The sequence below is a fragment of the Hyperolius riggenbachi genome, chromosome 8, assembly GCF_040937935.1.
Source record: "Hyperolius riggenbachi isolate aHypRig1 chromosome 8, aHypRig1.pri, whole genome shotgun sequence".
NCBI lineage: Eukaryota > Metazoa > Chordata > Amphibia > Anura > Hyperoliidae > Hyperolius > Hyperolius riggenbachi.
The window spans coordinates 27,780,000-27,852,088 of NC_090653.1; the positions used below are offsets into that span (position 1 = coordinate 27,780,000).

The following is a 72,089-nucleotide window of genomic DNA, read 5'->3' on the forward strand; positions in this document are numbered from 1 at the left end:
ACATCACGCAGGAGAATAAATAAAAGTGAATTTTAAACCATCTATCCCCAAAAGATCTCACAGTGATTGTCATCTTCCTCTTTACAATACTACAATATCTACATTCATGTACCATATATCACTCCTTCAAAGGTCAATAACACATTGACTAACTTTCATATATAATATTCCCATAGAGGAAAGGGAAAACAAAAGAAAAAAAAAAGAAAAAAAAATCCACTCTCCCCTCCCCCCCCCAATATGTTACTGCAGTTCACAGCCCTGTTATCTTATTCTAGATTTGCTCAGTGTTGTTAGGGTCCTCTTAATTTCTGATTCCCCCCAGCATATATAACTTCTGGGTCCCAGTCTGGAAGGGATGGTATCTCCAGGCCTAGTTTATTACAGAATTCCTGCAAGTCCTTCGGATGTCTCAGGCTTGCTGTCACTTGGCCTTGGCTTGCAGTTAATTGAAATGGAAAGCCCCATTTATACATAATGTTTTCCCCTCTAAGAACCTCCAAAAGCGGTTTTAATGCTCTCCTTTGAGCCAGGGTGAAGCCGGCTAAGTCTTGGTACAATTGTATGTGGGCTCCTTCATATTCCAGAGGCCCTTTTACTCTTGCTGATCTCATAATGTTCTCTTTTTCTGTAAAGTAATGAATCTTACAGATGACATCCCTGGGGGTCCCATCGTTTCTCAACATTCCTTTCCTAATCCTGTGGGCCCGATCAATGCATATCTGGATATCCTCACTGTCCAGGTATCTGGAAAAGATTCTCTGCAAGGCTGGAGCTAGCTCCTCTGCTTTTATCCTTTCTGGAAGCCCCCGGACCCTTATATTGTTACGCCTATTACGATTTTGCAAGTCCTCAATCTGGCCCCTAAAGGTGGTATTCATATCTTTTTGTTTTTCTACAAGGGCCCTTAAACTGCCAACTTCAGACTTCAAAGCCTCCACTTCGCCCACCACTGCCAAAACTTTTTGGGATACCTCCCCCATCTCTTCTTTTATCACCTCAATCTCCGCCCTGGTAGAGTCCAAGATGGTAGTGGTTTGCGATTCTAAATCTGCTTTAGTGGGGAGCTCACGGAGATATGCCCATATCTCCTCAAGTTTATGCATCTGTGATTGGGATGGGCCAGGAGAGCTCTCAGCTGCCATGTTTTCCACCAGTCTGCCCTGCTTCCCCTGTGCGGGCGAGGTAGCGGGAAGATAATTTGATACCCTCGATTGGGGTTGCTTCGGAGCATCTGGGGACTTTTTCTGCTTACTTTTGCCCGTCATCACAACTGATCAACAATAGTGCCTTTAAACAAGCTGCACCTGCATCCACGGAGCAAACAGTGCTGCAATAGCCAGTACTATTATACAGATTAAAGAATAAACGTCTCTTATCAGCTTCACAAAAGTCTCTTCAGGGGATTTTTAACACCACTTAGCCTCAGTCTATTATAGCAAGCCCCCAGAAAACAGTCCACTTATGTCTCTGTCTGCTCACCTCACCTCCATAAGCTGCATTAGTTTCCAATCAACTAGCCGAGATCCTGAGCAGCAGCACAAGCTTGCAGACACGAGAGTTTGCAGGTACAGGCAGTGCAGACCTTTCTGGCAAGTGGAATACCAGCTCCTCTGTCTGCCCCCTTGACACAGCGGTCCTTGGACACGCTCGAGTAGCTTGCCAGATGCTGGAGATAGTCACGGAGGGGAGAGGGCAAACTCCGCCTCCCTCCACTCGCTGTCAGTAGTTTCTCCCCGGCTAAACAGCTCCTGTCGTTCAGACCTCTCAGGCAATCAGTGGGGGAAGAGGAGGCAGCCCAGCCACGAGAAGGACCAGGAGGACGCCCTTCACTTCCGCAAACAGAGGGCCACCTGCAGTGTCTCCACCTAACTCCAGGCGCACACCACACAGGTCAAATCCGGGCCAAGCATCAGAGCATGGAGATGGTGGTAGGTCAGAGCCCTAGCGTGCACGTCCTCACGCCGCCATGTTAAGCCACTCCCCGAAGATTTTATTTTTTGTCACAAGTTAGCGGAAAATGACACTTTGTGAAAAAACACAATTAAAATCAATTTCCGCTAACTTGTGACAAAAAATAAAATCTTCTATGAACTCACCATACTCCTCACGGAATACCTTGGGGTGTCTTCTTTCTAAAATGGGGTCATTTGTGGGGTTCCTATACTGCCCTGGCATTTTAGGGGCCCTAAACCGTGAGGAGTAGTCTTGAAACCAAATGTTGCAAAATGACCTGTGAAATCCTAAAGGTACTCATTGGACTTTGGGCCCCTTAGCGCAGTTAGGGTGCAAAAAAGTGCCACACATGTGGTATCACCGTACTCAGGAGAAGTAGTATAATGTGTTTTGGGGTGTATTTTTACACATACCCATGCTGAGTGGGAGAAATATCTCTGTAAATAGACAATTGTGTGTAAAAAAAATCAAAAAATTGTCATTTACGGAGATATTTCTCGCACCCAGCATGGGTATGTGTAAAAATACACCCCAAAACACATTATACTACTTCTCCTGAGTACGGCAATACCACATGTGTAGCACTTTTTTGCAGCCTAACTGCGCTAAGGGGCCCAAAGTCCAATGAGCATCTTTAGGCTTTACAGGGGTGCTTACAATTAGGAAACCCCCAAAATGCCAGGACAGTGAACACACCCCACAAATGACCCCATTTTGGAAAGTAGACACTTCAAGGTATTCAGAGAGGAGCATAGTGAGTCCGTGGCAGATTTCATTTTTTTTTTGTCGCAAGTTAGAAGAAATGGAAACTTTTTTTTTTTTTTTTAGTCACAAAGTGTCATTTTCCACTAACTTGTGACAAAAAATAAAATCTTCTATGAACTCACAATGCCTCTCACTGAATACTTTGGGATGTCTTCTTTCCAAAATGGGGTCATTTGGGGGGTATTTATACTATCCTGGAATTTTAGCACCTCATGAAACATGACAGGGGGTCAGAATAGTCAGAGATGCTTGAAAATAGGAAAATTCACTTTTGGCACCATAGTTTGTAAACGCTATAACTTTTACCCAATCCAATAAATATACACTGAATGGTTTTTTTTTATCAAAGACATGTAGCTGAATAACTTTCGTGCTCAAATGTATAGGAAATTTTACTTTATTTAAAAAATGTCAGCACAGAAAGGTAAAAAAGTCATTTTTTTGACAAAATTCATGTCTTTTTTGATGAATATAATAAAAACTAAAACTCGCAGCAGCAATCAAATAGCACTAAAAGAAAGCTGTATTAGTGACAAGAAAAGGAGGTAAAATTCATTTAGGTGGTAGGTTGTATGACCGAGCAATAAACCGTGAAAGCTGCAGTGGTCTGAATGGAAAAAAAGGCTCTGGTCCTTAAAGAAAACCTGAACTGAACATTAAAAGTCAAAATAAACATACACAAGTCATACATGCCTCCTGTATAGTGTACTCATCAATCTATTTTTCCTCTCCTGCATCCTGTTTGTCGACTGTGATCAATGGAATTCTCCGTCCTCCATTTTGAAAATAGCTATTACCCCATAACAGCTTCCTGGTCAGCACACTGTTAAACTGTAACATCGTCCACTTGAGCCATAGGGAAACATGGACACATCAGTTCTCCTCTCAGCTGTAACTGACAGCAACTGATATATAACTGACAGCAACTGATATATTTCAGTTCTGACAAAATGTTGTCAGAACTGGAAGGAATCACTGTAAGAAGAAAATGGTGAGCTTCTGAGAGGAACTGATGGCAAGGTAACTATGTAATGTTCATTTGAAGTTACCTAATGTGTTTATTTTAAATAATTTTACTCAGTACAGGTTCTCTTTAAAGGAATACTGTAGGGGGGTCAGGTCAAAATGAGTTGAACTTACCCGGGGCTTCTAATGGTCCCCCACAGACATCCTATGCCCACGCAGCTGCTCACCGATGCTCCGGCCCCGCCTCCGGTTCACTCTGGAATTTCAGACTTTAAAGTCTGAAAACCACTGCGCCTGCGTTGCCATGTCCTCGCTCCTGCTGATGTCACCAGGAGCGTACTGTGCAGGCACAGACCATACTGGGACTGTGCAGAACGCTGCTGGTGACATCAGCGGGCGCGAGGACATGGCAACGCAGGCGCAGTGGTTTTCAGACTTTAAAGTCTGAAATTCCAGAAGTGAACTGGAGGCGGGGCCGAAGCATCGGTGAGCAGCTGCACGGGCACAGGATGTCTGTCGGAGACCATTAGAAGCCCCGGGTAACTTCAACTCATTTTCCCCCGACCCCCCTACAGTGTCCCTTTAAGGGGTGAAAAGACTGTGGTCCTCAAGTGGTTAAGCAATGCACATTGCCTGGCTTTCCTGCTGATCCTCTTCCGCTAATATTTTAGCCATAGCCCCTGAACAAGCACGCAGCAGATCAGATGCTCTGACCGAAGTCTTTTTGGATTAGCTACATGCTTGTTTCATGTGTGTAAAAGATCAGCAGGACTGCCAGGCAGCTGGTATTGTTTAAAAGAAAATAAATATGTCAGTCTCCTTATGTGTCTCACTTCAGGTTCACTTTAAGACCACAAAAAAAGAGATTTTAGATTGTCATGTTATAAATGAGAAATACCTCTACATTTCCTGTCTTCTAATTCATGATTTAAAAAAAAAACATTTTTAACCTGTTTCCAGATCCTTGGGATGCATATCTACACACCTGGAAACTTCACTTCCAAATCAGGGGTGTAGACTAGATACGCATCTCTGTGTGTTTTCGATGGTGATGCATGATCAAGCATGCTCCTGCGCATGCCTGCATGTGCCCCCATCTCTGACCCGATCAGTGACTGTGAACATGTGTTCCCAATATCAATTAAAGTGCCCTAAAGTGAATGATCAGTTCACCAGCATCCTTGAGATGTCTGTGGTCATAAACAAAAAAAACACACATGCACATGACTTCCTGTACACATGCAAGTGTGAGGACATCTAGTGGCCAAAAACTAAAACTACAAGTAAAATACATTATCCTACTAATATAATAAATGGGAAAGTTCAGGTGTTTGGATGTTTGGATGTTTGGATGTTTGTTACTCGATCACGCAAAAACGGCTGAACGGATTTGAATGAAATTTGGCGCACACATAGTACATTACCTGGAATAAAGTATAGGATACTTTTTATTCCCATAACCAAAAAGGGGGCGGAGACAAATACAAATTTCACTGGAAAATGTAAACTGCAGCCACTCTTACACTGTTACACTGGAGGTGTGTTTAGCTTCTAAGGGCAACAATGGTTAATTTGCATATATTCAACAGTGATGCGCTGGGAGACATCTCAAGCTCACTCCAACCTGAATTATTGCAAATTCTTTCTGTTTTAAGAAAGCAAACTTCTGTTTTTCTTAACATCTTAGTAAGGGGGCTTTTAGGACCATTGTAGTTCCTTAAACACTCCAATGAGTTCTGGGTCACCATGAGCTTGCTGGTTAGTCTGTACCTCTCGGTGTTACAAGCCCTACTGCATAGAGCCAAATTAATCCATGCCATGCACTGATGAGGATCAAACAATCCAAAACAGTCTATATGTATGTTGGATTATTATGGCTCTGCACAAATTAACAAGCTGACACATCATTTCATTCCAGCAGTTCTAGAGGTGTGTTTAGCTTCTAAGGGTAATAATGGTTAATTTGCATATATTCAGCAGTGATGCACTGGGAGACATCTCAAGCTCACTCCAACCTGAATTATCGCAAGTTCTTTCTGTTTTAAGAAAGCAAACTTTTGTTTTTCTTACACTGATAATGGTAGGGTTCTCAAACTTTGCACAGTTGGTCGTTGGGTGACTAGGATTATTATTCAGAAAAGTGGTTGAAGCCTATAAAAGCCAATCAAAATTCACCTATTGATTTCCAAGAGGAATATTTACATTTCTGCCATTCTTGCACTGTTAATGGCACAAGCCTCAAACCTGGTACAGTTGATCATTGGGTGACTGGTGTTCAATTTCAGAAAGGGGGTGGAGCCACAAATAGCCAATCAGATTTGTTTCATTCCATTGCAAATTATTGTTGCCAAACACCGCAAAGCTCACAAACTTGGTAATTGAGTAATTGATTAACCTCCTTGCCGGTTTTCCCGACCTGAGCTCGGGGTAGAAAAAAGCAGCTGCTATCGGTGATCCCGAGCTCAGGTCGGGGTAGGCATTGCAGAGCTTTACCTGTAGTTGTGGAGTCCCGTGCGCGATCTCGCTGCGCAGCGGGACTCCAGCCTCTCTCCCCGGCAGTGTGGGGTCTTTCCCTGGCCGCCGGGATCCCCCATGTCCCCGCTATTCTTCCGGGGACCCGGCAGCCAGTTGGAGCAGCGCAGCTGTGGTGGTGGCAGCAGAGCGGTGGTGGCAGCAGCGTGACGTCATCGGGGGCGGGGCTAACATTGAAAACGAACTTCTCTATATTAGAGAAATATAGAGAAGTTCGTTTATATGTATATTAGCGCCATCTTGTGGGCAAAGAGAAAACTGCAGCCCAGGAGCCCAGGAAGGTAAATTTTTTTTTATTTTGCTGCAGATCTCCCTGCCAGAATGATTTTTTTCAGGTTTTAGGGTCTGAAAGAGTGAAAAAAAATTGCACCGCTTTTAGACCCTAAAATCTGGAAAGAATCAGACCGCCAAGGAGGTTAATTGTGTGTTAGGGTTAGGAAAGTGGGCACAGCCAACACCAGCCAAATACATAAACGGGCAACGCAGGGCCATAAGTGGGCGGAGACAAATATAAATTTTACTGGGGAAATATAAACAGCAGCCATTCTTACACTGTTAATGGTAGGGTTCTCAAACTTTTCACAGTTGGTCACTGGGTGACTGGGGTTAATATTCAGAAAAGTGGGTGGAGCCTACAAAAAACAATCAAAAATTACCTATTGATTTTTCAGGGGAATATTTACATTGCTGCCATTCTTGCACTGTTAATGGCACAAGCCTCAAACCTGGTACAGTTGATCATTGCGTGCCTGGGGTTTAAATTTATATAAGGGGATGGAGCCCCAAACAGCCAATCTGATTTGTTTAATTTTAATGCAGGTTATTGATGCCAAAGACCGCAAAGCTCACAAACTTGGTCATTGAGTAATTGAGTAAATGGGTGTTAGGGTTAGGAAAAGTGGGTGCAGCCAACACCAACCAAATACATAATCGGGCAATGCTGGGTCATCAGTAGGCGGAGACAAATACAAATTTCACTGAGAAAATGTAAACTGCAGCAATTCTTACACTATCAATGGTAGGGTTCTCAAACTTTGCACAGTTGGTCACTGGGTGACTGAGATTAATATTCAGAAAAGTGGGTGGAGCCTACAAAAGCCAATCAAAATCCACCTATTAATCTTTAAGGGGAATATTTAATTGATGCCATTCTCACACTGTTAATCACCTCTACCTGGTACAGTTGGCCATTGGGTGATTGGGGTTCAAATTCAGAAAACGGATGGAGCCACAGCCAATCAGATTTATTTTATTTCAATGCAAATTATTGATGCCAAAGACCGCAAAGCTCACAAACTTGGTCATTAAGTAATTTTGTGTTAGGGTTAGAAAAAGTGGGCTGAGCCAACACCAGCCAAATACATACCTGGGCAATGCTGAGTCTTCAGTGGCTGGATAGTGTAATGGTTAAGGGCTGTGCCTCTGACACAGGAGACCTGGGTTTGAATCTTGGCTCTGCCTGTTCAGTAAGCCAGCACCTATTCAGTAGGAGACCTTGGGCAAGTTTCCCTAACACTGCTACTGCCTATAGAGCGCATCCTAGTGGCTGCAGCTCTAGCGCTTTGAGTCCGCCAGGAGAAAAGCGCGATATAAATGTTCTGTGTTTGTTGTTGTTTGTGTTTGTTCAGTGGGCGGAGACAAACACAAATTTCACTGGGAAAATGTAAACTGCAGTTACACTATTAATTCTAAAACTTTGCACAGTTGATCACTGGGTGACTGGGATTAATATTCAGAAAAATGGGTGGAGCCTACAAAAACCAATCACAATTCACCTATTGATTTTCAAGGCAAATATTTAATTGCTGCCATTTTGCACTGTTAATGGCACAAGCCTCAAACCTGGTACAGTTGAGCATTGGGTGACTGGGGTTAAATATTTAGAAAAGGGGTGGGGCCACAAACAGCGAATCAGATGTGTTTCATTTCAATGAAAATTATTCATGCCAAAGACCACAAATCTTACAAACTTGGTCAATGACTATTGACAATTGTGTGTTAGGGTTAGAAAAAAGTGGCCACAGCCAACAGCAGCCAAATACATACCCTGGAAACATTAGGACATCTGTGGGTGGAGAAAAATACAAATTTCACTGCCAGAATGTAAACTGCAGCCATTCTTACACTGTCTGTCAATGGCAGGGTTCTTAAACTTTGCACAGTTGGTCACTGGGTGACTGGGATTAATATTCAGAAAAGTGGGTGGAGCCCACAAAAGCTAATCAAAATTCACCTATTGATTTTCAAAGGAGTGGAGCCACAGCCAATTAGATTTATTTCATTTCAATGCCAATTATTGATGCCAAAGACCGCAAAGTTCACAAACTAGGTCATCATTGAGTAATTGTGTGTTAGGATTAGAAAAAGTGGGCAGAGCTAACACTAGCCAATTACATACCCGGGCAATGCCGGGCGACCAGCTAGTAATAAATAAGTCCCTCATGTTTAACCCTTTGTACCTCCTCCCCCATAGTTGCCAAAATAAACCACTTTACAAAAAAAAAAAAAGTGACAGGATTTTGAAAAAATACATAAATGGTTACCTTAGGGACTCAGATTTTGTATGTCATGAGGGTATATTACTGTTATTTTTGCAAATAAAAGCTTGTAATTATTGATATAGTTAAAAGAAACACAAAATGGAAAAAAATACATGTTTTTCCAAATAAATGATTGTCACCATACATTGTACTAGGGACATAAGTGAAAGTGGTTATAATCAGGATAAAAGGGAAAATAAATTGTATGTGTTTCATCCATACTTCCACTTTTTATTTTTAAACTATCATGGCTGAAAACTGAGAAATAATGGCTTTGTACATTTTTTACTACCTTTGAAATGTTTAGATACATAGAATAATAAAATAATTCTTAGCAAAAAAGTACCACCCAAAGAAAGCCTGATTTGTGACAAAAAAAATTGAATATTTTGGTGTGATCAGTGGTGATAAAGTTATTGGCAAACGAATGGGAGGAGCGTGATATGTAAAAATTGCTGTGGTTTTTAAGGGGAAATAACCTGCTGTAGGGAAGTGGTTAAACTGGGTGGTGGAAGATTTTGTGCACCTCCTAAATCCATGGCAAAGGGGCAGACATGGTGACCCTACCTCTCCTGGAAGCCTAGCTCAGTGGTAGAAGGGTTGTGATTAGTGGTACCTTTTGCTGGTTTTGATTGGCCTAATTCCAAGCTACATAACGTTGACATGCAATCTGACTGATCATATTTGGTTTTGATTTAGCAGTGCCTTTCCATTGAGAAGGGCACAGAGACCAGATCATGCTTATTCCTAAACATGATTAACAATATGATAATTTTTCCAACTAGATGGAAATGTAGTTTTAACTTTTTCAACTAATAAGACCAATCAAATTTAGCTGCAACTGCATTTGATTGATCCATTTTCAAACCACTTACAAATTGCAACCAGATTTTGATCTTGAAAACATTTGCAATTCATTGATCATCTTAAAGGGGAACTGCAGCCTAAACAAACATACTGTCATTAAGTTACATTAGTTATGTTAATTAGAATAGATAGGTAATATAATCTCTTACCCACCCGTTTTAAAAGAACAGGCAAATGTTTGTGATTCATGGGGGCTGCCATCTTTGTCATGGGGGCAGCCATCTTTTTGGTTGAAAGGAGGTGACAAGAAGCAGGAGACACAGTTCCAACTGTCCTGTGTGCTGATTACCCCTCCCAGCTGCACACGCTAGGCTTCAAATGTCAAATTCAAAATGTAAAAAAGAAAAAAAATTGCACCAAAACAGCAGAACGAGAACAACAACATCAGAAATCCCATCATGCTTTGCACAGCATTAGGGGAAAAATGCCTGGGCAGTTTTTTTCTGTGCAGCTAAAAATGATGCTTATATCAGAGAAAAAAAGTTCTGATGCTGTGAAACTGTTAAAGTGAACCTAAAGCTTGGGGAAAAAAATGAGATGAACTCACCTGGAGCTTCCCTCAGCCCCCTGCAGCCAATCGGTACCCTCACAGCTCCGCTCTGACGCTCCAGGACCCACCGGCAAACACTTCCGGTTTGGCCGTCACCGGCCGACAGGCATGGGAACGCGAGTGAATGTTCGCGTTCCCAGCCTGTATATCACCCCCTATGCTGCTATTGCGGCCGGGTCCAGAAGCATCGGACCGGAGCTGCGAGGGCACCGATCGGCTGCAGGGGGCTGAGGGAAGCCCCAGGTGAGTTCATCTAATTTTTTCCCCTAGGCTTTAGGTTCACTTTAAAGAAACACCAGGCCTTTTCAGTGCTGCTGAGTCAATTTTTAGTCTGGAGGTTCACTTTAAAGGTGGCCACACACGATACAATTTTTTACATTTCTTTTCAATTCAAGGTTGAGGGTAGGAACACACTAGGCAGAAATGCTAGTGTTGCGAAAAATGCAGCGAAAGCGAACATAACACATATCATATGGGCCACATGAAAAAATATGTTTGCGTTCTGCAATGTGCATTTTTAAAAACGCAGGACTTGCTGCATATTTTTCCAAAAAGCATCTAAAACGCACATAATGAAAGTCAATGGTTATGCAGAGATATTGCATTTAAGTGTGTTTTTTTATGTGTTTTGCATGCGTTTTTTATGCATTTCCGCTTCCTGTTGAATTCCTAGTGATTTGCACAAAACGCACTAAAAAATGCATGCAAAAACATACAAAACCATATGCGATTTATATATGCAAACTGCAAACACATTAAAGTGCATGGAAAACGCACAAACGTAAATGCAGCAAAACACTACCTTTCCCACACTGCCTAGTGCGTTCCCAGCCTGCCAATCACACCAATGATCAATCATTCCTCAATTATGAAAAAAAAAAAAATGATTGAAAACTCAGAGAAAATTGCTCAGGGCGTAAATATAAGGAAATTAACAATCTTCCCTATACCATTCAATTTTCATATAAATTGATCAGAAAAATCCACTACTCCTGATCGACTTATGTTGAATAAAAAAGGGGAAATATGATCAGATTTCTTGCTCAAATAAAAAAAAAAAAAAAAAACTTTAAATCTTACAGGAAATCCAATCATTTTTATCGAATTGATGTAAAATTGGATCATTTTATTGTATTGTGTGTGTACACCTTTATCAATGTATATGGCAGGAATTACGCTATGTAGTGCTTTTTTTCAGAGCATGAGTAACTTTTGTTCAAAGCCCCTGCTGGTCTGCTGGACATCTGGCAGAGATCAGGGAAGAAAACATAAATTATTGTTGTGGTTGTTTTATGTGGTTCTGTTAGATTAGAAGTGCTTTACAAATCAGTGTTTCTGAATGTATGCCTGGATTTTCAGGGACATTAGATAATGGTCTGCATTGTTATTATTATTATTTAGTATTTATATAGCGCTGACATCTTCCACAGCGCTGTACAGAGTCCAATGTCTTGTCACTAACTGTCCCTTAGAGGAGCTCACAATCTAATCCCTACCATAGTCATATGTCTACTAGGTCTAAAGATAATTTAGGGGGAACCAATTAAGTTATTTGTGTGTTTGTGGGATGTGGGAGGAAACTGGAGTGTCCAGAGAAAACCCACACAAATACAGGAAGAACATACAAACTCCTTGCAGATAGTGCACCGGCTGGAATTCATAATCGGGGACCACCTAGTGCTGCAAGGCCAGAGCGCTGTCCACTACACCACTGTGCTGATTACTGACTGTCCTGAAGTGATAGATTCAGGACTTTTTATACGGTGTGTATCTATTCTTGCTCCCATTTGTTTTTCTAGTAATGTGAAGCAGACTTTGAATAAGCAAAGTTGCTAAAACAAAACAGACGTCCCCTATTTTGGGTTATGGTTATTACCACTTAAAGGAGTCATCAAGCAATATGCCCTACTCCACGATCTACTGACCTGGGGCTTCCTCCAGCCCCTTGCAGCTGACATGTCCCACGCCGCAGCTCCGCTCCTAGCCGCTGGACCGGGATCCCTGCTGGTGCAGAGGATGACCTCTACTGAGCCTGCACGAGCACTGCTGTCAAACAAGTCCACGTCCATGGAGTATGTGCAGGTGGACAACGTGGACTAGATTGACAGCAGCACTCACACAGGTGCTGTAGAGCAAGCCTGGCAAGACACCATTCGGGAACGCGTCAGCAGCTGAGAGCGCAGCTGCGGCGTGCGATATGTCAGCTGCAGGAGGCTGGAGGAAGCATCATGTAAGTAGATCGGGGGGTAGGGCATATTGCTTGATAACTCCTTTAAGCTCAATCTTCATTTGCATATTCACTTACTCTCCAGAAGTGACGCATCATGTTGGTAAATTCTTGCGTATGTGAAGAATAATATCTGCATGTACAGTATCTTTTGGTTTTGGAAGGCAAAATGTACTTGGTATAGTATTTTCAGTAGACGTGCTTTTGGACTATTTTTGTACCACTTCAAATGGTGGTTTTTAACTACCATGACTTTAGTCGTTCTGACTTAAATGGAAATGTGCACAACATCAACCTTTGCATTAAGAGAGCTAATGCACAATTATGTATAAATGTGTCCAATATTAACCGGCTGTTAATCATATGGAAATAAAAACACATGCCAAAAGGAAAAAAAAAGTCTACTGTGAAATACAAGCAATGTCATTGTCTGAATGCCTGTGTGTAGTGTGTACAGCTCAAAAACTAAATAATCACTACTACTGTCCCTATATTTTACTGACCCTGTCAGTCCAACAGAACTCTTCCTGTATCTCTTTCTCCCTACAGCCAGGGTGACAGCAGGAAACAAAGTGAGAAAACCCTCCCACTTCTCCTTTACAAAAAGGAGGATGTACTAGTTTCTATTGGTTACCTGGGGAGGGCTCTATTTGGTCTAATTCCTTTGCAAGGAAATCTGAGAACACTCCATTCGATGTAGAATAAGAAATAGGCAATTCCCACCTAAAAAAAAATAATCTCATGGCAAATTTTTGCCTCAGGTCCCTGAAGATTGTGCTGCAAATCTGATTTTACTGAAATTTTATTTTATTGATTTTATTGAAATTGTATTTTATTGAAATTTTATTTTATTGATTTTATTGAAATTGTATTTTATTGAAATTTTATTTTATTGATTTTATTGAATTTTTATTTTATTGCATGCTCATCCTCAAATCCTACATTATGAGAGTAACCATGTAAAAGAAACTACCACATTAAAGTGGTGCAATGCTTAGGTTTGGTCCATATTCACCACATGATCTGTGCTGTCACCAGGGGGTGCAGTGATAAGTCTCATGTAAAATCAGGAAGAATGCCATAACAAATCAGAAGCAGCCTGGCACCACAGAGAGGAGAAACACAAAATCAAAACACAGTGCCAACAAATGTGGTGAAAGTGGCTAAAATCTTGTCAGAATGATGCCACTCACTATGCATATCTATCCGCAATACCTTCTTTATTGCATGTCTGTTTATGTCCTGCCTGCCCCAGTGAATTTGCCACTTCACTATTCCTTTAGATTGTAAGCTTGCAAGGGGAGGGCTCAATCACCCTTTTGTGTCTTTGAATTTGCTACACATTTATTCATATTACCGAATATATTCAAGTATAAGTCTAGAATTTTAATAAAAGTATAGGGGCTGACTTATACAGGAGTCACAGGCAACACTGAGCACACTGAGTAATGTCTGTACTAATAGTGACATTCCCATTTGCAGCAATTTACCCAGTGATAAGTGACACTTTCTTGATAATGGAAATGCCAAGAATACACAGATGTGAAAGTCCTAGCAACAACAATTAACAAGGAAAGTGCCTGGTGGGAAATACTGGGCTGCAGGAAGGGGAGTGAACAATTGCAGCACTTGGGGGCCCGGAGGGAGGTATTAGCTGCACTTAAGGGACAGGAGGGGTTAATGGCTGCAATACTGTATGCAGTGCTGTCATTAACTCCTCCTGAGCCCCCAGACTCTCCAATCCTGATCCCCAAGTGCAGTCATTAACTTTGCTGGGTAGACTTATACTTGAGTCAATAAAAATTTCCAGCTTGAGAGGGTGAAATATTGGAGTCGACTTATACACGAGGTCGGCTTGTACTTGAGTATGTACATTCATTTAATGGTAAATGAAGGTCAATGTATTCAGGCACTCGATACAAAGACACTTTATTTGAACACAGCAAGAAACAGCAACAGGATTAAAAGGCCACCTGTGTTGACAGCTGTTTCAAGTGTTGCCACACCTCCTCAGGACACTCAGGCTATTAATTTTGTCACTGTCATTACCAATTCAGTATTTTGTACCGATTCTGTATTTTATATATTGGTGTACACCGTTGTCTGTATTATTATGTACCCCATGTTTGTCTCTCACTTTGTACAGCGCCACAGAATATGTTGGCGCTTTATAGATCAAAAATAATAATAATGTGCCATATATACAGGGATATATTGCCTCCTGAATAGCATGAAATAAATTGCTCCACCCCAAGAAAGATCTAGCACACCTCCTGTAAAGGCACATCATCAATACATGCTAGCTCCTGGCTCCACCATTAACCACTATCTTATGTCTCCCAAAATAAATGTAGCATGTCAGTATTTCCCCGGTTAACTCCCAACACGATCCCTTTCCCTGAACATCTCTCACATTCTTACTAGAGTTGGGCCGAACCTCCGATTTTAGGTTCGCGTACCGGGTTCGCGAACTTCCGCGGAACGTTCGGTTCGCGGAAAAGTTCGCGAACCGCAATAGACTTCAATGGGGAGGCGAACTTTGGAAAAAAATAATTCTGCTGGCCACAAAAGTGATGGAAAAGATGTTTCAAGGGGTCTAACACCTGGAGGGGGGCATGGCAGAGTGGGATACACGCCAAAAGTCCCCGGGAAAAATCTGGATTTGACGCAAAGCAACGTTTTAAGGGCAGAAATCACATTGAATGCTAAATGACAGGCCTAAAGTGCTTTAAAACATCTTGCATGTGTATACATCAATCAGGTAGTGTAATCAAGGTACTACTTCACACTGACACACCAAACTCACCGTGTAACGCACCGCAAACAGCTGTTTGTGTAGTGACGGCCGTGCTGGACTGGTGCGCACCATGGCGAGAGTGCAGGTTTTGGTGGCTTTACAGCCCATATAGTCGCCTGGCTGATGTAGCTGAATGACAGAACAGTGACTGTCCAGCTGATCAAATTTGGTCTGACCACAATGAAGCAACGACCTTATTATCTTTTGTGTGCCCCCGAGACACTCATCTAGGCGCCGGTCATTGCTTCATTGTGATACGCAAGCCCCTTCACCACGGCAAGGTAATGATCACGAAGGGGAATGGGCGCATGTACATGCTTTTTCTTTTGTTGTTGCAGCTGCCCGCAGTGCAGCCAGAAAAATTAGGCAGTCATGTACACGCACCAGAAAAATTATTACAGCGGCCGCTGGTAGCAGCGGCCTAAAAAATTCAGCAATCCGCCTGGAGTCCCGGACCCTGTTGGTGGTGGCGGAGAAGGTAGTCAAGCGGCCTGCAGGCAGACATGCTGTGTGGAGGGACTGGGTGCGACTTAGTCTTCTTGGGGCAGGCCAGGCAGCCAGTCACACGGCATGCAGGCAGAGATGCTGTGTGTGCGGGGACTGACTTAGTCTTGGGGCGGGCAGCAGCCCTCCGGGATCCATGCCTCATTCATTTTGATAAAGGTGAGGTACTTAACACTTTTGTGACTTAGGCGACTTCTCTTCTCAGTGACAATGCCTCCAGCTGCGCTGAAGGTCCTTTCTGACAGGACGCTTGCGGCAGGGCAGGAGAGAAGTTGGATGGCAAATTGGGACAGCTCTGGCCACAGGTCAAGCCTGCGCACCCAGTAGTTCAAGGGTTCCTCATCGCTGTTCACAGCAGTGTCTACATCCACACTTAAGGCCAGGTAGTCGGCTACCTGCCGTTCCAGGCGTTGGTGGAGGGTGGATCCGGAATGGCTACGGCGAGGCGTTGGACTAAAGAACGTCCGCATGTCCGACATCACCATGAGATCGCTGGAGCGTCCTGTCTTTGACTGCGTGGACACGGGAGGAGGATTAGTGGCAGTGGTACCTTGCTGGCGTTGTGCTGTCACATCACCCTTAAAGGCATTGTAAAGCATAGTTGACAGCTGGTTCTGCATGTGCTGCATCCTTTCCACCTTCAGGTGAGTTGGTAACAGGTCCGCCACTTTGTGCCTGTACCGAGGGTCTAGTAGTGTGGCCAACCAGTACAGCTCATTCCCCTTGAGGTTTTTTATACGGGGGTCCCTCAACAGGCAGGACAGCATAAAAGACGACATCTGCACAAAGTCGGATCCAGTACCCTCCATCTCCTCTTGCTCTTCCTCAGTGACGTCACGTAAGTCAACCTCCTCCCCCCAGCCGCGAACAATACCACGGGAAGGTTGAGCAGCACAAGCCCCCTGCGACGCCTGCTGCGGTTGTTCTCCTGCCGCCGTCCCCTCCTCCTCCTCCTCCCCCAAAGAAACACCTTGCTCATCATCCTCTGAGTCTGACTCGTCTTCTGCACACGACTTCTCTTCTTCCTCCTCCTCCCCCCTCTGTGCTGCCGCAGGTGTTGAGGAAACAGCTGGGTCTGATGAAAATTGGTCCCATGCCTGTTCCTGCCGTAACGGTTCCTGGTCACGCTCATTCGCAGCTTCATCCGCCACTCTACGCACAGCACGCTCCAAGAAGTAAGCGTAGGGAATTAAGTCGCTGATGGTGCCCTCACTGCGGCTCACCAGGTTGGTCACCTCCTCAAACGGCCGCATGAGCCTGCATGCATTTTTCACCAGTGTCCAGTTGTCGGGCCAGAACATCCCCATCTTCCCAGACTGTTTCATTCTACTGTAGTTGTAGAGGTACTGGGTGACGGCTTTCTTCTGTTCTAGCAGGCGGGAGAACATGAGCAGGGTCGAATTCCAGCGAGTCGGGCTATCGCAAATCAGGCGTCTCACCGGCATGTTGTTTTTCCGCTGAATTTCCGCAAAGCGTGCCATGGCTGTGTAAGACCGCCTCAAATGCCCACAGAACTTCCTGGCCTGCTTCAGGACATCCGCTAAGCCAGGGTACTTTGCCACAAATCTTTGAACAACTAGATTCATGACATGTGCCATGCAGGGTATGTGTGCCAGCTTCCCCATATGCAAAGCGGCAAGCAGATTGCTGCCGTTGTCGCACACCACGTTGCCTATCTCCAGGTGGTGCAGGGTCAGCCACTCATCTACCTGTTTCTTAAGAGCAGCCAGAAGAGCTGCTCCAGTGTGACTCTCCGCTTTGAGACAAAACATGTCTAAGATGGCGTGACACCATCGTACCTGGCATGCAGCATAGGCCCTGCGGAGCTGGGGCTGTGTAGCTGGAGAGGAGAAATGCCACTCAGCCAAGGAGGAGGAGGAGGACAGCTAAGAGCATGTAGCAGGAGGAGAGAAGGTGGCAGGAGGCCTGCCTGCAAGCCGTGGAGGTGTCACAATTTGGTCCGCTGCGCCCTGCTTGCCATCGTTCACCACCTGGTTGACCCAATGGGCTGTGTACGTAATGTAGCGGCCCTGCCCGTGCTTGGCAGACCAGGCATCCATGGTCAGGTGGACCCTTGACCCAACGCTCTTCGCAAGAGATGACACCACTTGCCTCTCAACTTCACGGTGCAGTTGGGGTATGGCCTTTCTCGAAAAATAAGTGCGGCCTGGCATCTTCCACTGCGGTGTTCCGATGGCCACAAATTTACGGAAGGCCTCAGAGTCCACCAGCCGGTATGGTAACAGCTGGCGAGCTAACAGTTCCGCCACGCCAGCTGTCAGACGCCGGGCAAGGGGGTGACTGGCCGAAATTGGCTTCTTCCGCTCAAACATTTCCTTCACGGACACCTGACTGCTGCTGTGGGCAGAGGAGCAGGAAGCGCTCAAGGGCAGAGGCAGAGTGGAGGAGGGTGCCTGTGAAGGTGGAAGGGAGAAAGCGGCAGAAGCAGATGATGCACCTGAAGGAGGAAGAGGAGAAGGAGGGTGACTTTTCTTTTGTGTGCTGCTGCTGCTTTTGCTCAGGTGGCCATCCCATTGCTGTTTGTGCCTTTTCTCCAGGTGCCTTCGTAAGGCACTTGTCCCTACGTGAGTGTTGGCCTTTCCACGGCTCAATTTTTGTTGGCAGAGCGAACAGATGGCTTTGGTCCGATCTGAGGCACACACATTAAAAAATTTCCACACCGCTGAGCCACCCTGGGATGTGGGCACTATGGGGACATCAGCAGCTGATGCTGAAGGGCAAGTTGGCTGGCTGTACATAGGTGGCGATACATGGTGCCGGACACTGCCACCAGCTGTTTCTGACGAAGAGCTGCCCCAGCTTCTTTCAGCAACTTCTCTCCTCCTACTACTCTCTGACTCCCCCTCTGAACTGTCCCCCTCTTCATCTCCTCTATTGGGAACATACAGAGGATCCCTATCATCGTCATCATCGTAATCATCCTGCCCAGCTTCGCTTGCCTCAGAAAAATATAAACATGCACCATCAGTAGGTCCTTCATCCTCCTTACACGTTACGTCCATAGTGTTGCCGCGTAACTCAGACATATGAGCTGGTGAAAATTCATCTGGCTGTAACAACAATGGCTGTGCATCAGTGATTTCAACACTAAATAATTCTTGCGAAGTGTCAAATGCAGCGGAAGTGGTGCTAGTAGTAGCGCTGGTGGCTGAGCAAGATGAGGTGTTCTGTGTCGCTAAATACTCAACGACGTCCTGACAATCTTGGGAGGTGATGGGACGTGCCTTCTTCCGAGCACTGTACTGTGGGCCAGGTCCACACGAAATTACATTTACACGACCTCGCGCAGACCTGCCGGGTGGCCTTCCTCTGGCTCTGGCACTACCTCTTCCTCTACCTGTTTTGTCCATATCGGATATGCACGGAGTGGTATATCACACTGCGTGCACTCACGTAGGTAGGTGGGTTCACTTAACTGCACAGGTATGCACACTGATGCGGTGGGTTCACTGAACAGAACAGGTATACAGTGGCAGGTTCACTGAACAGTACAGGTATACAGTGCTGGGTTCACAGAACACAACAGGTATGCAGTGGCGGGTTCACTGAACAGAACAGGTATACAGTGGCGGGTCCACTGAACACTACATGTATGCAGTGGCGGGTCCACTGAACACAACAGGTATGCAGTGGCGGGTTCACTGAACAGAACAGGTATACAGTGGCGGGTCCACTGAACACAACAGGTATGCAGTGGCGGGTCCACTGAACACAACAGGTATGCAGTAGCGGGTCCACTGAACAGAACAGGTATACAGTGGCGGGTTCACTGAACAGTACAGGTATACAGTGGCAGGTTCACTAAACACAACAGGTATGTAGTGGCGGGTTCACTGAACAGAACAGGTATACAGTGGCGGGTTCACTGAACACAACAGGTATGCAGTGGCGGGTTCACTGAACAGGTATACAGTGGCGGGTCCACTGAACACAACAGGTATGCAGTGGCGGGTCCACTGAACACAACAGGTATGCAGTGGCGGGTTCACTGAACAGAACAGGTATACAGTGGCGGGTCCACTGAGCACAACAGGTATGCAGTGGCGGGTTCACTGAACAGGTATACAGTGGCGGGTCCACTGAACAGAACAGGTATACAGTGGCAGGTTAACTGAACACAACAGGTATGCAGTGGCGGGTTCACTGAACAGGTATACAGTGGCGGGTCCACTGAACAGAACAGGTATGCAGTGGCGGGTTCACTGAACACAACAGGTATGCAGTGGTGGGTTCACTGAACAGGTATGCAGTGGTGGGTTCACAGAACAGGTATGCAGTGGTGGGTTCACAGAACAGGTATGCAGTGGCAGGTTCACTGAACAGGTATGCAGTGGTGGGTTCACTGAACAGGTATGCAGTGGTGGGTTCACTGAACAGGTATGCAGTGGTGGGTTCACAGTACAGGTATGCAGTGGTGGGTTCACAGAACAGGTATGCAGTGGCGGGTTCACAGAACAGGTATGCAGTGGCAGGTTCACTGAACACAACAGGTATGCAGTGGCGGGTTCACTGAACAGGTATACAGTGGCGGGTCCACTGAACAGAACAGGTATGCAGTGGCGGGTTCACTGAATACAACAGGTATGCAGTGGTGGGTTCACTGAACAGGTATGCAGTGGTGGGTTCACAGAACAGGTATGCAGTGGTGGGTTCACAGAACAGGTATGCAGTGGCAGCCTGGCAGGTTCACTGAACAGGTATGCAGTGGTGGGTTCACTGAACAGGTATGCAGTGGTGGGTTCAATGAACAGGTATGCAGTGGTGGGTTCACAGTACAGGTATGCAGTGGTGGGTTCACAGAACAGGTATGCAGCCAGGAACAAGCTAAGCCTAACTAATCTTCCCCTATGAGAGACAGTCTGCAGCAGCTCGCCCTACTCTCACTAATGCAGGCACACGAGTGACCGTAATGGCCACCGCTGCCTGCCTTATATAAGGGGGGTGGGGCTGCAGGGGCTAGTGTAGCCTAATTGGCTACACTGGGCCTGCTGACTGTGATGTAGAGGGTCGAAGTTGACCCTCCATGGTGCATTATGGGGCGAACCGAACTTCCGCAAACGTTCGCCTGCGGGACGCGAACGCGAACCACGGAAGTTCGCATGGAACCGTTCGCAGGCGAACCATTCGGCCCAACTCTAATTCTTACACCCTCCCCCATTCCCAGCTTACTGGCTTAATGCAACCTGTTCCATGCCCAGTGTGCACATATATCCCGATATACCTGTATTGGTGGTCGTTACCATACAATATCCCACTTGCTCACATAGCAGTCATCTTTCTCTGACCTGACAGTACTGGGTCCCCAGTTCCAATCACAGTCAGGGCACTATCTGCAAGGGGTTTGTATGTTCTCCCTGTGTCTGTGTGGGTTTCCTCAGGGCACTCCGGTTTCCTCCCACATCCCCAAAACATACAGATAGGCTAAATGGCTTCCCCCTAAATTGGCCCTAGACCACAATACATACATTACACGATACATACATAGACATACATAGACATATGACTATGGTGCTGCCCCTCACAAGTGCTCTAAACTCACAGCTGAACTCTGGTCACCTACCTTTCGTGTCCCTACCTCTCCCTCTAGATTGTAAGCCTTTGGGCAGGGTCCTCCTCCTTTTGTGTCCTACCTGATCATGCACCTCCATTACTGTGCACCCATGCTATGCATTTGAGTGAACCTAACTTGCCTAATCTCCATGCTCCCCTCCAGTGACTAAGCATTACCTTGTACTCATACTGTGCTGTGTGATCTCCATGCTCCCCTCCAGTGACTAAGCATTACCTTGTACTCATACTGTGCCGTGTGATCTGGTTTTCTTGTATTCCTGTATTGTCATATTGCTGTATGTCACCCCTAAATATTATCTGTAACCTTAACTAATGTCCAGCGCTGCGTAATATGTTGGAGCTTTATAAATACAATAAATAAATAAATAACAAATGGTAGGGAATAGATTATGCACCCCTCTAAGAACAGTTAGTGACAAGACAATATACTCTGTACAGCGCTGCGGAAGATGACAGCGCTATATATAAATGCTAAATAATAATAATAATTAGCAATATTAGAGTATGGCACCATAGCCATAAAGTGCAAAAAAAAAGCACAATGAAGTAGTGGAAGGCAAATTATAACTAAGAAAAGATAGAGATCTACTTACACTACAAAAAGATTGTTTGATCCCCTATTTCAGACTTACTCATGTGCATTTGAAAATAGCAATGAAGTGATGCCAGTGCCAAACAGCTTAGTGTGTGCAACATCTAACGGGAGACTGAGGCTAATGCAATGAGATTTGGTTTAATTTGTGCAGTGCCAGCAACAGTATTTGGTGGACACCATGTGATCGCTTCCATGTTCAGAACATGAACTGCAGTGATGTACAGAGTAGGGATGGTCAGTGAAATGCAAATCATTTAAAGTTCATGAAGGATTATGCAAATTTTGTATGGAAATTTATGTAGCTTGAAAATAGACCAATTGTATCTTACCAAAGAGGGATTGTATTGTATAGTTTTCAAGCTGCATGCAGTTGCAGACATAATTTGCATAATACTGTATGAACTCGGAATGATTTGTATCTCACTGACCATCCCTAGTGCAGAGATCTTTTTTCCTGTAACGATTATGGTTCTGTTTTCTACATTGAACTTAAAGGGACCCTGAACACAACTTAAAAATTGAATATGAACTTACCTGCCCCCCCCCCCCCCATAGTCCGTGAGGTCCCTTGGCATTCTCTGGGCTCCCTCCGTTCTTGCGAGTGACCATCGCCTTGAGCTTTCTGCACACGTGGGGTTCTGTCTTTCGAGAGCTGCACGTACGCAGAAAGTTAGCGGTGATGGACGCATTAGCAAGATGGTGCGTGTGGAGGGGGCCATGCATGCGCAGCTGCACATGACTCCTGCTGAAGTTGTGCGACTAGGGGAAGAAGGGAGGGAGCCCAGAGGACGCCGAGGGACCTCACGGACTACGGAGGGGGGTGTTGAAGTTCCTCAAGCCCCAGGTAAGTTCATATTCCATTTTTAAGTTGTGTTCAGGTCCCTTTAAATGTATTCTACTGAGAAAAAAACATTTCAAGGAATGGTATCACCCTGTTTGCAGCTAGAGTAGAAAGATACCAAGATAGGCTGGATCCAAGCTGAGGCTGAAGATGGAACCATGGAGAGTTCCCTCTGCTGGATTCCCAACGAGACACAAGATCAGCACAGGGAAGGCTGAAGAATTAAATCAGAACTCTGGTTAAGCCATTTCATCCATCGATAATTCCATCTCCCAAGCTAAAGTGCAGGAAAAAAATCCCTTATAAATTAAAAAAAAAGAATCTTAAAAATAGTTTTGTTACAAAGTATAAATATAAGTCACATGAGCACGCCAAGAGTATCTCCTGCGATTGGGGAAAGCACAGCTAAGTGACTTGATATACAGCAGCCTTTCACCCCTATAGACCTGGAAAATACTTCTGACTGGTAAAGAACATTATAGAGACTTTTAACAGCCCTGTTTACAACATAATGACTTAGAACTGACCGACCCAGCTAAACTTTACAAGAAATTCCAAATGCAGATTACTAGTTACTAACAGTTTGCTGCCTACATTAATTATGGGTGGCCCAACCCCCCCGCCAGAGAGGAGTATAAAGGGAAGGAGAGGAGGCAGCTGAGCCATCAGAAGATTTCAGGAGAGGTAAGTGGTCAGCAGACTATTTCATCGCATTGCAGTTGCCTTTCTGATGAACTGCACTAATACTGACTGTATCCTATGTACTTGTATTATGTATTATCTATGAATATATCACCTGTTCACGTGCATTAAAACATTTACCAAAGCATTCAACAATGTTAGAAAATGTACATTAAATTTTTAAGTTTTCTTGGTTCTGGTGCAGAAAACATTTTTATTTCTTTTTCATTTTGTTTTTCACTTTTTCTGTAAAATTGGCCAACCAAAAATAAGATGTGTATGCGCACTCTAAGATTTAATGCATCAGGACAATTACAGAGTTTTAGTATCTTACATGGTTTTAGTACATCACTACTTCAATGACTCCTTTTTTAATTTTGTAAGACTAAGAGCTGGTCCACACTAGGTCCGGAAACGTATCCGTGGCTGCGTTTTTCAAACCTGATGAAAAACAGAGTCCCGGATACTAATGTTCAAAATAGCAGCCAGCCTCGCCCAAGTAAAAAACGGATCCATCTGCGTTTGCGGGGACCCGTTCTCAAAACCTGAACGGAAGGTCCGGATCTGCTGCATTTTCACGCAACGGATCAGGACCACGGATACACGCAGGGGTAGTGAAAGCAATGAGAAAACGCATCTCCAGCTCCACAGGCAAAAAACGGATGTTAAAACAGATAGCCTGAGCTTTATGATTGGCCCAAAAAATCCTCCCACTCCTTCCTAATGATGGAGACGTTTTCTGTCAGGGAAAAACCTGAACGGAAACTGATGAAAAACTGATGCACTTTCATCAGTTTGCAGTACGGTGGGTACTTCCCCTAATCTTCCCCGGATCCGGACTGCAGTGTCCGTCCTGCAACTGTGTCTAGTGTGGACCTAGCCTAAGAGGGCAGTTTACTAAAAATGACCAAACTAAAAATTTTAAATTTACTAAAAATAAAAATGTTCCAATTCATTTTTTCTCTTAGGAGAGCATTTTTCATTTTATGTTTAAAATAACTTTTCCGCACTCTGTGATTGAAAACGTACTGCCAAAATTATTCTGAGTACTTTGTTGCATGCTGATTTCAAATAAAAGTCATTTTATTGATTTGGTGAGAAAATATCACCTAGATTAGAAGGACGCTTTGAGAAAAAGTAAATTAGATCAGACCCATAATAATTTTTTGGCTCATTTTAAGATTACCAATATTAAAATGGAAGCACACCTGAAGTGAGTGGAATATGAAATCTGCGATATTACTTCCTTTTGAACAATGCACATTGCCTGGCTGTCCTGCTGATCCTCTGCCTCTAACACTTTTAGCCATAGACCCTAAACAAGCATGCAGCAGATCAGGTATTTCTGACTGAAGTGTGGCTGGATTATCCGCATGCTTGTTTCAGGTGTGTGATTTAGACACTACTGCAGCCAAATAAATCAGTAGAGCTGCCAGGCAACTGGTATTCTTTAAAAGGAAATATATTTGTCAGCCTCCATATCCCTCTCACGTCAGGTTTGCTTTAGGCTCATTACACAGTCTTCAGTATATTTGTAAATGTGTATTCAGGTTTAGCAAGTAGTGGTTTGCTATACAGAAACTTAGAGTGGCAAAAATAGGGCAAAGTACAATAATAAAATGCATAAAGCATTAGGGGGATCTGAGGTAATTTTTCACTCAGGATCTCCTACTGTAAAATAGCTCCACCACTCCACAGACATTAAGTCCTCCTAATTCCATCTATGTTATCTTATCAGTCTTCCCTGTTGGGGATCAGAAGACCTCTCAGATAACTATACCCCCCCCCCCCCTCAAAACAACATTCCTCTGTATGTGTAATTTTCAAAGGAAGCCTAAACCTCCGAACAGATCTCCATTCAGATATAATATAGAGAGGGGTCTAATGGGGAATTTGTGAAGTATCTGAGTCTTCACATTTCATAGCAACGGAGTTTAGCTGACAAGAAATGACTCCTTCTTGGCAGATGTCTTGTTTTGTATAGACTCCAGAATTCTCGGGAGGAGCGATCAGAAACAATATTGGTGCTGCTCTAGTTCCGTGCAAGCCGGCGGAATCTGAAAAAGACCATAGGGAAAAAGAGAGAGAGTGCACTCAAAATGTGCATGTATCAATTTGGCCAGCTGGTCGAGGACAGATCTCAATTTAGGATGTGTTGGAAATACTCTTATGGATATTCTAGCTGAAGCTTGTGATTGATAATGAGCAGAGGAGTGGAAGCAGATGGATTCCACTACAGAAAGGACACTACTGACAAGCCTGCTCCTTGGCTTAAAAGAGAGTCTGAAGCCTTATAAAAATCATCTTTTTATTTATTAGACATTTATCTTTAGCACTATCAGCATTCCTGCAGCAGAATTATATCATTAAACCCCCCAAATCCCCAGGGCAAAATGTGGGGATCACTTCCGTGTAGAGGCAGAGCTTTGTGCTGTAGTTCTGCCTCTACCCGCGTTAATCCCCACTGATCGCCTCCTCTCCCCGCCCCTCTCAGTCTTCTTTCACTGAGAGGGGCGGGGAGAGGGGGTGATCAGTGGGGATTGACGCTAATGGAGGCAGAGCTACAGCCCAAAGCTCTTCCTTCCCGGGCAGCAAAATCCACGACTTTGAAAGATGTGGAACAGCGTCCCCCATATGGGAATGCAGCATTTTAGCACTGCTGATAGTGCTAAAGATAAATGTCTCATAAAAAAAATATTTTTATAAGGCTTCAGACAGGACAAAAGTGCTTCAGATGGAATATCCATTTTGAGTGCTCTCTCTCTCTCTCTCTCTCTCTCTCTCTCTTTTTCTCTACTGTCTCCTTCATAGCAGAGGTGCCATTGGGGTGGCATGTAGCTTCCTCTCAGTGGACTGGCTGGAGTAGCAGAGATATCAGAGCGCTACAGCATTAAACAGAACCAAAGCAATCAAATTTGGAATAAGTGTGAACAAAATAAAGTCATTCTGTAGGACATACTACTTGAAAGGTTTTCCAGGAGCTGTTTGGAACCCTGACAGAGATGAGTCTCAATACTTCAGGGTGAAATGTTGAGTTTCTTCAATTTCGCCTGGTTCAATGAAGCTACAACTCGCAAAATCCGAATTTTTCTTATTGGGGAGGTTCTTATGGGGACTGAATATATATCACAGTTCTTTTTCCCAATAACTAAAACCACTGAAGGCTGCCAATTGCCAAATGTTTTTCTGATCACTAGCAGAAAAGCATTTGAGCTAGAAACTGTGTGATGCCTGTCTAAACGGCCCTTAGTTGAGATGACCTGGCTCTGTATTGTATTACTCTCTGCCTTTAGGATTACAAACTAATGCTTTTTACACAGAAGGTGAAAAAAAAAACACCTGTGGCATCATCCTGATGACAATCCTGTGCTATGTGAGTGTCTTACTGCACATTTTTAAATTGATTTCACACTTGTTGAACCATTTTAACTGTACCTGATTTTCAAAAGTTCTTTCTCTCTTGTAGAGTCATCTGACTTCCTGTATATCCCGGTGTCACCATGATTCTCGTGCTTGTCCTCCTGTCTGTGCTCTGCACCACCCTACATGCCCAGGGTAAGTTTGCAGTGTTTTTTTTCATGTTGTGTAGATGTATAATTTGGTAGTGCACTCAGACAAGAACATGACAAAGCTGCTTAAACACTGTTCATACCACTTATGCTTATCCCCTCACTTGGTACATATATTAATGGCATTTTGGTATATTATGACCATATATGTCCTTATTATGCAAGGCTAAAACTTTTAACCTTTTGGTTTCATTCCGATGTATTCAAAATGTCCATATTATTTACTCATTCATAATGACTATTACTAATCCTCAAGATCCATTCTTGGAGCCAATATACCAGTACTTAGTGAATGTTTTGTACTATCTATCTATCTATCTATCTATCTATCTATCTATCTATCTATCTATCTATCTATCTATCTATCTTATGTACATAGATAGAGTCAAAACTGGGACTTACTGGACAAAGGTTTTTGAGAACTGTTAGGAGTGTTAGGAGTGTGATGTGTGTCATGTGACTGCATAGTATACCTGTAATAGGTCATAAACAATCTACAGCAAAGTCCCTGTTATCTGGAATTAAGGCAACCAGAAGTCTCAACTAATCGTCATGCCTGAGGGATAATGGGGACTGCACTTTTGGGGAATGCTGGGGGGTTTCGGAGGCATTTTAAATACTTACTGGGACTCCAGCAATTGCAATGGAAACAGAGGCGCCAGCAGAGTAGAAATTGATCATAGGTAAACACAGTTAAAAATTGAGGGGCAAGAGTGGACTTACCTCCCCAAAACCAAGCACAACCACTATGTATGGTTTAAACAAGATTTAATTCGTACTCCAGAACAAATGCAATGCGTTTCGCAGGTCTCTAGCCCGTTTCCTCAGGCAATAATACAGGTAGGAGTAACTCAGAAGTTGTGTAGCCAAGTGCAGTGAGCTTCAGCAATGTCTGGCAGTCTCCCCGTACCTCCCTACGGGCTCCTAGTTACTTTCCGGCACGGTGCACGGAAGCCAGCTTGTCACATGACATGGTGCATGCACGGAGGATGCCAGAAAGCCATTAGGAACTCGCAAGGAGGTAAGGGGAGGCTGCCAGACATCACTGGAAGCTCGGTGAGTATTTGCAAAGGGAGGTTTGTGCTTTTTTAGCTGGTTATTCAAGCAAGTGGCAAGCACATGTATCCGGCATCAGGCGATCCCCGCGGGTGTCGGATACTTGGGACTTTGCTGTATGTAAAAAAGTATATACGATATCACTGCTGCTCACACTTGTTTTGCTATTGACGTAAACAGATTTTGAACGGAAAAAGTTGCCCACAATAAAACATGTGTTCCCTACTTTGCATAATGCTAAGAACATTTTTGGCCAAATCTACCAAGTTGGGCCATCACTGCTAATGCAAAAAAATAGGAGGTGTTACAAGGTACCCAGTACTGTCTTGGAGAACCATACCTACTACGATTTTTGAAGAGAGCCAGATGAATTATATCTGGCTTGGAATTGCTCTAATTAGAATCAGCTGCAATTGATAGGTCCAATTTCAAGCTGCATGAAAATTACACACATTTGCATCAACCTATACAACGTTTGCAATCCATTGATCATCTCTACTCATTTAGGTAGCAGAATTAATGTTCTGTTATTTTAAAAGCATAGGTGTTTCAGTCTCTGCTGTTCAGGTTATCTTTTGGGCATCTGTCAGAGACCAAGGGAGCAAGAAAAAAATCTGCCTGCACACTGTGTTATGCCGTTCTATAAAAATAAATATGTTGTAGAAGTTTTATAAACCAGTGTTTATGAAATGTATATCCAAAAATTGTAGGACGTGGCTTATAAATATTGACTAGTGTGATATAAATACCATATAGACATCAATAAATTTGAAAAATAGAGAAAGTTTATTAATACAAATACATAAGTTAAATTAAAAACACATGGGATGGCCACCCCACCATGCAACCATCTAGATCCACGCACACCAGGTGCACCACTCACACTAGCCACTGATAAGTTCTTGGAGTAAGGGCAAAAAAATCCGGCAAAAAATCAAAGTTCAAAGTTCTTATATGCTACATGCAAAGCTTGAGAAATGATGTCGAGCCAGCAAGCAGATACACTGCCACATTGGATAAAAGGAATCATCAATCCTTACGAGCTCTTAGCAGTATGAACAGCAGAAGCAGCATCACAATGTTAGTCAAGCAAGCAAAGTCCATAGGAAGTAAGAAGTATAAAGGCTAGGTCTCACCAATTCATCACTGCAGGGTCCTGTCTGTCATGCCCAATAGCAGCAAACCTAAGGACGGTGTGATATTCATCAAAGACCCATCTCTGACCAGTGGTGTATAGTTGTGGTAATGCACAGGCAGCGTGGCATCATTTGGATCGGTCCTGAGAGCCCAATGCGCAACGGGCGGACAGGCAGGCCGGTGGTGTAGGCCTAGGATCTCAATGGGTTTTGCAGGATGGAATGTATGCATGGATTTTCAGGTACATTACTTGCATGTACTCTGACTTACCTGGTGTGATGCATTATGAAATAAACTATATAGACAATGTACAAGTTACATGCATACAGGGGATGGCCATGCCAATTGGGACAAACTGTTTAGGCCACCTGCCGCCTGGCTCTTCTCCACTTTTTTTTTACAATATTACTTTTATACTTTCTTAAAGGGGAACTGAAGAGAGAGAGATATGGAGGCTGCCATGTTTATTTCCTTTTAAGCAATACCAGTTGCCTGGTAGCCCTGCTGATCCTCTGCCTCTAATACTATTAGCCATAGCCCCTGAACAAGCATGCAGCAGATCAGGTGTTTCAGACTTTAAAGTCAGATCTGACAAGACTAGCTGCATGCTTGTTTCTGGTGTTATTCAGACACTACTGCAGAGAAATAGACCAGCAAGGCTGCCAGGCAACTGGTATTGTTTAACAGGAAATAAATATGGCAGCCTCCGTATACCTCTTACTTCAGTTCCCCTTTAAATTTCTTACATTCTTACATTTATCAGTGGTGGCGACATGTTTACTGCTGTCAGGTTCAGCTCTGTGGAATGTTTGCTTCTTTTAAAGCGAGCAGAAACAACACCTGGTCTCCCAGAGACTACTGGGAGAAAAAGGCTGCATAACTAAACAGCCTAAACTGAATGTAAATGGAAGGCTGAGGCTACATATAAATATACAGCAATATATAGATAGAAGACGTTTTTCTGATGCTGCTGAGATCAGGGATAATTAATGTAAAATTGGGTATTCTATACAATGTATTACATTTGACTATATGTCCTTACACAATTTAAAGGACACCAAAAGTGAAAATAAACTAATGAAATAAACAATTGTATCTATCCTCCTTCTCCTAAAAATGACTGTTAAGATATTCCACAGTTTTATTTTCTATAAGTTTGTACTGTTTTATTATTTTTCATTGAAGTATCCCAGAGCTGAACTATTGGACCTTTTTATCTCTTTCTTGCTCTCCGAAGCCATTTTCTGCTAGGAAAGTGTCTTATAGTTGGAATTTCTTATCAGTGAGGGTCACACTGTAGTCACTTCCTGTCTGAGTCAGGACTGAGTCAGCCACTTACATACCTGATGTTTAACTCTTTCAAGCAGAGAAAGAAAAAAAGGAGCACAGCCTAGTTATTATTTGTGTGCTAGGCACTGTACAGACACATGTCTATCTCATCATGTCATATGTTAAGTCAGGTATCCTTTAAAAGATTAGGCATGTTCCAGTAATAAACACTTGGTTAGGGGGTAGAGCAATGTGTCGCATAAAATGAAGCCAAAGAGGGGCGGGGCATAGATGTAATGAAGGAGGGATGGTAGATAAACAACACAGCTTTGGGGGAGGAGCAAAACATGGCAGAGGTGGAATTAGGTAATCAAAATGATGATGTGGTCATATTCAATTGGCACAACATTTTTAGTGTTAGTGTTAGGCCCCTCCCATGGAGGATTGACTTCTTCGCAGTGGGAGGGACGAGTACTTAATAGGTTGCATGCAAGCTGTTAATGGAAACCAACATCCTCCTCTAGTGGTAGACAGGTCGTGTGTATGCTCGGTGTGTATTCGACCCCACAAGTGGGGCTGGCACTCTTTTGCAGGTAGGCACTAGTCTGTTTTTAAGTAGCGCTGCTCATTTCCTTGCTATGTACAACATTTTTACTCACAATGTAAGACCTTTCTGCAGAGTGATAGTTATGATGGAAGTTGTATCGTGAGAAGCTCGCAACAGCTGTGCACAAGTGACTTATAATTTGGTTTTACCAAAGACTCAGGCTTTCAAAATGTAGAGAAGTTTCTCTTGGAAACCATTTGATATTGTCTAATTTATTAAAGTACTGATGGAAAAAATTAAGCTGGAATGTAACTAATTTACAGAGACAACAGGGACAGTGGTGCAGCAATAGGGGATGCAAAAGTTGCAACCGCACTGGGGCCCCTGGACCAGAGGGGCCCACTAGGCGCTCTACTTTATCCATCTTCTTAGCTTTTTATTGGTGCTATACTGGTAATGATCACCTCTACATGTGCATTAAATAGTAGTAATCCTTAAAGTGCAACTGAAATGAGAAGTATATGGAGGCTGCCATATTTATTTCCTCTTAAACAATAACCGTTGCCTGGCAGCCCTGCTTATCTATTTGACTGCAGTAGTGCCTGAATCACACCAGAAACAAGCATGCAGCTAATCTTAGATCTGAGAAAGTATTGGAGGCAGAGGATCAGCAAACAGCCAGGAAACTGGTATTGCTTAAAGAGAACCAGAGATGAAGCACCCTCTTGTATTTTACCTTATAAATCAGTGGGAACATGACAGTAAACACCTAATCTGCTCTTTGTTTTATTGTTCTCTGTTTAACCTGACTGTTATCACCTCTGATAAGATCTCCGACTGAGCACTCAGTCTAGCTTTGCCACGGAAAGATTATAGCTGAGTCTGTCTTCTCTGGTGTCTTTACAAGCCCAAGCCTGCCCCCTTGTGGCTCTGCTATAATGACTCAGCAATAATCATTCCCAGCAAAGCCAGATTGAATTCTCAGTCCGGGATTCTTATCCCAGCTGATAACAGACACTTTTAGCAGTGAGAATGAAGCAGAGAGCAGGGTAAGTGTTTTCTCTAATGCTCTTACTGATATATATGGTAAAATACACAAGGGTGCTTCGTCCTGGTTCCCTTTAAAAGGAAATAAATATGGCAGCCCCCATATTTCTCTCATTTCAGTTGTCTTTTTAAGCAATACCAGCTGTCTGGCTGTCCTGCCTCTGGCTGTCCTGCCTCTGCCTCTAATTCTTTTAGTCATAGCCCCTGAACAAGCATGCAGCAGATCAGGCGTTTCTGACATTATTGTCAGAACTGACAAGATTAGCTGCATGCTTGTTTCTGGCGTTATCCAGACACTACTGCAGCCAAATAGATCAGCAGGACAGCAAGGCAACGGGTAGTGATTAAAAGGAAACAAATATGGCAGCCTCCAGATCACTTTCACCTCGGGTTCATTTTAACTGCCTGTTTCCTTATTCTAATTAAACCTCTCTAAAACTGAAACTGTCCTTGGTAGGTTATGGGTCTTCATATTAATAGAGAACTCGGGGTCCTATGTAAAACTCACACCGGGGCCCCAAGCTCCTCAGTTATTATGCCAATGAAAATGGGCCCTAATGTTTAGCAAATATTTCCAGTTAGGATATTTTACTATACAAGCAGGGCCGGTTTAAGCAACAATGGGGCCCCAGGGCAAAATAAACCTGGGGGGCCCCCCCAACAGATACCCCGGAGCAAAAATTGGTATTAAGGGACCTTTTTTGCAGCTGGTATAGTCAGGGTTTGAAGCCCCAATCGGTCGGAGCTCCACATTCTGGCTACCCCAGCCTGCATGGGGGACAAGGGGTTAAAAAGTTTCAGGAGGGGGGACCCCACATAATTTAAAAAAAAACAAATTCCCACACTCTAAACATAAAAAAAAAATTGGGAAAATAGGAAAAAAATGCCAGGGATCTTCATACAGCCATATTGCGGCTGCGCAATAAAGAGCTGCGGCTGCGTATGGGCCCCCTGGAAACCCTGTCAGGAAATTTATTGCTCTTTCGTTTGATGCATGTAAAATGACACTACCGTTAGGTACTAAAAGTGACATTTACCGCATTTAAAAGTATACTTTTTTCCTTCGAAACTTTAAAATCGATTTTCTCAAAAACTATAAGGTCTTTTTGAAAAATTGTTTTTTCCTCTTATTCCCAATGATCTCCTTAACATGTCTTGCAAATTTAGGGTTTCTAGCATTTAAGGTGGATTTGCTATTAACCATTAAAGTCGGCTGGTTTTTAAATGTGTATTTTTTTTTCCTTTGAAACTTTAAAATCGATTTTCTCAAACTATCAGGCCGATTTGAAATTTTTTTTTCCTCTTGTAGCCACTGGGGGCCCCTACAAGCTCTGGGGCCCTGGGGCAGCTGCCTCCTTTGCCTTAATGGTAGCCCTGTATACAAGTTTATTACTAATGCCACCTGTTTTCTGCCCATAGACTGTACAGATTTAACTGTAGTATCCAAACACGGATGGCTAGCCGAAGACCACAAGTGCGCAAAGTCTATAGTACCCTTGGACTCTTCATTGAAGAAAATATTCATCCACCACACAGCTGGACCTTCCTGTACCTCCCCTGTTGACTGTGAGAAGCAAATGAGGATCATACAGAAATATCACACAACGGATGGACTACTGAACGACATCAGATACAAGTAAGAAACTAAATAGCTTTAAGAAGCTGCTCATTAAAGGACATCTGAAGTGAGAGGGATATGGAGGCTGACATGTATTTCCTTTTAAAGGGAGCCTAAACTGAGAAGGATATGGATTTTTCCTTTTGGATTTTTCCTTTTAACATAATACCAGTTGCCAGGCTCTCCTGCTGATCCTGTGTCTCCAATACTTTCAGCCACAGCCCCTGAACAAGCATGCAGATCAGGTGCTCTGACTGAAGCCAGACTGGGTTAGCTGCATGCTTGTTTCAGGTGTGTGATTCAGTCACTACTGCAGCCAAATAAATCAGCAGGACTGCCAGGCAACTGGTTTTGTTTAAAAGGAAACATCCATATCCCTCTCAGTTTAGGTTACCTTTAAACAATGCACATTGCCTGGCTGTCCTGCTAATCCTCTGCCTCTAATACTTTTAGCTAAAGATCCTAAAGAAGAATGCAGATCAGGTGTTCTGACTGAAGTGTGTAAAATATTGTGGTAAAAATTTGCTTTCGCATTTAACATTACTTTCAATGGATGGCAATTTTATGATTCTAAAATTAGACTTACATTTGCGGGTATGTTAAAGAGGAACTCCAGTGAAAATAATGTAATAAAAACGTGCTTCATTTTTATAATAATTCTGTATAATAGATTCAGTCAGTGTTTACCCATTGTAAAATCTTTCCTCTTCCTGATTTACATTCTGACATTTATTACATGGTGACATTTTTACTCCTGGCAGGTGATGTAGCTGCTGTATGCTTGTTTGGCAGCTGGAAACAGCTGGAAACAGCTATTTCCCATAATGCTACAAGGTTCACAGACAGGAAACTGCCAGGAGTACCACGGTCCTCAGAGTTTCTTGTGGGAGGGGTTTCACCACAATATCCGTCATACAGCACCCCCTGATGGCCTGTTTGTGAAAAGGAATAGATTTCTCATGTAAAAGGGGGTATCAGCTACTAATTGGGATAAAGTTCAATTCTTGGTCAGAGTTTTTCTTTAAGGAGAAAAGTGGGAGCAAGAGGATTTTTTTTTTCAAAAAACCCTTGTAGTTTTTGAGAAAATCAATTTTAAATACTTCAAAGTAAAATTAAAGTCAGCAGAATCACATTCTGCAGTAGTGATGTAGCGAACATCAAATATTTGGTTGCTTGCAAACAGGCGAACCTGCTTTTCCATACTGCCATAACTGCCATAACTTTCAAGGCATCTCTACAGCCACAATTTCTTTAAAAGCATGAAAAAAGTGCACCACAACCCGGACGGTGGAGGAGAATCAACTGCAAAATAATCACCCAAAAATACGTATTTTGCGCAAGCGCCTTTTTAATGGTTATTATTTTAAATGTAATGGCCGCCGACTTTAGCGGTTAAGTGCAAAGCCCCCGTATGTGCTAGAAACACTACATTTGCAGGGTATGTTAAGGAGGACAGTGGGAACAAGAAGAAAGCATTGTTTTTTTTAAAAAGTTAACGTTAGAGGGAAAAGTCTATTTTTAAATGTGGTAAAATGACAGATAATGTATCAACTTGTCTATAAATGCATTTTTTAATATGTTCAGAGTACAATTTCTCTGTATTGCATCCTTAAAATGGGGATGGGCACAACAAGGGGGTAATTGGGCTGTCAGAAAATGCATAAGGGAGAGAGAGACAGCTGAACCATTTGTGATCTCAGCAACCAACCTGCTAATAGGGCATTAAACATATATGTTATTAGCAAACAAAGTATAGTTATAGAATCAAGGGGTTTACCATTTCCAAAATTATGATTATACTAAATTTGGTGTAATTTTTCACTATTACAGCCTAGTTAAGATTCGGAAATGCAAATGTTTTGCAAAATCCATTCGTAATTCCACATAATTGTGTGCTGTAGTAAATAGCAAAGCCCCTACACATGATATTGTCACTGCTATCATCATCAAAATTTATGATAAAGGGAATAGTAAGACGCAATACAGAATTCAATAAGAACTTGTTTTTGAGAAAATCAAATTAAACAATGCAAAGAAAAATGTTTTTTAACCACTTAAACCCCCGCGGAACGAATTTCTCCGTCCCTTTTTTCCCCCTAAAAAACCAGGGACGGAGAAATCCGTACCTTCCGCGCTACCGCCGCTCCCGCCGCTCATGCGCGCGCACCCGCCGCTCGTGCACGCCCCCGCCTGCTCGCACGGAGATCAATGAACGGGAAAATCCATTCCCGTTCGTTGATCTAAGCCCCCGCAATGATCGCGCTGCTTCTATTAGAAACAGCGCGATCATAGTGATTCTCCCAGCCTCCTACTGCTTCCTGTAAGCGTCCGGAAGGACGCTTACAGGTCGCATGTAAACAAACACACTGTGGCCATCTTGTGGCCAAATAGTAAACTACACCCTAAAAGCATTTTACATAAACAAACATTACATTTACACAATAAATTAACTCATTACCTCCCACACTCCCCAATTTTTTTATTTTTTTTTTGTAATTAAAAAAAAAAAATACAATAAAAAAAAAACATAAATAGTTACCTTAGGGACTGAACCTTTTAAATATTTATGTCAAGAGGGTATAACACTGTTACTTTATAAACTGCGGGCTTGTAATTAGGGATGGATGCAAAACTGAAAAAAATGCACCTTTATTTCCAAATAAAATATTGTCGCCAAACATTGTGATAGGGACATAATTTAAATGGTTTTATAACCGGGACAAATGGTTAAATACATTTCATGGGTTTTAATTACAGTAGCATGCTTTATTTAAAAACTATAATGGCCGAAAACTGAAAAGGAATAATTTTTTCCCACATTTTTTCCTATTTTCCCATTAAAACACATTTAGAATAAAATAATTCTTGGCATAATGTCCCACCTAAAGAAAGCCTAATCGGTGGCGAAAAAAACAAGATATAGTTCATTTCATTGGGATAAGTAATAATAAAGTTATAGACGAATTAATGGAAGGAGCGCTGAAAGGTGAAAATTGCTCTGGTGTTCAAGGGGTAAAACCCCTCAGTGGTGAAGTGGTTAAACTCAGAAAAATGCCAGTTAAAAAAAAAAATTTCCTTTGCATTTTCAAAATGGATTATCGAAAAAAACTATGAGGTCTTTTTGAAATTCCCACTGTTCCCCTTAACATACGTGGCAATTTCGGTGATGGTAGCATGTACGGGTCTTTGCTATTAAATGGGCACAAAATGATGCGGAAATTACGGTTCCTGATTACATTTACATTCACATACAAATTAATTATTATTTTTCCTGAAATGTCTTATTATGATTTTGTATTGTAATTGTGAATTATGATGCAAAATTACGATTATGTGAAATCTGTGCTCATCACTAGAGAACAGCTCAGGGCGGTAAACAAATAGGAAACTAACTGGTAACAAAAATATGCAAACACTAGTGCACATGACAGGCAGGGGCCCCAAGCACTGCCACTGCTCGGGACCCCAAAACCTGCATGTAACACAATAAGGGAGCGTAGGCAAGCCCTGGAGCTCCCACCACCAGGAACATGCCCCCACTACTCCTTCAACTTACCACACACACAAAAGAAATGCTCTCTCCCTGACAGCACTCTGCCACTTATATATAGTCGGCAGACTGCCCGTCAGCCAATAAGGAGTGCAAATATATTACACCTAGTCTGCAGTACTTAATTAAGCAGAGGCTGAGCAATTCAGCCAATCATTGGAGAGGGCTTCAGTTGCATATAGACAAAGGCTATATGGCCAGCAGGGGGCTCCAGCGGGCAGGATACTCCCTCTCACCCGTTCCCCCCCCCCCCCCCCCCCAACTAACAAAAATACACTCAGCATATTTTGTGGCTATTGTTATTAAATGTTCTAGTTTCGGTGACATGTCCGATAGGCCTGCTGGGTCTGTCGCCGAAAATGGAAGTAGCTGCCAGCGGTGACAGGAGGATCCGAGCGAGAGTGCGTGGGCACGGGGCAGCTGCAGGGGGCTGGTAGAAGCCCCAGGTGAGTAAAACTCTATTTTTTTGGTTTAGTTTTAAGTGTCCCTTTAAGGACGGGCAATTGTTGAGTAGGTGAAACTGAGTGACTGCATATCTTAGATGTCAGTGAATTTATTAATTTAGTCATCTCAAATTTGACTATATAAGATGATACAAAAGAATACACAGAGAAAACACTTAAAGTGACTCTGTAACAAAAATTACAATGTTTTTTCTACCATTCTACAAGTTCCTAAACCTATTCTAATCTGTTCTGGCTCACTGCAGCACTTTGTACTATCACGGTGTCTGTAATAAATCAATGTATCTTTCCCCTGTCAGACTTGTCGGCCTGTGTCTGGAAGGCTGCCAACTCTTCCTGCTGGTCTGTTCCTTTATGCACACTCCAGTGTGTGTTTTATCTACATAAGCCAGCAGCTTCTCTGCTATCTTATCAGTGATAGAAGAGAGCTGGATAAAATTCCTCCTCTGTTAGGCTGTGAAAGTAGCTGGCTGACACATACTGAGGAATTACAAACACAGGCACATGCAGAGCTGTCTGCAGGAAGCCTGTAATGTTCAGTGCATGAGAGAAGCAGGGGACAGAAGGTAAACACATAAATTATCTTTTGAGATTCAAAAGGAAAGCTGTATACAGCCTGCTTGTGTATGGATGTATTTTCTATGTGTGGACATACTGTACATCAATCTACTTCCTGTTTTGGTGGCCATTTTGTTTGTTTATAAACAAACTTTTTAAAACTGTTTTTGACTACTTTTAATGCGGCGAGGAGCGGCGAAATTGTGACAGAGGGTAATAGGAGATGTCCCCTAACACACTGGTATGTTTACTTTTGTGCGATTTTAACAATACAGATTCTCTTTAATGTAACCACAATGGCTAAAAATCTTACCACAACAAATTGGAAAAAACTAAAACCACCATCATTTGAACATTGGCTTAAAGGGGAACTGAAGTAAGAGGTATACGGAGGCTGCCATATTTATTTCCTTATAATCAATACCAGTTGCCTGGCAGCCCTGCTGGTCTATTTCTCTGCGGTAGTGTCTGAATAACACCAGAAACAAGCATGCAGGTAGTCTTGTCAGATCTGACTTTAAAGTCTGAAACACCTGATCTGCTGCATGCTTGTTCAGGGGCTATGGCTAATAGTATTAGAGGCAGAGGATCAGCAGGGCTGCCAGACAACTGGTATTGCTTAAAAGGAAATAAACATGGCAGCCTCCATATACCTCTCTCTTCAGTTCCCCTTTAAGGCCATGTTATTATTATTATTATTATTATTATTTATTAGATTTATATAGCGCCAACATATTACGCAGCACTGTACAATAAATAGGATTACAGACAATGATAACAGGGGTGACAGAACAATACAGGTAACAGACCATAGATACAACAATACAGGTAATAGCAATAAGATACACAACACAATGCAGATAATAGTACATACCAGATCATAAACTAGAGTGGTAGTGGTAGTGGTAAAAATTACCAGTTCCAAATTCTGGGTAAAGTGCACACAGTCAAGTATGATACACAAGGGGAGAGGGCCCTGACAAAGGCTTACAATCTGGAGGGAGGGGTTGGTGACACGAAAGGAGGGGGTGCATCCAGAAGTTATTGGCAGAAAGGATTAGGGCAGTATTGAGTTGATGTAGGCCTCCTTGAAGAAGTGAGTTTTGAGTGCTTTTTTGAAGGTGTTGAAGGTGGGAGCGAGCCTGATGGGCAGTGGGAGAGAGTTCCACAGGATGGGGGCAGCTCTAATGAAATCCTGCAGTCGTGCATGGGAGTGCGAGATGCGTGGGGTGGTTAAGAGGAGGTCGTTGGAGGAGGGAAGTGGACAGCCAGGTTTATATCTGCTGACCAGGTCAGAGATGTAGGTTGGGCAGGACTTGTGTATGGATTTGTATGCCAAACATAGGATCTTGAAGCTGATTCTGAAGTGAATTGGAAGCCAATGAAGGAATTTGCGTAGGGGAGTCATGGCGACAGAGCGGTGGGAGGAGTAGATGAGTCTGGATGCTGCGTTCATGATGGATTGTAGGGGGGCGATGCAGTTTTGAGGAAGGCCCGACAAGAGGGAGTTGCAGTAGTCCAGGCGGGAGATGATGAGGGTGTGGACAAGGAGTTTGGCAGTTTCTGTGGTCAGGAAAGGCCGGATCTTGGAGATCTTGCATAAGTGGAAATAGCAGGCTCTAGCTACGGTTTGGATGTGGGAGGTGAAGGAGAGGGCTGAGTCCAGAGTGACACCCAGGCAGCGGGCTTGTGTGGTTGGACGAATGATTGTGCCATTGACAGTGACGTAGAGGTCAGTGGGGGGGCAAAGGAGCACGTGGCGGGAAGATTAGGAGTTCAGTCTTATCCAGGTTTAATTTTAGGAACCTGGCAGACATCCAGGATGAAATAGCCGAGAGGCCAGAGGATACCTTCTCCATGGTGGTGGTGGAGAGGTCAGTGGTATGGAAGTAAATCTGGGTGTCATCTGCATATAGGTGATAGTTGAAACCCAGAGAGGAGAGGAGTTTTCCGATGGAGGCGGTGTAAATGGAGAACAGCAGGGGACCAAGAACAGAGCCTTGGGGGACCCCAACTGAAAGTGGGAAGGAGGTTGAGGAGGAACGTTTGAAGGAGGTCATGAAGGAGCGATTTGAGAGGTAGGAGGAAAACCCTGCTAGGGCAAGGTCTTGGATACCCACAGATTGCAGGGACTGGAGAAGCAGGGAGTGATCAACAGTGTCGAATGCTGATGAGAGGTCTAGGAGGAGAAGGATAGTGTATTTTCCTTTGACCTTGGCAAGCGTGAGGTCATTGACGACCTTGGTGAGGGCAGTCTCGGTGGAGTGGCCTGGCCGATATCCTGATTGTAGGGGGTCAAACAGGGAGTTGGAGTCAAGGTAATGGGTCATGCGTTGGTGGACTAGACGCTTCAGGAGTTTAGATGCAAAAGGGAGTAAGGAGATAGGGCGATAGCTGGATGGAAGTGAGGGGTCTAGTGAGGTTTTTTTTAAGTAGGGGAAGTACAGTGGCCTGTTTGAAGTCAGAGGGGAAGGTACCCGTGGAGAGGGAGAGGTTAAATAGAGAGGTGAGGACAGGATCCAGAACAGGGAAGTGAGGACGAAGGCATTGGGATGGCACAGGGTCTAGGGGGCTGGAGGTGGCAGGAGAAGTGGCTAGGAGACGGCTGACTTCGTCCTCTGTGATAGGAGTAAAGGCAGTTAGTGGTGGGTGTGGTGGGGAATAGGTATTGGTGGGAGAGGAAGACGTGGTGGAGTGGAGGCATGAGATTTCCCGTCAGATGCTGGCTATTTTGTCGGTAAAGTGGGTGGACAGTTCAGTGGCTGAGAGGGCGGAGGTGGGGGGAGGAGTGGTGGGGTTAAGGAGGGAGTTGAAGGTGGCGAAGAGGTGCCGAGGGTTGGAGGCTTGGGATCCGATCAGGGCAGCAAAGTATTTTTGTTTAGCATAAGTTAATGCAGAATAGAACAGCTGCAGGTTGGCCTTGTACGCCAAGAAGTCAGAGTTGAGGAGGGATTTCCTCCATTTGCGTTCATAGGTGCGTGTCTGTTAGAATTTATTTTAACTCAAAACTACCAATTTACCAATAAATTTACCAAAAGACCAATAAAAAAGGATGATGCCTATATCTAAAAAAAAAGATTTTAAATTAAAAATAAATGGGTAGATGCCACAAGTAATGAATAGCATAATCTAAGTACAAAAATATTGTATGGTCTCTGATAGCATAAATACCGAATTTGTCGCCGTATAAGACACACTTTTTCTCCCCCAAAAATGGGGAGAAAAAGTCCCTGCGTCTTATACGGCAAAGGCAGGGAATCCCCAACTTAACCTCCCTGGCGGTTAGCCCGTGCTGAGCACGGGCTATGCCGCCGGGAGGCACCGCTCAGGCAGCGCTGGGCCAATTTGCATAATTTTTTTTTGCTGCACGCAGCTAGCACTTTGCTAGCTGCGTTCAGTGCCCGATCGCCGCCGCTACCCGCCGATCCGCCGCTATACGCGTTGCCGCAGCCGCCCCCCCCCCCCCGACCCCGTGTCCTGCCTGGCCAATCAGTGCCAGGCAGCGCTGTGGGGTGGATCGGAGTCCCCTTTGACGTCACGACGTCGATGACGTCGGTGACGTCATCCCGCCCCGTCGCCATGGCGACGGGGGAAGCCCTCCAGGAGATCCCGTTCTTTGAAGGGGAGTTGGGGTGGGGTTGGGGGGATGCCGCTGAGCGGCTATCATGTAGCGAGACCTCGTCTCGCTACATGAAGAAATTTAAAAAAAAAAAAAAAAAAACGTATTTGCTGCCCCCTGGCGGATTTTGACAAACCGCCAGGAGGGTTAATAACGCCCGCCGTTCCGAACCGCCGACCCGCCGCCATGTTGGGGATTCCCTGCCTGCCTTCCCCATGCCTGCCCGAGTCTCCTGGTCCCCCCCGGATGGAAGTGTCAATAGCGGCAGCAACTTACCTTTGGCAGGCTCCTGCGCTGAACCTATATCATTGCGCTGCCCCCCGCTAGCCTTCTCTGACTCCCCCCTGTTTATCTGGCCCCCCCCCCCGGGTGAAGGAATAAGTAGCGGTAGCTTACCTCCGCAGTGCGCCCGCGATGACTGCAGACGTCCGTCTTCCAGGCACTTCTCACTCTAGTGACCGGCTTTGAACTGCGCGTCATCAGTTCAAGCCGGTCACTAGAGCGAGAAGTGCCTGGAAGACGGACGTCTGCAGTCATCGCGGGCGCACTGCGGAGGTAAGCTACCGCTACTTATTCCTTCACCCGGGGGGGCCAGATAAGCAGGGGGGAGGCAGAGGAGGCTAGCGGGGGGCAGCGCAATGATCTAGGATCAGCGCAGGAGCCTGCCAAAGGTAAGTTGCTGCCGCTATTGACATTTCCATCCGGGGGGGACCAGGAGATGCAGGTGGGAGGGAGGAAGGCTGGGGGGGGGGAAGAGGACATATGGGGTGCACAGGAGGACATATGGGTGGCACAGGAGCACACATATGGGGGCACATTAGGGCACACAGGACACATGGGGGGCAAATGAGGACATATGGGGGGCACAGGAGCACACATATGGGGGCACATTAGGGCACACAAGACACATGGGGGGCACAGGAGGACATATAGGGGCACAGGAGCACACAGAAGGACACATGGGGGGCACAGAAGTACACATGGGGGGCACATGAGAACACACAGGAGGACACATGGGGGGCACAGGACACGTGGGGGGGACACATGAGGACACAGGACACATGGGGGGCACAGAAGGACACATGGAGGGCACATTAGGACACACAGGAAGACACATGGGAGGCACAGAAGGACACATGGGGGCACATGAGGACACAGGACACATGGGGGCACATGGGGGGCACATTAGGACACACAGGAGGACACATGGGGGGCACAGGAGGACACATGGGAGGCATAGAAGGACACACAGAAGGACACATGAGGATATGGGGGGCACAGGAGCACACATGAGGAGACACATAAGTAAATGTATAAGACGCTCCTGGAATATGGACGCACCAGGTTTAGTATTTTTTTTCCCCTGGTTTTTGCCCTCTAAACCTGGGTGCGTCTTATATTCCGGAGCGTCTTATACGGCGCGAAATACGGTAAATGTCAGTCAAAAATAAGTACCAAAGGAAGGAAGAATGAAGTAGTAAAGATACTTTAACTCAAGCAAATTAAGATGCAAAAATAATTTCCAATGTAAGAAATGAGCTGATGAAGCTAATCTGTACAGTTAGCACAACCGTTATGCTGATATTTAAGGCGACTGGAGTGGGGAGGATTAAAAAAGATGAAAAAGGTCTGGCCTCCAAGAAGTGCATTTTGGACAGGTGTAAATTGTGGATGAGAAAAAGGATGAGATAAAGAATGGGTTAACAGTGGTCAGATGCATAAAAAATGTGTGCTAATGTGTGTGTGAACTGCAATGGAGACTGGACATAGACTGGACATACAAAGCCTGCATGCAGCGAGAATAACACGATCAGTTACAATGCAGTGCTGTGAACAGCCCCACAGAACTGTATAAACACTGAGCTGACATGATGCATTGTGAACTAGCCCAAAGATCCTATCAATTAATTTCAGCTGCAGTTCTGCACATCCCAACTGCCAGAGGGTAGGTAGATGGTGATTTCAGAGAGTTTGGTTGTGAATTTAGGTGAACTGCGAAGGTTTGTCTAAAGTCAATGATAGCATACTGTTGTGCAATTATAAAGATTTCTTACCAGGTGATAGATTCACAAAGAGCCTCAGCTGCAGGGGGACACCAGTATTTTTAAAGTTGTATTATACTCTTAAAACTAAAATTTCATGAACTACTCTTAGTTACATAAAAGAACATTTGAAAGAAACACACACATTCTCTCTATATAAAAGCAAATACTTTCACTGCAGAGAGCAGTTCAAGATAGCTTATCTCTGCCCAGTGGCTAATGGCAAACATAATCATTGCTGGCTGAAGCTCTCTGAGGCATGTGCCTTCACTCTGTCCCCCTCATTTCTGCTGAAGTGACACAACTGTTGCCAGGGTGATGTGACTGTTCATTCACTTTAAGACCAACTGAAGACTTCAAAAAGCTTTTGATTTGTGAATATGAGAACATTTATGTGGGGAGGAAGTGTTGCAGTATTAGGTTTGGAGTTCAGAGAGGGATAAGAGAAGGCCTTCCTCAATTAAAAAGTAACACAGTTGTCTTATGCATTAAGTATCAGAGAATGGTGTCCAACTGGGAATGAGGGACAGACAGTCAGGGACATGAGAGATTATTCCTCTAAAGAACAACCAAGGTGACATGTGACATGATGAGATACGCATGTGTATGTACAGTGCCTATCACACAAATAACTATGCTGTGTTCTTTTTTTACTTTCTGTGCCTGAAAGAGTTAAACATCAGGTATGCAAGTGACAGTTTCTGTCGGGACCGGGTTGGACTGGGTCAGACTATAGCATAACCCTCACTGATAAGTAACTACAGCCATAAAACATTTTCCTGTCAGACAATGGCTTCTGAGAGTAGGACAGAGATAAAAAGGGTCAATAATTCATAGATTTGAGCTCTGGCATACTTCAATGAAGGTGTCATTGAGCAGAGACAATGAAACAGCAAAAAGTTAAAACTAGATTTAAATATAAAATAACCCTGGAATATCTAAAAAAGTCATTTTCGGAGAAGGATAGATACAATTGTTTTTCTCATCCGTTTATTTTCACTTCGGATGTCCTTTAAGGTTAAAAATCTTCTGTATTCCCTGCAAAGCAATTGTATTATCTCTGAACAAAATTGTAGATTTGGCAATAGTGTATTATTTACTTCTAATATTACTCTCCATTACCTTCAAAACCATTCCAACTGAGCTTTGTGAAAAAGTGCTACCTGTGACTGCTTGCTTATATCATACTCCGCTACCCCATCTATTGGAGGCTTACCGAATCTAAGCTAGCATCTAAGCTAGCATCATATACGGGTGGAAATGTGGCTTAAGTATTAAACCAAAAAGGCCAGGATTTGAATGTTTTCCATGAAGTCTACTGGTTTGTGTCCACTCACTGATCCACCGTCAGGTGACCGTTGTGGTGAACTCAGGAGATTTGACCTGTGAAAGAGAAGAGAGCACAGGGCTCTAAACAAATGTTTTGAAGATTGGCAAACAGACACTATGTAACATTCCCTTAAAAAATTGACATTGCAAGGAAGGATACTAAGGTGAGAAATAGCGCACTCTGAGTTTTGTTGCTCAAAAAAGGACCTGATTGGCCAGAGTTACAAAGCTTGTGTATTATGCACTTCGGCTCTTACTCTTTCAATATGTATACATATATTTATTTGTTCCGTAACCACTTCAGCCTTCAGTCGTTTTTCACCTTATGCATCCGAGCAATTTTCACCTCCCATTCATTCATCAATAACTTTATCACTAATTATCACAATGAATCGATCTATATCTTGTTTTTTTCCGCCACCAATCAGGCTTTCTTTGGGTGGTACATTTTGCTAAGAATTTTATATTTCTAAATGAATTTTAACAGGAATATTAAGAAAGAAATTGAAAAAAATCATTATTTTACAGTTTTTTGGCCATTATAGCTTTAAAATAATACATGCTACCATAATTAAAACCCACATATTTTATTTGCCCATTGTCTCGGTTACTACACCATTTAAATTATGTCCCTATCACAATGTATGTTGCCAATATTTTATTTGAAAATGAAGGTGCATTTTTTTCAGTTTTGCGTCCATCACTATTTACAAGCTTATAATTTAATAAAATATTAGTAATATACCCTCTTGACATGCATATTTAAAAAGTTCAGACCCTTAGGTAACTATTTATGTTTTGGGGTTGTTTTTTTTATTGTAACTTTTTATTAATTTTTTTTAGTTAAAAATGTTATTTTTGTATTTTTTGGGTGTGGGAGGTAAACAGTTAATTCTAAGTATAATTTATTGTGTTATGTGTGAAAAAAAAATATGCAAATGTAGTTTTAGTATTTGGCTACAAGATGGCCACAGTCTTTTTTTTTTTAATTCCAATCCTGTATAAGTGAGCACTCTTGCTTACAGGAAGTATAAGGAGGAGGTAATTTTTTTATTTTTTTTTGCAGAGGCTTCTGATAAGAAGCTGTCAGTCTTTCTACCAGAGACTTAGATCAATGAATGGGAACGAAGTTCCCATTCATTGATCTCCAGATTAACAGGGTGGCACAGGAGCATGCGGGCGCATGCGCAGCAGCACAGCAGCCTTTTGGGCGTGACAGTCACATCCAAAAGGCTAACATGGTTAAAGTGTACCTGAGGTGACACGTGACATAATGAGACAGACATGTTTATTGTACAGTGCCAAGCATACAAATAACTATGCTGTGTTCCTTTTTTCTGCCTGAAAGAGTTAAAAATTCAGGTATGCAAGTGGCAGTTTCTCTCCAGTCGAGACCTAGTAGGACTATAGCGTAACCCTCACTGACAAGGAATTACAGCCGTAATACTCTTTCCTGGTAGAGAACAGCTTCTGAGTGCAGGGGATAGATACCAATGGTCAATAGTTCACATATTTTACCTCTGGAACACTTGGAAGACTGTGTCATTGAGCAGAGACAATAAAACACTCAATCTACTTTTTAAACATAAACGAAAAAGTAACTTTAGGAGTAGGGGATATAGATGCAGTTAATTATCTCATAAGTTTATTTTCACCTTGAGTTCACTTTAAAAACTCTATTATAATTATTTTTTTCTGAGGAGTCCAATTTTTTGAAAACCAACACACTTTATAGTATGTAAACTGAGGGCTCTGTTCATAATAAACATCAATGCTTTTAGATTTCTTCTCGAAACCACCAGCTAATGGTTGCCTCTAATGAATGTTAATGGACAAACCCAACTTGCTACCTATTTCTGAAGGCTACTGTGTGTTCCCCCTGATCAACCAAGGGTGGCACCATTATAAAAGACCGATTCTGATTCGTGGTTTCTAGGTCTGAACAAAGGTTGATCCCTAAAGAGGTTGAGGACAGGTCTCTCTCCAAACAGAGCTCTATACCTGCACAAATATACTGAAAGCTGACAATGGTATCAGGAAGAATAACAGGTTATTAATGTATGGCTAATTTGTTTTATTTACAGCTTTCTAATTGGAGGCGATAAAAAGATATATGAAGGTCGTGGCTGGAATTCTGCTGAATATCACAATAAAACATATCTAACAGACTCCATTTCCATTGCTTACATAGGAACCTTCCCTGGTAAGTTTTTATTTTCAACAACCAAAAGGATAGATAGAGAAACTTAACAAGTGTATTACAATGGAATAAATTGTGAGAACGTAATTCAAAAATTAAAATAAAAAATTTACTCACGTAAAAAATGGGTACATATAGAAAACTCGATTTTACAAGCCAACCTTTGGCATCTCCTCACACTTCAGGTAATTAAAGCTCGAATTTACAAATCACCTTACCCCACTTTTCAGGCTTCCTTTCTTGCTTGGGCACATTTTATTAAAACCCCTAAGTCCACTTCTAGCATCTCATTAATGAGACTTCCTATAGAGTCACTTTCCCTCATGACTCCTAATTTAAATTTTAAAAAATTGGAAATCAGCTGGTCTTTCCTCAATAACGGATTTAATTTCTCCTGATCATCTAAACATAATGGCGTTTCCCAACCTAAGGAATAGGTTTGCAATTTCCACTAGGGAGTTATTTAAATATCTACGCATTAAACACCTCCTTACAGAAAATAAATGTATACTACTGTACCTACAGCCTCTACACGTATTGTATCCTACCTATCTTCATCCAATGAAGCTAAAGGGCATATCTCCTTATGGTATAAAGAACTAATAAGTGGCAGCCAAAACCAGCTAACTAAGTACATCCGATCCTGGTCAGACGACCTAAATTATCCAATAGAACGCTCAGATATTGTTACTGCTTCCAAAACAATACACCACTTTTCTGCGTGCTTTTGTCATAAAGAAAACTTGAATAAAATACTGAAAAGGTGGTATCTTACACCAAGAAAAATGGCTAGTTTTTCTCCTAATACCTCTCCGCTGTGCTGGCGGAATTGTAGCAGACCTGGTACACTATTCCATATCCTATGGGAATGTCCCCAAATCCAAAGCTTCTGGAAGGAAATTTCCCAGACGCTCAATCAAATTTTACAACTGCAGTTTATTTTGACTCCTCAACTAGCTTTTTTGCATATTGGTATCATGTCATTTCCCACTCAATTCCGTCTAATAACATCACATATTCTTTGTGCAGCTAGATGCCTGATCACTGCTAACTGGGGAGCTTTAAACGCCCCAACCCTTTTGCAGTTAAAATGCCAGGCCGACTTTAACTTGCAGATGGAAAAATCCTTCAGAGTTTAAAAGAATGAACCAGGGAGTTTCTTATGCAATGACTATAGACTGGCCAATTGCCACTACCAAGACCACATCTTAGTATTTTAGCTGTAATTACCAAACTCTTTAGCTCCTTTGATCTTCCTTTAAAGGGAAGGTTCAGGGACAGTTGAAAAAAAATAAAAATCCGAATCCACTTACCTGGGGCTTCCTCCAGCCCGTGGCAGGCAGGAGGTGCCCTCGGCGCCGCTCCGCAGGCTCCCGGTGTTCTCCGGTGGCCGACCCGACCTGGCCAGGCCGGCGGCCAGGTCGGGCCTCTTCTGCGCTCCATTGTGCGTTCCACGCCGGCGCGCTGACGTCATCGGACGTCCTCCGGGCTGTACTGCGCAGGCTCAGAACTACTGAGCCTGCGCAGTACAGCCCGGAGGACGTCCGATGACGTCAGCGCGCCGGCGTGGAACGCACAATGGAGCGCAGAAGAGGCCCGACCTGGCCGCCGGCCTGGCCAGGTCGGGTCGGCCACCGGAGAACACCGGGAGCCTGCGGAGCGGCGCCGAGGGCACCTCCTGCCTGCCACGGGCTGGAGGAAGCCCCAGGTAAGTGGATTCAGATTTTTTTTTTTTCAACTGTCCCTGAACCTTCCCTTTAAAGCACTTTGCCTTTTGATGAATCTGCTTTGCCTAGTGTAATGTACTCCTAATTGTTTACTAATATTATTTAATGTTTTCTATTTGTTCCTTACGTCTTACAGTGGACTGACTCAATGCTCTCTAAGCTTGAGAGTCTTTTTTTCTAATTTTATGATGTTTGTTATGTTTCTATGTACAGTATGTTATCCTTCTGTTTTATACATAAAATTGAATAAAAAAATTCAAGATACATTTTTTTTTAAATAGTAGAAGGATATTACATAACACCTACTATATATACGGTATATACTCGCATATAAGCCGACCCCCCAACTTTTACCTTCGAAACCAGGAAAAAATGATTGACTCGCATATAAGCCGAGGGTAGAAAATGCAGTAGCCCCACCATAGCAAGATGTGCCCCCAGTATTGGCCCAATGACAATCCAGCTTCTTCTTATATCACTCTGATTCTATTTAAGGTAGTCTCCAATCAATAGCTTCCCATGCCACAATTAAGAAGTTATAATACTCCAATCCACAACTAAACTGAACTTTCCTTTTAAAATACTTTAACATACAATAAGTACAGAAGCTACAAAACCAAAACCGTCCAGCTGCAGTCTTGTTCAAAACACTTCATTCTCCCATTTCCTAATTCAATTGCTGTCTTGAAGCAAGTTTAAAAGTAAAAGTTAATTGGCATACCGTGGCAGAACACTCCATAGTGAAATTCTATTAGAGGAGTACATGTGCTGTGACTGGCCTGAAGAGTATCGGAGCAGAGTATAGCCTTCAGCCTTCATCCAGGGACTGGCCTGCAGAGCGTGAGATCAGAGTACAGCCATCATACTGTAAATGGTCTGCAGAGTATCGGAGTGAAGCGAAGCTTGTAGGGACACCGGAGGAAGCTGATTCAGTCCCTGTATTGGATGGCGTGGAGGGGAGATCGAGGATGCAGCAGTGACATCAGTGTTATTAGTGCAAGATGCCGCTAGAGGGCGTAATAGAGATGTGACACAGAGAAAGGATACACAGGCTTCTTACGCTGATGTCATCGCCGTGTCTTCCGTCTCTCTACCGCTCCATCCAAACAATGCAGGGAGTGAATCTGCTTGCTCCAGTGTCCTTGCAAGCTCCGCTCCACTCCGATACTCTGCAGACCACTCACAGCATGAAGGCTGTACTCTGCTCCAACCCTCTGCAGGCCAGTCACAGTAATCCCGCAAAGCCCACTCATGCTGATTACACTGCTGCACGCTGGCTTCATCAGCTCAGCACTCGGGGGCTCACGCACAGGTCAGTCTGCACAATGCAAAAGAAGGTGACTCACATAAAAGCCGAGTCCCCCACTTTGGGCCACTTTTTTGGGGTCAAAAATTCGGCTTGCATGCGAGTATATACGGTACATACAAACAACTATGAGCTATATACATAACATGAACATAGCACAGACCATGGTTTACAGAGTACTAAGACGCCTGAGTGATCAAAACACCCGAACAGGATTTTCTTTTTTGTTTTATTTTTTTAATTACTTTAACCTCCTTGCCGGTTATCCCGAGCTCAGCTCGGGGTAACCTGCCGCGGAGGATTCCTCAGGCCCTGCTGGGCCGATTTGCATAATTTTTTTTTGTTACACGCAGCTAGCACTTTGCTAGCTGCGTGTAACTTACGATCGCCGCCGCACCGCGCCGATTTGCCGTAACCCGCCGCATCAGAGGGTGCCCCCCCCCGAGACCCGTGCGCTGCCTGGCCAATCAGTGCCAGGCAGCGTCGAGGGGTGGTTCGGGACTCCCTCTGACGTCACGACGTCGATGGCGTTGGTGACGTCTTCGCGCCCGTCGCCATGGCAACGGGGGAAGCCCTCATGGAAATCCCGTTCAGAACGGGATTTCCAGATGGGCATACGCGCCGGCGGCGATCGGCGAGTACGGGGGGACGCCGCAGGGAGGGGGGAAGCATGTAGCTAGAGCTAGGCTAGCTACATGCTAAAAAAAAATTGCAAAAAAACACCCTCCCTGCCGTGCGCAGCAATTTTTTATAACGGCAGGGAGGTTAATAGATTTTTATTGAGTTTTCATAGAACACAACAGATAAATACAATTGGTGCATAGTGCATGTGGAACTGAATGGTTATACAAAAGGTCATCTTGTAGAAGGCCTAGACCAGTTGAATATTTTTTTTCCACAAATATGATATACAACCTGGTGACATATACTGTACAGCACAAATCATAAATATAACCAAGTCTGAGAACCTAACGAACAATAAATAGGAATATCAATCCGCTGGGTCGTGGAGGTAGATAGACATACTGAACTCTCAGTCCAGTACGACTTGCTACAGAACACTGGAGAACACCAAGGGGATTAACCCCCTTGGCGGTATGAAAAATTCCGCCAGGGGGAAGCGCAGCATTTTTTTTTTATTTTTACTTTTTTAAAATCATGTAGCGAGCCCAGGGCTCGCTACATGATAGCCGCTGCTCAGCGGCATCCCCCCACCCTCTTCGATCAGGAAATCCCGTTCAAAGAACGGGATTTCCTGGAGGGCTTCCCCCGTCGCCATGGCGACGGGGCGGGATGACGTCAGCGACGTCGGGACGTCATTGGGTGTCCCGATCCACCCCTCGGCGCTGCCTGGCACTGATTGGCCAGGCAGCGCACGGGGTCTGGGGGGGCGCACTCCACACACGATAGCGGCGATCGGGCGCGGGGCGGCGGCGATCGGGGTGCTGGCACAGCTAGCAAAGTGCTAGCTGCGTCCAGCAAAAAAAAAATTATGTAAATCGGCCCAGCAGGGCCTGAACGGCACCCTCCGGCGGCTTACCCCGTGTCACACACGGGGTTACCGCCAAGGAGGTTAATGGGAAGGGGGGGGAGGGGAGAAATAAAGAAAATAAAGGGGGGGATAGGAGGTGATCTTACTGCTATTAGTGCTCAGTATTGAAAATTGAGGGTAGATCGAAAGCCAATTTTGGACTTTTTTAGCAAAGGAAACTGCGCTGCCAGCTCTGGAGGCTTGTTTTCTTTTTTATGATATACCATTAGATGGCAATGTTTGCAAACCATACCTGGGTCACATCAAGCTGTACAGAAGATTAATTTTTTTTTACTTACATTTTTATTGAATGTTATGTTTTGCAAAACAAACGATAGTAGTGTCAGCAATAACAGTCACAATATAAGTAGAAAGAGTGTTGCAAATGTATGTATAACAATAGCAAAAACAGTAAGAATAAACCATAAAAGTGGAGGGAGTGGAGGGTTGGATAGATATCAAAATATGCAGTCTACAGGCAATAGATAGGCAGTAAAGTATTAGGTTAGGTGAAAGTACTAAACTTGTAGATCACGGTAAACGGAGAAACAATAAGATTTTCAGTCTGAAAGCTGGGGGCGGAATGTTGACCCGTGGGGAAACGCATGAGCCAGTATGACCAGATTTGGTTAAATACATGTAGTTTGGACTTCAGTTGGTAAGAAATATATTCCATGTGGTTGGAGAGAGAATTCTTAAAAGATTACTGAAATACTAGTCAAAAGTTTCCTGCAGGTGCCAGCAGTGGAATTTTTTGTACTATAGTCAGGTTGTTTTACATTTCAAACAGGTTTCACTGCAGGAGACCACATTACACCGATACAAAAGACATTAAAGGGAATCTGAAGTGAAAATGAACTTATGATAAAAAGATTTTCATGTGTAGTACAGCAAAGAAATAAAACATTAGCAGCAGAGATATGAGTCTTATATTGTTTCCAGTACAAAAAGAGTTAAGAAACTCCAGTTGTTATCTATGCAAAATAGCTCCACTGATCTCTCCCACTTTCAAGGTCCCAGAGAGCTCTGTTTTCTGAAGTTTATTATCTCAACTGTCTGTCAGGGCTGGTGCACACCGAGCGGCTTTTTGGGCGTTTTCAGATCCGCTTGCGGCTGCGGATCTGCTTGGTCAATGTATCTCAATGGGGTGGTGCACACCAGAGCGGGGGGCGTTTTGCAGAAACGAAAAATGCCTGGGTGAGGCATTTTTTGGATTGCGGGTGCGTTTCTGCCTCAATGTTAAGTATAGGAAAAACGCAAACCGCTCTGAAAAACGGCACTTCAGAGCGGTTTTGCAGGCGTTTTTGTTACAGAAGCTGTTCAGTAACAGCTTTACTGTAACAATATATGAAATCTACTATACTGAAAACCGCAGCAGCAATCCGCAAAACGCTAGCAAAACGCCTCATAAAAATAAAAAAAAGCGTTTAAAAATCTGCTAGCATTTTGCGGATCTGCTAGCGGGTTTTGGTGTGCACCAGCCCTCACAGTATTTTGTTTTTTCTGCAGAGGACAGTTCAAAAGTTCACTAGGCTGCTCTGTGAAATCATTTAGAATGCTGAGTGTATTGTGTAAATTGCAAATATTAGAGAATGATGCAATGTTATGAAACAAACTATGTAACTGAATTAAAAATAAGAGACTTTTTTTCTTTGCTACTAATGTTCTATTAATTATCCGTACTACACAACCAATTCATTAAAAAAAATTTCGCTTCAGAGTCACTTTAAAGTCTTACTGTCATTAGATGGTTTTTGGCCAAGAAGACTTCCAGTTGGAGACATTGCTGCAGGGAATCTAGCAAGTATATGTTTGCCTCTGATCCCGCCTGATGTGTTAGTGGACGATATGTGAGGTCAATTATCTTGGCAGAGCGCAGGCCGAGTCCATCATTCTCCTACTGATCCCACCCACTCTGTCTTTCTATTATGCACCTCTCTGTCAGCACTCTACACCCAGGGAAGCTGGCGGCCGTGTCTAATAATATTAAGTATACATGATTTGCTAACTTCAGGTTCATTGTAAGGATATTAGCAAAGGTAAAACTACTAAATCAACATACGTATCACAGGGTGCGAGTCCTCTGCTTTATTGTTTGACTTTTCTACAAATATCACTTTTATTTTTAATCTCTTCTATGTATTTATGTTTAATGCAGATACAGAACTTGATGAAGACGTGCAGGGTGCTATTGAGAAGCTCTTGGTTTGTGCGGAGGAGAAAACTCTCATCACGGAAGGGGCTTACTCTGTAAAGGCTTATCTGAGCGAAGGGGAAACAATTGCGCCAGCAAAGCCTGCCCTAATTGCTGAAATTGAATTGTTGAAAGTACCTGAAGAATAGGATACCACTGGATAATGGAATTGATGGATGTTTTCATTTTCTAGGCAATTCAATGTAATGAATGTTAGCCAGCAGATCGTTATAGCAGCTGCACATGTATTTTGCTTTGTACAATGAAATGGAAGGACAGGAAGAGCCCGGCTCCCATCCAGCACTAGAAGCTGCTATCATGTGACATGTGGGGGAGGTACTAGCTCTGAGGCATGTGACAATAGAGAGGTGAGCTCTACCCCAGAACCAGCACCTCTTCTGCCAATAGCAGCTTCCTGCACTGGATGGGAGCCGCAGCTGGGATGACTCTGTCCTGTCAGCAATGATTTCTTATGCATGTTTTTCTTCACCATATATGGTTTACAGATCACTAAAATAAACTTTTGTCTATGCAAAGATTCTGAGTCATAATGTGATTGTATATGGCATTTTAATAGAAGTTTCTTTACCTCCAACTTTATTAACGATGATGTTATTTCTTCTCAGTAAAAGTGTGAGAAAACGCGGAAAAGCCGCCGCGTGTGCTCATAACAAGGCGGCTGATTCCGCGTCCAACGCGGCGGTTTGCAAGCGTAGGCCTACATCTACCAATACAGCTGAATGCGGAGAAACCGCCGCATGCCCTGATAGCGGTGCGGCTGGTTCCGCGTCCAGCGCGGCGGGTGGTACACAACACATGGCTGGTGTGGCTGGGACTGATAGTCCACACAGGTTCAGAAGGACGCGCACGCGCGCTGAGAGGCAGAACTTTTATGACAGCCAGAAGGGAGTCAGCTGACCAAGCCGGTCATCTGACAATTCAACCAGTTCCCATTGGTCCAGCACTTAGGGGAGGCGCTGGAGAGCGCTTTGCTATATATACTGGGTGCTGGTCATTCACTGGTTGTCTGCCGTTGCGATCACTACGTGGAAGCACTCAGACCTTTTGTCAGAATCTGTGTTACCAGTTGTTATACTTCAGACTAGTTCCAGGGTGTTGATGATCACGGACCTCACACCCAGACTAGGGACTTGTTGTGAGAAAACGTGGAAAAGCTGCCGCGAGTACTCAGAGTAAGGCGGCTGATTCCGCGTTCAACATGGCAGCTTGCGCACATGGGCCTGCATCCACTAGCCTGACGGAGCGCGGAGAAACCGCCGCATGCCCAGTGAACAAGGCGGCGGATTCCGCATCCGACGCGGCGGTTTGCAAGCGTAGGCCTACATCTACCAATACAGCTGAATGCGGAGAAACCACCGCATGCCCTGATAGCGGTGCGGCTGGTTCCGTGTCCAGCGCGGCGGGTGGTACACAACACATGGCTGGTGTGGCTGGGACTGATAGTCCACACAGGTTCAGAAGGACGCGCGCGCGCGCTGAGAGGCAGAACTTTTATGACAGCCAGAAGGGAGTCAGCTGACCAAGCCGGTCATCTGACAATTCAACCAGTTCCCATTGGTCCAGCACTTAGGGGAGGCGCTGGAGAGCGCTGTGCTATATATACTGGGTGCTGGTCATTCACTGGTTGTCTGCCGTTGCGATCACTACGTGGAAGCACTCAGACCTTTTGTCAGAATCTGTGTTACCAGTTGTTATACTTCAGACTAGTTCCAGGGTGTTGATGATCACGGACCTCACACCCAGACTAGGGACTTGTTGTGAGAAAACGTGGAAAAGCTGCCGCGAGTACTCAGAGAAAGGCGGCTGATTCCGCGTTCAACATGGCAGCTTGCGCGCATGGGCCTGCATCCACTAGCCTGACGGAGCGCGGAGAAACCGCTGCATGCCCAGTGAACAAGGCGGCGGATTCCGCGTCCGACGCGGCGGTTTGCACGCATGGGCCTACCACTAGCAGTATGGCTGAACGCGGGGAAACCGCCGCATGCTCTGACAGCGGTGCGGCTGGCCCCGCGTTCAAACCAGCAGAAGGACGCACGCGCGCACTAAGAGGCAGAACCTTTATTACAGTCAGAAGGGTGTCAGCTGATCTAGCCGATCAGCTGACAATTCTATCAGGTTTCATTGGTCCAGCACTTAGGGGAGGCGCTGGAGAGCGCTTGTGTATATATACTGGGTGCTGGTCATTTCTCTGGTGTCTGGCGTTGCGATCACTACGTGGTAGCACTCAGACCTTGTCAGTATCTGTGATATTATCTGTGTTATTATCTAGACCAGTTCCTGGGTGTTGATGATCAAGGACCTTACACCTCAGTCTAGGGACAACTGTATATTATCTGTGTTATTACTTAGACCAGTTCCTGGGTGTTGATGACCAAGGATCTCACACCTCAGACTAGGAATTAGCTTTACCATCTAGTTATACTCAGACCAGTTCCAGGGTGTTGATGATCAAGGAGCTCACACCCAAGACTAGGCATGGTTGATTATTTGTTATGACCTTCTGCTTTCCTGACTACTCTCCTGATCTCTGATTAGGTACTTCGCTATATCTGATACTCTGTTGCCAAACTCTGCTTGTCTTAGGATTCCGCATCTGTCTCCTGTCTCTGTCCCTGATCTGTCTGTCTGTTGCCGACCCGGCTTGCCCGACCTCGAGAGCTATCTCCTCAGTCAAGAGATAGCTCACAGACCTGTGGGTGACATCCTTCCTTGGTGTCACTCATACTCTGTCCTTCCTACTCCTAGCCTGACCCTTCCCTCGGGAGAGTCTCAGGCCTGCGGAAGGAACGTGTTATTGTGCAGTACTCCTTACTGCTGTGCACCTGCTCCTCAGGTGCAGTCCTCAAAGTATCACTGTTGCACCAAACACTCTTATTACCCAGGTGTCCAGAGGTTAGAGATATATCTGATTATCGGTGATACTGCAGATCATCAATAATCGGGTATATATCTGTATTCTCGATGATACTGCAGATCACCGGTAATCAGACCCTCTCTGTGTTACACCGATCGTTACACTTGTATTACCATTCTGTTATACTTCAGACTAGTTCCAGGGTGTTGATGATCACAGACCTCACACCCAGACTAGGGACTTGTGTTACCATTCTGTTATACTTCAGACTAGTTCCAGGGTGTTGATGATCAAGGACCTCACACCCAAGACTAGGGACTTGAGTTACCATTCTGTTATTTGTCAGACTAATTCCAGGGTGTTGATGATCACGGAGCTCACACCCAAGACTAGGCATTGTTCATTATCTGTTATGACCTTCTGCTTTCTTGACCACTCTTCTGATCACTGATTTGGTACTTCGCAATATCTGAAACTCTGTTGCCAAACTCTGCGTGTCTTAGGATTACTGTATCTGTCTCCTGTCTTTGTACCTATCTGTCCATGTGTTGCCGACCTGGCTTGCCCGACCTCGAGAGCTATCTCCTCAGTTTAGAGATAGTTCACAGATCAGTTAGTGACACCCTCCTATTGGTGTCACTCACGCTCTGGTCCTTGCTTCTCCTAGCCTGGCTCCTCCCTTCGGGAGATTTTTAGGAAGGCACTTGTTCTCTTATGCAGTATAGTCTACTGCTCTGATACCTGTCCTCCAGGTATTGTCCTCAAAGTATTACTGTTGCACCAAACACTCATATATCTCAGGTGTCCAGAGGTTAGTGATATATCTGATTATCGGTGATACTGCAGATCATCAATAATCGGGTATATATCTGTATTCTTGGTGATACTGCAGATCACCAACAATCAGACCCTCTCTGTGTTACACCGATCGTTACAGAACGGCAGACCAAATACAAATGGACGCACTCACCAGCCGTCTGGGCACACTTACCACTTCGGTGGATAACATCAACCAAGCGCTGGGCAGCCACCAGACGTTAATTGACGCTTTGTCTGGATCTATACAAACCCTCCAGACGGCTGTGAATGAAGTGTGATCTCCTCCTAGCACAGACATACGTATACCTGTACCTGAGAAATTTTCTGGTCACAGATCTGACTTCCGAAATTTTAGAAGTAGAGTGTTATCATACTTTGAGTTAAGACCTAATTCTTCAGGAACTATGGCCCAAAGCGTTACGTTTATTAAAACTTTGTTATCAGGCGATTCTGAGACCTGGGCGTACAGTCTTCCCTTCGGTCACCTGGCCCTAACCTTTGTAGAAGAATTTTTTAAAGCTATGGCTATAATTTACGACGACCCAGACATTGCCTCGACTTCTGAGCGGAAGCTCAAACTTTTACGTCAAGGCAAGAGTCCGGTTGAAGATTATGCTGCTGAATTTAGGAGATGGTCGGTATCGACCAGGTGGGACACATTTGCCCTTTTAGATTGTTTTTTTATCAGGGTTGTCAGACGAGGTCTCCGATCTTATGTTAAGCCAGCCTGAACCTAAGTCCATCGATGAGGCCATTTCATCGGCCATCAGGATAGATCGCCGGCTGCGCTATCAGAGACAGACCCTGGGTAAAAACCACGTGAGAATGGTGTCCCACGCTGCACCTCCAGTAACTCCACCTCTTCCCGCTTCACCTCCGCCTGAGCCAATGCAGATTGGTCGGTCAAAATTGTCTCAAGTGGAGCGGAAACGCAGGATATCAGAGCAGCTCTGTCTTTATTGTGCAGAGGGGGGTCATAGAGTGCAGAATTGCCCTAAGAAGTCTGGAAACGCTATTGCCTAGGTGTAGTTGGGGGTAATACCCTAGTCGTGCAATTTTTACCCCTAGATGATAAACGTTTGCTTCTTCCCTGGACTATTTCATGGGAAGATAGGTTTGAGGTCACTGAAGCCTTCATTGACTCGGGCTCAGCGGCTAATTTTATGGATTATGAATTTGCAAAGAAGTTGGGTATTCCAGTCACCCCGGTAAAACCACCGATTCAAGTTACTGCAGTAGATGATTCCCCTCTGCAGGGTAACAGTCCTCTGTCACAGACTCCAGAAGTGGGAGTCACTATCGGTGTGTTGCATAGAGAAGATTTGCATTTTTTTGTGTTACGAATGACAACCTCCACGATCATTCTTGGCATGCCTTGGTTACAACTTCACTCGCTTCAGATTACTTGGGCCACTGGTCAGCTAACGAGCTGGTCTTCCCATTGCTTTCATCATTGTTTAGCGAAGGTAACCTTGGGTGAGACCAAGATTCACGTGGAGGGATTGCCAGATCAGTATGCTGAGTTTGTGGACGTGTTTTGTCCTAAGTCAGCCGATAAACTTCCTCCACACCGTCCTTTCGATTGTCCTATCGATCTCCGGTCTGGTTGTATGCCCCCTAGAGGTCATCTTTACAATTTATCTGGGCCTGAAAAGTTGGTCATGCAGGAATACATCCGCGAAAACTTAGCTAAAGGGTTCAATCGTCCTTCCCGGTCACCTGCTGGAGCAGGTTTCTTTTTTGTAAAGAAAAAGGACGGAGGCCTTCGGCCGTGCATTGATTATCAGGGCCTGAATAAGATCACAGTAAAAAATCGCTATCCATTACCTTTAATAGATGATTTATTTACTCGGGTCACCAATGCTAAGATTTTCTCAAAATTGGATTTGCGGGGTGCATACAACCTGGTACGGATCAGAAAGGGCGATGAGTGGAAGACGGCCTTTAACACACCCGATGGGCATTGCAAGTACCTGGTTATGCCCTTCGGGTTGTGTAACGCCCCGGCCGTCTTTCAAGAGCTCATTTATGAGGTGTTCAGAGAGGTTTTGGGCAAATTTGTCCTAGTATATCTGGAAGATATACTAATCTTCTCAGCCAACCTCTCAGAGCATAGGGATCATGTCAGGTTTGTGTTACACAAGCTAAGACAAAACATGTTATATGCCAAGTTGTAGAAATGCATTTTTGAGGTAACATCTGTCGCCTTTCTGGGGTACATAATTTCTACCTCGGGCCTTTCTATGGACCCTGCCAAAGTCTCTGCTGTTCTGGAGTGGCTTCAGCCAGTGGGACTGAAGGCTCTCCAGAGATTCTTAGGGTTCGCTAATTACTATAGAAGGTTCATAAAGGGGTACTCCACAGTCATCGCACCCCTCACCAGTCTCACAAAGAAAGGGGCAGATACTAACCACTGGTCCCCCGAAGCTCTTGCTGCTTTCTCCACCCTGAAGGAATTGTTTTGTACTGCACCCATTTTGAGACACGTTGACATTTCCTATCCCTTTATTGTGGAGGTAGATGCCTCAGAGGTTGGGGTAGGGGCTGTGCTGTCTCAGCGTTCTGGGTTGCAAGGAAGGTTACACCCGTGTGCCTATTTTTCCCATAGATTTTCACCCGCAGAGAAAAACTACGATATAGGCAACAGGGAGCTCCAGCCATTAAATTGGCCTTTAAAGAATGGCGTCATTGGCTAGAAGGAGCAGAACATACGATTACAGTCTACACTGATCACAAAAATTTGGAATACATTGAAGGGGCTAAGAGATTGAGTCCCCAACAGGCTCGGTGGTCACTGTTTTTCTCAAGATTCAGATTTATAATTACGTATACCCCGGGTAGTAAAAATATTAAAGCAGATGCTTTATCCAGATGTTTTGAGCCAGAGACAGCACAGCCCTCAGGCCCAGAGACTATTCTCCCACAGAAAGTGGTGTTGGCAGCCACAGAGACCTGGAGGAACTAGACTTAAACTTTAAGTCCCTTCCAGCAGGATGTCCCTGAGGGAAAGCCTGAAGGGGTCATGTTTTTACCATTGCCATTTCGCCTCCAGATATTGCAGATGTTCCACTCCCACAAAAATGCTGGACATCCTGGGGCCACCAGAACACAGGACCTTGTTGCTAGGTGTGCTTGGTGGCCTTCATTGGCAACTGACTGCAAGGAGTATGTGAGAGAATGTGCAGTGTATGCAAGAAGTAAACCCTCCCATCAGGCACCTGTGGGAACATTGCAGCTTTTACCCACCCCAAGTGAACCATTGACCCATTTGTCCATTGATTTTGTGGGTGAACTCCCAAGGTCTGAGGGCATGTCAGTCATTTGGGTGGTAGTCGACAGATTCAGTAAAATGGCCCATTTCATGCCCCTGAAAGGACTCCCCTCGGCCCAGGAGTTGGCCGATCTCTTCATCCTGCATATCTTCCGGCTACATGGCATTCCGGAAAATATAGTGTCAGATCGGGGAGTCCAATTTGTTTCTAAATTTTGGAGGGCATTCTGTCATCAGTTGGGCATGGAACTGTCGTTTTCGTCGGGCTACCACCCACTGACCAATGGTCAGACCGAGAGAATTAATCAATCTCTGGAACAGTTTCTAAGGTGTTATGTTGCGGATGCACAAACTAATTGGGTCAAGTTCTTGCCGTTTGCAGAATTTGCACACAATAATTTGAAAAGCTCTTCTTCTGGATTCTCTCCATTCCAGGTGGTAACAGGAAGGTTGCCTAGGTTCTCCCCACTGCCAGTAGCTTCTACTCGGTTTCCAGCTTTGGAGGCTTGGCAAAAGTCTTTTAAAAACATTTGGGGAATTGTGAAAGAGAATCTAGAGAAGGCTTTTCAGAGTCAGAAAGGACAAGCTGACAAGAAACGTTCCATAGAGTGGAAGTTCCAGCCAGGAGACTTGGTCTGGGTGTCCACTCGTCATTTGGCTTTAAAACAGCCTTCACCCAAGCTAGGACCCAGATTTGTGGGTCCTTTCCCAGTAACCAGGAAAATCAACAATGTTACTTATGCCATTGATCTTCCGGCCAGCATGCGTGGTGGGAGATCGTTCCATGTATCCCTGCTTAAGCCAGCAGTGCATGTAGATTCCACTCCTCCTCCCCCTGTGATGGTGGATGACCAACCTGAGTATGAAGTGGAAAAGATTTTAGACTCACTTATTGTACAGAACTCAGTACAATATTTGGTTCACTGGAAGGGTTATGGCATTGAGGAAAGAACATGGGTACCTGATTGCCGCATGCATGCGGATGAATTAAAAAGGGAGTTCCACGCCCTACATCCTGAGAAGCCAGGTAGGAGCTGTCCGGAGTCCACTCCTCAGGGGGGGGTACTGTGAGAAAACGCGGAAAAGCCGCCGCGTGTGCTCAAAACAAGGCGGCTGATTCCGCGTCCAACGCGGCGGTTTGCACGCGTAGGCTTACATCTACCAATACGGCTGAACGCAGAGAAACCGCCGCATGCCCTGATAGCGGTGCGGCTGGTTCCGCGTCCAGCGCGGCGGGTGGTACACAACACATGGCTGGTGTGGCTGGGACTGATAGTCCACACAGGTTCAGAAGGACACGCGCGCGCGCTGAGAGGCAGAACTTTTATGACAGCCAGAAGGGAGTCAGCTGACCAAGCCGGTCATCTGACAATTCAACCAGTTCCCATTGGTCCAGCACTTAGGGGAGGTGCTGGAGAGCGCTGTGCTATATATACTGGGTGCTGGTCATTCACTGGTTGTCTGCCGTTGCGATCACTATGTGGAAGCACCTTTTGTCAGAATCTGTGTTACCAGTTGTTATACTTCAGACTAGTTCCAGGGTGTTGATGATCACGGACCTCACACCCAGACTAGGGACTTGTATTACCATTCTGTTATACTTCAGACTAGTTCCAGGGTGTTGATGATCAAGGACCTCACACCCAAGACTTGGGACTTGAGTAACCATTCTGTTATTTGTCAGACTAGTTCCAGGGTGTTGATGATCAAGGACCTCACACCCAAGATTAGGGACTTGCGTTATCATTCTGTTATACCTCAGACTAGTTCCAGGGTGTTGATGATCACAGAGCTCACACCCAAGACTAGGCATTGTTTATTATCTGTTATGACCTTCTGCTTTCCTGACCACTCTTCTGATCACTGATTTGGTACCTCGCTATATCTGATACTCTGTTGCCAAACTCTGCGTGTCTTAGGATTACTGTATCTGTCTCCTGTCTTTGTACCTATCTGTCCATGTGTTGCCGACCTGGCTTGCCCGACCTCGAGAGCTATCTCCTCAGTTTAGAGATAGTTCACAGATCAGTTAGTGACACCCTCCTATTGGTGTCACTCACGTTCTGGTCCTTCCTTCTCCTAGCCTGGCTCCTCCCTTCGGGAGATTCTCAGAAAGGCACTTGTTCTCTTATGCAGTATAGTCTACTGCTCTGATACCTGTCCTCCAGGTATTGTCCTCAAAGTATTACTGTTGCACCAAACTCTCATATATCTCAGGTGTCCAGAGGTTAGTGATATATCTGATTATCGGTGATACTGCAGATCATCAATAATCGGGTATATATCTGTATTCTTGGTGATACTGCAGTTCACCGGTAATCAGACCCTCTCTGTGTTACACCAATCGTTACAAAAAGCTGTACAAGGTATCGGTGGATCATATAAGAGCAGATAGGCTGGGCCCAGATGGGTGGGTACATTATCACATTAAAGGACTAGATGTGAGGCTTGAGAGGTAAATGAGGAGGGACCACCTCCTGGGATCAGTAGTACTTCCCACTAATATAAATTAGTTGTAAAGATTCATCAGTTCACCTTACCATTTCTTCTTATTATGGACATTATCATATGCTCAGGTTTTTTTTTTTCTTTTTTGCTCTGATGTTTTTCCAGGAATTACTCTTTGCAGAAATATCCTAAAAACCAGCTTAGCAAAATAACTTATGTGAAATTGCGCATAATGTCAGTCTATGGGCCGCACAAATATCACATGCAATTTTACGTGTGTTTTAAAATCACGCAGTTCCTGCTTCCTACATACTGTATGCAAATCCCATGCGACACGCATACAATGCTTTACTATGGGAAATCAAAAATGCATGCGGTTCACATGAGTTTTTGATTCATTTTTGAAAAAAAAAAATAAGAGGAAAAAGATTCAATAATCTGTTTTTTAATTGTTAGATATGAATATTTATTAAAAACACAAAACAGAAATGCATGAAAAACACAGAAGAAAAAAATCCAAAACCACATGGCAGAAAACTCATGGCTTTCTCCAAAGATATGTGTGTTCCCAGCCTCAAACATATGTTATTAAACGGTAGTGCACTATATACATGTGAAAGCAATGCACTACAAGGTGAACTACAATGTGCAGCAAGCCTATCAAATACCATAAATCTAAATAAATTATCTACTAAAGAACAGGCCACAATACATACAAATACACTACAATGAGGAAGAAAGGGTTGTTTGACCTCTGTACTCAACAGAGGGAGCGATCTTGGCAATACCGATGTAAAGTATAAGCAAAGTGTATTAGTTGGTGCTGCTTTTAAAAGCCACTCTGGGTGGTGAAGATATCTGTAAAGGACAAGGGGAAAAGGAAGGGGAGGGGAGAGCGCACTTAATAGACAATTTGAGAAAACTGGTTAGCCAACCCTGGAATAATCTCACCTGAGATTCTTGCCGATTAGCCCATATGGGTTGGTCGGCTGAAGAGCTTTTTGTCCCACTGAAAACTGGGGACCAGGTCTTTCCAGTGATCTTCCTCCACAAGATGTACTGGCACATATGCTCCTCCGTCCACTAAACTTCAGTCCTGGACCAGATGTATTTCCACTCCTCGCAAATGCTACCTACCACTATTGCGGCCGCATTTATGCATAGGAGTGTCTGCACAGAGGTGTCTTGGATGTGCAAGAGGAACCAAATTCATGCCTAGATTACTCCATGCTGCTCTGTGTGCTTTACACTTGTAAGCCACAGGCAGCAGGAGCTCAGCCAGGAGCTGGCTCAGTTTGTGTGAGGGGTAATGGCTGGGAGAAACTCCACTCTGCTCTGTGTGTCTTACACAAGCAAGCAGTAGGCAGCTGGAGAGAGGTTTGTGAGCTGACAAGATGAACTAAAAGCCTGATGAAAGAGAGTTGATCTCTCTGAAAAGCGTCACTGTTTACTAGAATAAATACTTTTAATTACACTATATGGCAGTGTTTATATTTTCTACCACGCACCTGCTTGTCAGTTCCCAAACCTCTCTGCAGCTGCCTGCTGCTTGCTTGCGTAAGACACGCAGAGCAGAGTGGAGTTTCTCCATCCCATATGGGCTAATTGGCAAGTACATCAGGTGAGATTATTCCACGGTTGGCTAACCAGTTTTCTCAGTTTGTCTATTGCGTGCGCTCTCCCCCTCCTTTTTCCCCTTGTCCTTTACAGAAATATACTACAATAATACACACTACCAAGTCAGCAGATAAAGATCAGTCAAAGAGTAGAAGCAACTAGCAAGAGGTTAGACTTAGGAAATCAAGATTCAAATTAGCACGGGTTACAGAAAGAGTGTCTTAAAGCCCCTTCACTTGTCTGGCTTACGTCGGCTGAGACAGCTGATAACGACCGCCTCAGCCAAAAATCATGTGTGAGTACGGCATCCCCCCATGCCCAACCCCCAACCCACAAATGATCCACCCGGCGGCCCTACTCACCTCCAATGACGCCGATACCCCTCCGATCCCATTGCTTGCGCCACTCCCCCGCCCGCCGCATGATGGCATGCACCACATGCCACTTATTGTCCCTCTGTTGTCCCCCCACATAGCAACACAGTGAATCGTCAGCTACACAGGTGACTCATATGTGTGCAGCCCGGCAACATCCATCAAACCTGTGCATGCAGCTTAAAAACTCAGCAGTACTGAGACCTAAAAAAAAAATATTCCTGATTGCCAGAAGTAGGCAGTCCAAACATGCTGAATAATTAATACCCAAGCTGAAGGGGAACACCTGCTGATGGAAGCATACAAGTTCATAGAGCTCCAGGTACCACTCACAGGCAAAACAAAGAATTGCAGTATTTGTCCATAAAGGACAACTGTAGCAAAACCAATATGAAAGCTGCCATATAGATCAATACCAGTTGCCTGGCTATCCTGCTGATCCTCTGCCTCTAAAGTTTGCAGCCATAGACCCTGAACAAGCATACAGCAGATCAGGTGTTATTGTCAGATCTGACAAGATAAGTTGCATGCTTGTTTCTGATGTGATTCAGACACTACAGCAGCCAAATAGATCAGCAGGACAGCCAGGTAACTGGTAATGTGTAAAAGGAAATAAATATGGCAGCCTTCATATTCTTCTCCCTTTAGTTGTCCTTTAAAGAGGAGCTGTCAGCCATACTTCAGAAAAAAAACACATATATAAATAGATAAATACTTGCTCTACTTACATAACATGTATTGCACTGTCCATGTTTTGATTTTAGTGATTTTCCTACAGTAAAAAATGAGAAAATCCTTCTTAGCATTTCTCATTTAAACTGTGGCCATTTTTAAGGCAATCCTGATGTCATTTCCTCCCTTACCCTCCTCTGCCTGATTATGTATGCATTGCCCGCCCTTCACTATAGAAAGTGCATTTTCTCAGCATGAGACATATTGGCCAATCAGAAAGGAACAGAGGTGTGGGAGGGGAAAACAGGAGGAAAGAGGCTTCAGCCAATCAGGCTGCATTAGTTAAGTCTGAGGGGGAAGTATATAAACAAAAAAGGACAACCCAGCATGCCATGCAACTTCCTTTTTTGTGTACCAAATGTTGTGTGTACCAAATAATAGTCACGTAAACTGGGGAATGATCATTTATGAACAAGAAAGGTAATAGTGATTTTAACTTTTGCATTGCCTGGTTAGCATCCTTATTACTTGTTTACCAGATAAAAATAAAGAATTGTTTTTTGATTCTATGCCCGACAGTTACACTTGAAGCTAGAAACGGCCACCTGCTGGTGGGAGGCGGAAGTCCATCACATTTCATGCCAACATGCAAAACACATTTCTGATAATGGCCCTTATTCAATTCACTCTTTCTCCTAAGTTTTTTTTCCTAGGAGATATTTTTTTATCTTCTGCTTAAAATAACTTTTCTCACTTTACAATCAAAAACGTACCATAAAGCAGGTGGAAAAGTACTATCAAAATGAATTTGAGTATTTGCCTCCTTGCTGATGGTTTAAGATTTTGTTAACAATGACAAGGTGTATAAATATGACCTAGGAGAAAAGTAAGGAGAAAAATGTAATTGCATATGGCCCAAGGTGTCCATCCCTACTATAACATTTTCTGTTTCAATAATGTTTATTGAACAATAATCAGAGAGATTAACAGTTACACATTTAGCATAACAGTAGAGGTAATGCTACATCGTTAAGTACCAAATAGTGACAGAATAGTAACAGTAGCATACCAGTGCATTCAAAACAGCTATTGTGTTATAGCTGGAAATGTGCATGTTTGTTTCAAACAGGAAGAATTTAAAATATTAACAAGGTTATAGAAGCAAAACTATAACATTTTCTAGAAGCTTCAATAGTATAAAATCAGAAGGTGCTTGAACAAAACACTGTCAAAAATGACGAACCAAAAATATATGTATTTAAAGGAATACTGTAGGAGGGTCGGGGGAAAATGAGTTGAACTTACCCGGGGTTTCTAATGTAGACATCCTGTGCCCATGCAGCCACTCACTAATGCTCCGGCCCCGTCTCCGGTTCACTTCTGGAATCTCCAACTTTAAAGTCAGAAAACCACTGCGCCTGCGTTGCCGTGTCCTCGCTCCCACTGACGTCACCAGGAGCGTACTGTTCAGGCACTGACCATACTGGATAATAAAATATGAATAGATACAAACTGTGTGGTCTTTTGTGCAGGTACCAGCACTGGTGACAATAAAACAAACAAACCAGAAAGCACAAACCAGTATATGCTGCTCAAAAACTGCACTTTATTGTAGAAAAATGTATTTAATGTAATTGTAATATGTCAGGAAATCAACTGACATTAAGAAATTATTGCAAATGCAATACAAGGTGCTGCAACTTGTTCAAAGCTGCGGAGAAAGCCCTTATAGCGTAGTATAGGTCCCTATATCTATTAACTGCTTATATGGTCATGTGACCTATGCCTTTGGTGACGCCTATATTGTATTACTGTGAGGAGACCTACTGAAAAAATCAATAGGGTCATAACCACTCCCAGAAAACAAAAATAGGCGTAATCAAATTATACTGAACACTTATCACAAGTAATATGTCTAATGTCTACTAGTTAATAAGACACTTACTTTGGTGACGCCCATATTAGGTTACTGTGAGGAGACCAAGTGAAGAATAATTTGATAAGGCCTTAACCACTCACAGAGGGCATAAATGAGCGTGACCAATATGATCAAATGGCACTAGTCACAAAACCTCTTATCTTAAAGGAGCCTAATCACACAGATTGGAATATAGGTACAAAATGACCATTACAGTAAACATACCAATCTGTCATTAATAGGGATATTGAAAACGCCAAATCCTAATACTGTGAGGAACCCAATAGGTATCAATAAAGTTTAAGGGTGATAACCATTCACAGAGGATAATAAGTGTAACCAATATGATCAACTTAATATACTATTCATAGAATACATAGGAGCCTGCAAATCAATCTCAAGGCATTGAAGCCGCTATCTAATAGTATTGCCACATGCATATATAGCACTAAAAAGATGACCATTATATTGTAGATTAAGGTCACTTCACAAGGAAATCAGCCTAGATCAAAGCTGTAATGTCAGTATAGATGGAAAAAGTCCATGAATTATCACAGCATAATATTAAGCTGATATTGCCTCCATGTTAGCACCAATAGGGCGTAGCAATGTAATGACTGCCTGTTCATAACAAAGTTCTCAGTCCCATGTACAGTTGCTTGTAAAGCGCAGGGTATAGAGCTCACATCCCTTGAGATGCCATGCTTGTGTATTTCCAGCTTATAAACATGCACAATAGCTTAAGTTATTCACTGTGAATGTCTTGAAGCAAATCAGCCCGAACTGCCATACACTGTATAGTTGTCCCACATGGGCATATATAACACAAGAGGGTCCAGGCTGAGCCTTATTGCACTCCAATAATTTAACCATGTGCAGTTCCAAGAGAGTTTGGGAAGCGTCTGTGCCGATTGGCGTGCGCAGGTTGCAATACACAGATGGATGCCGCAAAAGGCGGCTAATGCATAGTCTCTGCACTGTGGTCAAGTAATGATGCAAGCTTCCAAAGATGGATGCCGTGAAAGGTGGCTAATGCATAGTCTCTGCGCTGTGATCAAATAGTGATACAAGCTTCCAGACAGTAAAAAACATAGAGGCACTTATCTTTATCTGACGTGTAAGCCTTGCAGAAATTATTAAGTTCGCCGCAAAAGGAGGCTAGTGCCGGCTTCTGGGATGGCAGCAGAAGTGAGCTCCCGCATGTGGCAATGGCGGCGGCTCCTACCAGTCAGATTGCAGCTCCTAGTACAAGGTATAGCGTAGCGTGACGTCTACGCGTTTTGACCCGCCCACCGGAGCTTCATCAGGACGTGCTACGTCATCACGTATGCCATCCCACCCTCCTGTATTTATATTGCCAGGTCTCATCTGCCAGCAAGCCAGAAGAGACTCCATCTAGTGGAGGAAAAATGGGTTTAGGCTAGTGATGTAAATTGGAGACATCGTGTGGTCAAAAAAAGGCACTACAATCACAAACCCCTCATATTAACCAGGTATAAGCCCAACAGCTAGAGCATATGAATGGTTAGCACCAGAGGAGGGAAAAACATATACTATCAAGCCAAAGTGTAATGATTTGCTCTGCTGTCTGCACAGGCAGACAGCTTATTGACCATTTTGTAGCTCTGAGCATTGCAGGTCTCTGGAAAGGAGACCTGTCTTCACTCTGCAACTTGCTGAGCTGCTGTTCTGGTGAGGAATTTGCATCCACTTGGCATGCAAATTGCTTAGCTGCTTCTTTTGATGGCTTGCAGTATAAATACCATTTTCTCCCTTGCTGGTCATGATAGTTTGTTCCTGTTAACTTGCCTGGAGTCTCAGCCCTCTGCTCATTGTTGGTACTATTGCTAGCTTAGAGTAGATATCCTTTGGGAGTGCTCCTTGCATTCCTGTTTAGTGCAGTCAGGATTGTGTATATTTGTATATTTGTACTGCCTATTCTGTCGTGTCTCGTTCTTGCGATTGTGCTGTCGCCAGCGGTTGGCGTTAGCGAATCATTTTGTCTGTTGGGATCGCACTTGCTCTTGCGGAGGAGCAGTGGATCCAATCTGACTTGTTCTTGTTGTCTGTTTGTCTGGAGCAAACGCTTGCTGTTGCCTGAGGTAAGGCAGCCGATTAGCAAGCGTTTCTGTTGTTTGTTTGTTTGTGTTTCTAGGTTCATTTGATAGTTAGGGTGGCCTGCTTATCACTGGGCGCCTAACGCGCGGTGATCGTGTCTTAAACGCGTTCGCTGTTGCGAATGAGTGCGGTGCTCGCGTTTAGCTAGCGTTTGTTATTTTCCTTGATGTTCTGATCGTTGTTATTTGCTATGTCTTTCTTACTACACTTGTGCTCTGTCTAATTCGGTCTTGTGTCACTTTTGGCAAGCGCCACTCTTGCGATTGCTTTCCCACTTCAGTTCCGTTGTTGTGTGTTCACCGTCGCTGGGTGGCGACTAGATTGGTGGACACACATACATCCTGTCTCTGTGCTCTCTCTCTTTAAGGGCTATCTTGCTCTGCATTGCTTCAACTCGTACAATTCTCAGCTGGCATCTGTGGCCGTGCAGAGGCTGTGTTCCTCTGTTCTCCACAGCTCCATCTGCCGGTGGGAATTGCCCTCTACAGGTGCATAGCACCCAAGCTGGGTTCTGTCAAATTACACGCTTGTGGAGGATTTCCGCAGTGTCGGCGCGCATCTTGTGCGCTGACCACGGAAATAATTCCGCAATCGTTACACCAAGAGAATAGAATTACTTCAAAAATACTTTTAAATTAAAATCCACATTTAATCCTAAAGGAGACAATGTTTTTAACTGGTATATCCAAAAACTTTCTTTTTTAATCAATTAAGATCTCATATTACAGTATCTAATTCCTGGACCCAACCGATATATAGCTTTAAATTTCAGCCCTATCGGGTCAGAATTATGGAATTCCGCAAAGTGAGAAGCTATTGGAGTTTTGTCTCTTTTTTCCTCCTTTGCGGAATCCACAATAGCTCTCACATGTTCCTTTATTCTCATACGCAATTCTCTTTCTGTTTTACCCACATAGTGTTTGCCACAAGGGCAGGTCATCTGGTATACTACAAATGTGCTCAGACAATCAAGAGGACTTCTGATATTATATATTTTATCTCCTGATGAATCAGTGCATATATCAGTTTTGTCTACATATTGACATACTGAGCATTTTTTACATGGTGTCATCCCATTGCGTTTTTGAAAATAAGAGGGGTTTTTTTTAGTCCTATATTCAGATTGAGTAAGGATATCTGCTAGATTTTTATTAGACCATACTGGCCCTGCGCAATACACTCCTGGTGATGTCAGCGAGAGTGAGGGTGCGGCCGGGCAGGCGCAGTGGTTTTCAGACTTTAAAGTTGGAAGTTCGAGAAGTGAACCGGAGTCAGAGCCCGGAGCATCGGTGAGTGGCTGCGCGGGCACAGGATGTCTGCGGGGGACCATTAGAAGCCTTGGGTAAGTTCATCTCATTTTCCCCTGACCCCCCTACAGTATTCCTTTAAAAAATAATTAAAAAAACAGAACACCAAAGCGTAAGCATTTCCACATAAATTGGGTATACAGGAAGTATGAAAGAAATATGTAAATCCTCATTAATACAGATACAAATACCTGAGTAGATACATCACCAAAGATAATCCTTCAATTACATCTAAAGTTTTTGTGCCAAAATATAGCAATACAGTTCATTAAACCTGCTGAAAAAAGTTAAAGATATTCATGGGCAAGTCCTCAAAATATTAAGCAGTGGTGCTGTATATATAGTAAGACAATTACTAGATGTTAAGCTGATAGCCAACCATTGGGGAAAATAATGAAACATCACTGCAAGCCCACCTCTTCCTGTCTGTAAATGTGACTATAGCCAAAAGTGACATTTTTCAAGGAGTGATGATTACAGGAACCAGGGAAATA

At 44.0% G+C, this 72,089-nt stretch overlaps 1 protein-coding gene across 1 annotated transcript; it reads left to right on the plus strand.

The window, feature by feature from the left end:
* Positions 1-22,587: 22,587 nt before the first annotated feature.
* On the plus strand, positions 22,588-54,325 carry LOC137527210 (peptidoglycan-recognition protein 3-like). The gene is made up of 4 exons (XM_068247714.1): positions 22,588-22,735; positions 33,458-33,674; positions 47,303-47,421; positions 54,141-54,325. The coding sequence occupies exons 1-4, from the start codon at positions 22,588-22,590 to the stop codon at positions 54,323-54,325; spliced, it is 669 nt and encodes a 222-aa protein (XP_068103815.1).
* The last annotated feature ends 17,764 nt before the right edge of the window (positions 54,326-72,089 follow it).

Excerpts from the sequence above, each read along its gene's own strand:
- LOC137527210 (XM_068247714.1), top strand. The coding sequence starts at position 22,588 with ATGGTGCGTGTGGAGGGGGCCATGCATGCGCAGCTGCACATGACTCCT. Across the intron at positions 33,675-47,302 it reads CTGAACGACATCAGATACAA|CTTTCTAATTGGAGGCGATA; the intron begins GTAAGAAACTAA and ends TTTTATTTACAG. Across the intron at positions 47,422-54,140 it reads TTACATAGGAACCTTCCCTG|ATACAGAACTTGATGAAGAC; the intron begins GTAAGTTTTTAT and ends TGTTTAATGCAG.